The 68,735-nt window shown below is 41.5% G+C and overlaps 9 protein-coding genes across 11 annotated transcripts in view; 5 read left to right on the forward strand and 4 right to left on the reverse strand.

Moving 5' to 3' along the window:
• LOC138626225 (granzyme A-like) overlaps window positions 1-258 on the reverse strand; it is a 4,679-nt gene extending 4,421 nt beyond the window's left edge. Inside the window, exons 1-2 of the mRNA XM_069707721.1 lie at window positions 169-258; window positions 1-62 (exon numbers count right to left, since the gene is read on the reverse strand). The exon at window positions 1-62 is cut by the window's left edge and continues 80 nt beyond it. Of these exons, the coding sequence (XP_069563822.1) occupies window positions 1-62; window positions 169-229 (123 nt within the window). The 5' untranslated portion in view covers window positions 230-258. The remainder of the gene's footprint in view (window positions 63-168) is intronic.
• A 7,973-nt stretch (window positions 259-8,231) lies between these two features.
• LOC138626215 (cell division cycle protein 20 homolog B-like) lies at window positions 8,232-16,043 on the reverse strand. The gene is made up of 11 exons (XM_069707711.1): window positions 16,005-16,043; window positions 15,242-15,437; window positions 14,604-14,692; window positions 14,325-14,364; window positions 13,603-13,719; window positions 12,456-12,673; window positions 12,223-12,317; window positions 11,765-11,993; window positions 10,086-10,211; window positions 9,879-10,002; window positions 8,232-8,785 (listed from the first exon to the last, which is right to left on the reverse strand). Exons 1-11 carry the CDS (start codon window positions 16,041-16,043, stop codon window positions 8,688-8,690), a joined length of 1,371 nt encoding a protein of 456 aa, XP_069563812.1. The 3' UTR covers window positions 8,232-8,687.
• Window positions 16,044-16,071: 28 nt separating this feature from the next.
• On the forward strand, window positions 16,072-18,338 carry gpx8 (glutathione peroxidase 8 (putative)). Its single transcript, XM_069707894.1, has 3 exons — window positions 16,072-16,360; window positions 16,522-16,783; window positions 17,797-18,338. The coding sequence occupies exons 1-3, from the start codon at window positions 16,154-16,156 to the stop codon at window positions 17,958-17,960; spliced, it is 633 nt and encodes a 210-aa protein (XP_069563995.1). The 5' UTR covers window positions 16,072-16,153; the 3' UTR covers window positions 17,961-18,338.
• Window positions 18,339-23,328: 4,990 nt separating this feature from the next.
• mcidas (multiciliate differentiation and DNA synthesis associated cell cycle protein) lies at window positions 23,329-25,672 on the reverse strand. The gene is made up of 7 exons (XM_069707712.1): window positions 25,589-25,672; window positions 25,435-25,507; window positions 25,249-25,322; window positions 24,729-24,789; window positions 24,404-24,618; window positions 23,991-24,101; window positions 23,329-23,888 (listed from the first exon to the last, which is right to left on the reverse strand). Exons 1-7 carry the CDS (start codon window positions 25,670-25,672, stop codon window positions 23,448-23,450), a joined length of 1,059 nt encoding a protein of 352 aa, XP_069563813.1. The 3' UTR covers window positions 23,329-23,447.
• A 2,115-nt stretch (window positions 25,673-27,787) lies between these two features.
• LOC138626218 (cyclin-O) lies at window positions 27,788-29,516 on the reverse strand. Its single transcript, XM_069707713.1, has 3 exons — window positions 29,211-29,516; window positions 28,522-28,707; window positions 27,788-28,438 (listed from the first exon to the last, which is right to left on the reverse strand). Exons 1-3 carry the CDS (start codon window positions 29,514-29,516, stop codon window positions 27,806-27,808), a joined length of 1,125 nt encoding a protein of 374 aa, XP_069563814.1. The 3' UTR covers window positions 27,788-27,805.
• A 796-nt stretch (window positions 29,517-30,312) lies between these two features.
• Window positions 30,313-45,385, forward strand: tut7 (terminal uridylyl transferase 7). 3 transcript variants are annotated; one of them, XM_069707896.1, is made up of 29 exons: window positions 30,313-30,386; window positions 31,302-31,710; window positions 31,906-32,060; window positions 32,343-32,459; window positions 32,620-32,797; window positions 32,934-33,022; window positions 33,420-33,471; window positions 33,595-33,664; window positions 33,782-33,908; window positions 34,002-34,121; window positions 34,233-34,367; window positions 34,740-34,917; window positions 35,280-35,980; window positions 36,135-36,285; window positions 38,740-38,826; window positions 38,971-39,071; window positions 39,312-39,369; window positions 39,543-39,646; window positions 39,782-39,871; window positions 39,997-40,110; window positions 40,409-40,486; window positions 40,587-40,764; window positions 40,961-41,008; window positions 41,141-41,232; window positions 41,335-41,450; window positions 41,568-41,755; window positions 41,931-42,004; window positions 42,124-42,190; window positions 43,827-45,385. In XM_069707896.1, exons 2-29 carry the CDS (start codon window positions 31,320-31,322, stop codon window positions 43,883-43,885), a joined length of 3,918 nt encoding a protein of 1,305 aa, XP_069563997.1. In that variant the 5' UTR covers window positions 30,313-30,386; window positions 31,302-31,319; the 3' UTR covers window positions 43,886-45,385. The 3 variants fall into 3 exon arrangements, with proteins under 3 accessions (XP_069563997.1, XP_069563998.1, XP_069563996.1); XM_069707897.1 differs by having other exon boundaries at window positions 30,327-30,412; XM_069707895.1 differs by having other exon boundaries at window positions 30,329-31,710.
• Window positions 45,386-46,174: 789 nt separating this feature from the next.
• Window positions 46,175-50,604, forward strand: isca1 (iron-sulfur cluster assembly 1). The gene is made up of 4 exons (XM_069707898.1): window positions 46,175-46,283; window positions 48,436-48,489; window positions 49,219-49,324; window positions 49,543-50,604. Exons 1-4 carry the CDS (start codon window positions 46,203-46,205, stop codon window positions 49,689-49,691), a joined length of 390 nt encoding a protein of 129 aa, XP_069563999.1. The 5' UTR covers window positions 46,175-46,202; the 3' UTR covers window positions 49,692-50,604.
• Window positions 50,605-55,031: 4,427 nt separating this feature from the next.
• On the forward strand, window positions 55,032-59,465 carry kiss1rb (KISS1 receptor b). The gene is given in 8 exon segments (XM_069707901.1): window positions 55,032-55,049; window positions 55,253-55,472; window positions 55,859-55,983; window positions 56,804-56,899; window positions 56,901-56,939; window positions 57,139-57,378; window positions 57,453-57,605; window positions 59,161-59,465. Coding segments are annotated over 7 exon segments (1,110 nt in total). The 5' UTR covers window positions 55,032-55,049; the 3' UTR covers window positions 59,398-59,465.
• Window positions 59,466-61,362: 1,897 nt separating this feature from the next.
• psat1 (phosphoserine aminotransferase 1) overlaps window positions 61,363-68,735 on the forward strand; it is an 8,523-nt gene continuing 1,150 nt past the window's right edge. The window contains exons 1-7 of the mRNA XM_069707899.1: window positions 61,363-61,519; window positions 62,727-62,787; window positions 63,254-63,323; window positions 64,828-65,033; window positions 66,936-67,108; window positions 67,675-67,844; window positions 68,480-68,608. Coding sequence (XP_069564000.1) covers window positions 61,463-61,519; window positions 62,727-62,787; window positions 63,254-63,323; window positions 64,828-65,033; window positions 66,936-67,108; window positions 67,675-67,844; window positions 68,480-68,608 — 866 coding nt within the window. The 5' untranslated portion in view covers window positions 61,363-61,462. The remainder of the gene's footprint in view (window positions 61,520-62,726; window positions 62,788-63,253; window positions 63,324-64,827; window positions 65,034-66,935; window positions 67,109-67,674; window positions 67,845-68,479; window positions 68,609-68,735) is intronic.

Genomic DNA, 68,735 nt, shown 5'->3' on the forward strand with positions numbered 1-68,735 from the left:
AGCCATGAAAGGCAGCGAGTGTGGTTGGACCTCATGCCCTCCAATAATCTCAGAACCATGAGCTAAAATAAAAACAAATCATTAACATGTAGAGAAAACATTAACTCCAAAAGGAACGTTATTATTTACTACTCAGTAAATGAATGTACTCTAGAAAATAATACTCACTTGACTGGACAATGAGAACCACACATGAGAAACAAAGGGTGAAATCCCTCAGGCAGAACATTTCTTCTTATCTTCTTTGATCAGATGGACAATATACTGAAACCCACCTCGATGCAATCTTGTCTTTTATGTCTTAACTTGAGAGGATGTGGTCTTACCTTAAAAGTGCATGAGTCATGTGAAAGAGACGTGGGAACTGCTCTACGCTATTGATGCTTTGAAAGCCTATGGTAACATTTTCCAGTAGCCTAATCATAACCAGTCAGTGTCTAAAATCACCGTCTGTGTGGTCGAAGCTTTTTAAATGTGATGCAGCTAACAGACGTCATGAAACAGCTACTTAGCTGCGCTGGGTGCTGTAGGCCCTCTCGGCTACACTGGTGAATGTTGCTCATAATGTCATCTTACGATTCAGGGGAAATGGTGAGAGCTCAACACACCGGTTTCTGCGAAACCAGGCGGAGAGTTGAATGATCAAGAAATTTTAAAATAAACTCAGAGGAAAGGTAAATTGCTGAAAGAATTGGAAGATATGTTTTATGTTGCCTTCAAGTTCCCAGTTTCTTGTTGAGCATTGGATGAGAGTGTTGAATATCAAACTGCAGCCATCAGCTGGTTAAAACTAGACTGTATATGAAAGTGAACGTACCCTGTAGGTCAGAAGAATGAGATCAGTGTGGAAGTGCCTTAAAGTGCACTTCCACCACGCGGCTCCAAAAAGCCTCTGGATCCATAGACTCTTAACTTTTCTCATGAAATAAAAAGTCAGTACATTCTTACTTTGGTGAATGATAGCACATAGGATGTTATTCACCAAAGTCACTCCGTATTAGTTTTCTGGTGGTCCATCTGAAAATGATTCCATTGTCAATTAGATATTAGGCCTCAAAAAGCATTATATTTGGGGGGGCGGGGGTCTTTTTGATTAACAGGCATGTGGAGCAGTCAGGTTTCCGCTATAGGTGGGCAGGGCGTAGTTTCCTCATTGAGCCAGATCCAACCATCCCTCCTCCGCATCTCATCCATATGGTTGGCAAGATGGTGACGACCGAAATACCAAACTCAAGGCTTCAGAACGGCCATTCACAAGTCAGTGGGTGACGTCACGGTTGAATTGGACAGAACATTGACAGCTGTTTTCCCCATGTTTATGCTATGCTAAGCTAACCTTCATCTGGCTTTGGCTTCACATTTAAAGGTGGAGTCTGATTATGGAGAAACATTGTTGATAATTGAACAACCAAGTTCAGATCTCTGCTCAGTCCTTCTCTTTGCTTTACTTTTTGTTAAGTGAGCAAAAAAAATAGTCCAGAAAACAATTTTACAGTCGGTTTTATTGCTACATGAGCAGCCATCAAAGAAAACAAAAAATGCACCACAGAGCTTAAACAATAAATCTAAGGGCCTGAAGAACGTGACAACAGCAAGATATGTGGTCACTTTCTTTATGTAAATCACATTTATTGCCTAAACAATCATCACTGTTCGTTAGACTTTGTTTTTAGAGCTGAGGCATACCCCCCCCATCAATCACAATAATGTACTGTCAATGTTATTTTCCTGCTTTGAAATGTGAACGTTTGCTTTGGGTCCAAAACAATTAAATAAGTAAGATTTCCCCCAAACGCTTGACTACATTTGACACTTTAGTTGAGAGTGATCAACACGGTCTCCTAAAAATTATGTTTCTATACGACCAAGTTGCAGCAGCCTTACATTTTGGGAGGCAATATATATAATTTTATCTAACACTGTAAGCATGCATCAAGATGCCCAAGGGACGGATTTAAAATACTGTATCCAAAAAAGTACTAAAAAACAAATGAACTAAAAACATAGTAAAAGTGCAAAATAACAAAAATACCGACTACTTTGACAAGCAATGTGTTTTCATCGCGTGACTAATACTTTCAGGCTTTGCTGTTACATTATCGCTTCCCTTTCAGCTTTAATTGTTATTTATTGTTTAACTGAATTCATGTTTTTAAATTTTTTTTTTACTTCTGGTCAGGAACACTAAATGCGATTTACTGTTGTCAGCCAACTCTGGACCATTTAACATTTTATAAACTTCCTCTTTTTGAAATAAATTAACTAATGGGGATAACCCATGGGTTAGGTGTCAATAATAAAAAAATTAAAACACAAAATAACAATAGCTATTTTATTGCTTTCTATTATTCTATTATTATCTTATTGCTTCCTGTATGCTGCTGTAGCGAAAAAATTTCCCCTCGGGGATTAATAAAGTAACTACCTAACCTAACCTAACCTAACACAGTAGCTAAAGTTTTGCCATTTCTTTTTGCTGCTGATTCAGTCCTCACATGAAAAAACATGGATGTTTCATTCATTCTCAGCTGCAGTCATATGAAGTTGCAAATTTGCTAACAATAAAATTACATTTAGTATAAACATGGTTCTAACTACCTTTGTTGCACCATTAGTACATTGTATTTTTGAAGTGAGAGTCACAATATATATCGTATTAGGCTGCCATCTTAAAGTAAATTCTCCTCTGTAAATCAGTACTGCAATCATCCATGTGCTGCTTCGCTCCAACGCTCCACGCTAACACTTTAGCTCAGGCTGTGATGAGTTACAGAATGACACATTATTTCAAAATAAAACACTGAAGAACGTTGAGCATGAAAAAGATGGATAAGACGATATGAACTCAATGTGACACAAAACTACTAAAAGAAAAAAAAATCCAGGAACTGCTCTCCCTGATATAACTCTGACTTTGTAATTGTAGGTCCAATACTATTTCTACGTTTCAAAATAAGAAAACTAAAAACAACACCAGATATTCACATTTAGTAGAGTATAAATGAATGTAGGAGAACGGAGCAGTGAAGCATGATCAGCAAACATACGTGAACCTTTATGTCTGGTCAGATTCTCAAAAACTTGTTTTCCTTAAACTGACCAAATCATTCATTCCGTCCATTTCTGTCTATTTCGTCATTTCAGGTCTCTATTGCCAGGTGTGGAAACTCGCCTCTTTCCATGTGTTGTACTGTATATTCAATTTGTTAAGGCTATTTCATGTTTGCATTTGTAAAAAAAAAACAACAACAAAAAATTCCCCTCGGGGATTAATAAAGTAACTACCTAACCTAACCAAACCATGACAATTCCTAATAGATTAAATAACATTTTCCTGTCTTCTAGACCCCAGTATGAAGGATGTTTCCTACACTATAGCTCGTATTTCCCTATTTAAACCGATTCCCCTGGTTTTCTGATGGATCAGGTCAATGACTGTGTCCTCAAATGAGAGCTCCACTGGCAACACATCATGATTTGACTCTGTGAAATGGAGATAAAAACATTATGTTTTATATGTTATGAGGAGTATTTTTGAAGTATTTCAGTACTTTCATTTTCTGACACAAGACGGCAGACTTACCTTTTTTAAGGAGACGATAAAGAATCCAAAGTGGCGGAGCCAGACACACCAGTTTGAGCAACTTCAAAAACATAGTGATGATTTTGTGCGGCTCAAAGGAGTCTGCTGTAGAGGAGTAGACGCACATAGACACACACATACACACACACACACACACACACACACAACAAATAATTTTTTATTTTGTTGTTGACAAGCCAATTGCGTGGAGACCTACTTACTTCACAAAACATAAATTTAAGTTCTTCCTACCTGTTTTAACTTGCAGAGTTGTAGCTTCATCCCGAAGGCTCATTATTTCACCAGTTACATTGTCAGGCCGAATGACAAAAGCAGAGATTTTGATGAAGTACTCTGAGGCTGCGGTCAGGTTGGACATGTTGATGATCATGAGAGCAGAACCCACAGCGTAGGCGTAAAGGAGCGTTTTACATGTGCTGGTGCATATCGTCACCTCATAACTGTGTGGTATCATCTGCATAAATGCAGAGATGTTCCAGATGAGATTCACATGATCTGCGCCCACTGAATCCACTGTGACTGACTGCGGGGAAACTGGACCTGCGGGAATACAAAAGTCAGAAATGTTTCAGGTGTTCGGGCTTAGATTTTAGGTTATGACCGGGTATCACATGATAACTGGAGTTGTTTTATCACAGATAATACATGTTTGAGGTTTGGGCTGAGGTTGGTTCTGGGTACATGGACAGGGAAAACAAAGTTTGACATATCACAATTCCCAATAATTAATTTTTTTAACATAGCCTTTTAATATAATAACATACACAATATACTGAGAAATTACCAAGGAAAGAGTGAGAGTTAGGTTCTGGTCCATTCCATGTTCACACAAGCTTATCACAAACAAACCAAAAAAGGGGCACATAAAGTTTAATGAACTTATGTTGCATATTCATTGCAGTTTTCAGGTGAGCAGCAAAGTGGAATCCAGCCATCCTTAATTAAAAGAAACAAAAACGGTAAAAACAAGGCAACTTGTGCCTTAATATAAAAAATAGGGGATGGGGTAGTTTGTTTGAGACATGCTATGGAAGAAGGTCAAGACATTGTATGCCATATCAATGTATTATATTAATAATAGTAGTTTCTAAAATCGAAATAACAGCGAACCATGACTTACCCTGACAGACCATCATGTGCGACTCTTTACAGTAGCGAGCCAGCAGCTTCTTGTCTTCCTTCAACATGGCCTCCAAACTTGCGCAGCAGCCTTCATTGTCTGGACCGTACCAGTGTTTGTAGCCCAGCTCTTCCCCGTTCACCCAGTTCCAGCTGCTGGAGATACTCTGGCGCTGCAGACCAAGCCAACAGCTGACTTTGTCTGCACGAGTGGCATTGAGAAGAGTGACGTACTGTTCTTCTGTGCTAAGGACCGCGAGGTCCACGTAGTGCCTCTGACAGAACTCCCGTGCCTCGACCCAGGGCATAGGTCTCTGGATCAGGAAGTAATGCGAGGTGGTCTGGCCCACTGCTAAGCCATGATATACCACTGAGTCAGGAGATACGAGAGAAAAAAACACATTAGTTAATAACAGCTGTGTGTGATCGATGCTCCATCCAAATCTACAAATATTGACAACAAAATCCAGTCCAATGTATGTTATTGTAATATTTTTTTTAGTGTGCTGTAGTATTTAGTATGCTATCTGTGCAGAGAAGTGTCTGTGTGGAAAGGAAACTTTGGGCAGAAGTCAGACAGCCTCCAGTGTAAACTAAATACTTAAGTTTAGCTGCAGTTTTTCAACCTACATGAGTACCTGAGTCGTGCTTCACATGCAAAGTGTCAATAAAAAAGGGATTCAGAACAACTAATAATGGATCCATAGCAACTTCAAAGAGATTAAAAACAACCAGAAAGAGATTCAACTACAAAGAGTAACAAAAGGGTCACAAACGGAGGGGAAACAACTGCACAGTGATTTAAAATGATCCCAAGAGATGCAAAAGTCAATTTATAGAAGCAAATTAACCACAGAGATGACAAACCCTTATATAGAGAATACTGTCCCTTTCAGACTGGAGATTTTGCACATATGTAGGAGTTCGGGGAACTTTTGCATGAATGAGGCCTGCTGTCTCATAATCTATCCAAATAGGCAGCACGTCCTTGTTATTAATTAACATTTGCTATCCGACTACTCATTCTGTGTGTTGCATTCATGGTTAAAAATTTTCCAGAGCAGTTGCAGACAAATCAGGCATGAAGAACAGAACAAAGGCCCTAGTTGTGTATAGCAGGTGCTATTTTGTTTTGTCTTCACATTGAAGTAAATGTAATTCTCTAAGAAAATAATCTGCCGGGCCTGCTGTCATACAACGGTAGTTCTAACTTAAAAAGAACATAACCGATAAAAGTTGTATTCCTTGTCAGTTTTGTATTAGGATTTCCCCAAATTATTAAATATAATGACAAATTACAACAATGTTGACCGTAGGTAAAGAAGATTTTGGTGACAGTTACCCAGAACAGCCAGCCGCTGCAGAATCTGCGTCTTGGGGCCAAACATGCAGTCCAGTCCGTGTATTTTCCTGGAAGTTGATATGTATTATTTCCTTCCTTTTCCATCAAACGGCTGACTGTGTGCTGTCCGGTCTTTTTTAGGTGAATTATGCAGTGTTAGCACTGCATAACCCATCTTTCTCTTCTCCGTCAAACTTCTTCAGTTTGGGAAGTTTATAAGCTGAGCTCATGTGGAGTAATGGGAGTGTCCTAAGTCGCCCATTTACCTGGATCAGGAAGTTCTCATGAATTGTTTTCGGACTGAATTTTCATGTCACATGAAAAGAATGTGAACTTAAAACCTCCATCTCATTGCCTTATAATTAGTCTGTTTTCCCAAAATATTTGTCTAAAGACTAAATATCTGCACATATGCAATCTGTTTGGGTATCACAAAACTCTTGTACCACATTCAGTATATTTAATCTTATGAAAGATATTGAATGTTCTGTTGCACCAGCTGTACAGGCTGGACAATGTTAACTGCGTAACTGAACACCAGGAGGAAAGTGCTGAGCTTTTATAAGAGGTGCTAAAAATATTGTCACATAGCTCCACCCTGCAATCTATTTTTAGCAGTTTGGATAAAACCAGTTGGAGTGTACTTTGTCCCTTTAAAATTTGAAGCCGATGTTGATCTGAGTTACTAACTCAACCACAGCTTAGAGACATGCATGAAATGTCCATACGGGACAGAAAAAATTCAGAGACAGTGAAGTGTATGATCTCGGCCTCTCTGTGTTACCTGTGAAAGAGGCATCTCTGTGGGTTAGGGTCTGGAAAGTAATGCAAACACCCTCAGTAGGTGATATGCCAACATCAGCACGCTAACATGCTCATAATGACAAGCAGAAATCATATAATTTAACTGTGTCAAAGGTGTTGCAGAGAAGCCTTTGCAGATGTCTGTGGTGACAAGTTCACACAGTGGACCACCTCTTCTCAACATCACAGCAGATGGGGGCTTGCTGATGTTTTTTTCAAAGGAAGTCTTCACCAAAGTGCTTTTGCACAATGTTCTCTGAAGTCTCGTGTGGTCACATATTTGCATGGGAGTTTTTCAGCACAGACATCCATCTGATAATGTGTAACTTTTCTTTAAGTGCTCGCTATTAAATACCTTCTAACATAAACCATAACAGATACATACGTAATCAAAAAATGTCAAGTAAAAAGCCAAATAAGTTTTTATAAGGTTACCTTGTATAGACATGTCAAAATACAACATACATGAAAAAAAACATACTGCTAGTGGAACATCAATATTTGTAATGTTACTTAAATCACTTAAAAATATATGATGATAAACTTTGTATACAGGGGCTGATTTTAAATGTGGATGCTGAGCTATTGTATGTGCCTAAAAACACTGTGTCTGGTATTTTAGGTAATTTACGTTCCAGTCTATACCAACCAGTAAAGCATATCATAATATAATAATATAAAGCCGTGCTACTGTCGTGCACAAAGCATGGCAATAGGTGTGAACAGGTTTGTTCAGAGAAGGGGCCAGGAAATGTGCAGTTTCTACAGAAATGCATCCCCAAGAAAATTAGCAATTGTGCTTAGACACCTACAGTGGTGTGAAAAAGTGTTTGCCCCCTTCCTGATTTCTTATTTTTTTGCATGTTTGTCGCACTTAAATGTTTCAGATCATCAAACAAATTTAAATATTAGTCAAAGATAACACAAGTAAACACAAAATGCAGTTTTTAAATGAAGGTTAATAAAAACCTGGTGTATATTTATCACAGCAAGTCTTCCAGGTCTTGAAGCAGCAAAACAACCCCAGACCATCACTCTACCACCACCATATTTTACTGTTGGTATGATGTTCTTTTTCTGAAATGCGGTATTACTTTTACGCCAGATGTAATGGGACACACACCTTCCAAAAAGTGATAAATGGAACCATGAATTCTACTGTCTACCAAAACATCCTGAAGGAGAATGTCCGGCCATCTGTTCGTGACCTCAAGCTGAAGCCAACTTGGGTTCTGCAGCAGGACAATGATCCAAAACACACCAGCAAGTCCACCTCTGAATGGCTGAAGAAAAACAAAATGAAGACTTTGGAGTGGCCTAGTCAAAGTCCTGACCTGAATCCTATTGAGACGCTGCGGCATGACCTTAAAAAGGCGGTTGGTGCTGGAAAACCCTCCAATGTGGCTGAATTACAACAACTCTGTAAAGATGAGTCGGCCAAAATTCCTCCACAGCTGTAAAAGACTCATTGCAAGTTATCGCAAACGCTTGATTGCAGTTGTTGCTGCTAAGGGTGGCCCAACCAGTTATTAGGTTTAGGGGGCAAACACTTTTTCACACAGGGCCATGTGGGTTTGGATTTTTTTTTCTCCCTTAATAATAAAAACCTTCATTTAAAAAATGCATTTTGTGTTTACTTGTGTTATCTTTGACTAATATTTAAATTTGTTAGATGATCTGAAACATTTAAGTGTGACAAACATGCAAAAAAAATTGGAAATCAGGAAGGGGGCAAACACTTTTTCACACCACTGTATTTTCTACAGATCTAACCAGATGCCAACAACATTCAACATCCATGTTCAGTGATGTTGATAACTACAGATCCCAGATGAGGAAGCGCTGGTCTGCTCCAGCAGAGAAGATTTGAGTATTGTCACGGTTTATGGTCAAATGCAGGACTCGATGAGAATGACCTGAAAGAACAACAACATTATCAAACATTCATTTTGAAACACCTGGTGTCTCATATAAAACCTATGTGTCTTAAAGCTTATTATCACTGCTGCTATTAGAGTAATAAGGAGGTCCTAACTTGCATAACAACTAACATAAAGTTCATATTGAGCTATGGTAAAAGCCTTAATCACAATGCTGGCAGTGTTTTTTCTTTGATAGGATCACGCATTAAAAGCATATTTTACATAAGCCAAGTATTTTTATATAAAAACAATATTTATTAGTATTTTTTTTAAGGCTGTTTTCTGAGTGATATAGCCGTATCATTCAAGCATGTAAACCCTTGTTTTACACTTTACTATGATTCAGACAGACGTTGTGCTCATTAATGACTGTTTCCCTGGTTGGTTAAACAACCAGTTAATCAATCCGTCAATTGGAGCTTTGTTGGCAAGAATAAGAACGGGAAGATTATCTTCCTGTGTTAGGGATAGAGAATGCTGAGAGAAAAAATTGCCAAGAAAAAAGCAACAAGTATGGAGGCGATCGATGTAGCTATCGAAGTTATTGTAAGTCCACTCAGAGAAATAAGAAGCCTCAAAATGGCCTACTGTGAAAAAAATCAGCTTGTCATGGCAACCACAACCAAAGCTGTTGCAGGGATGGAAAATGTTATCGGAGGGGCGGTTATGGCACATCAGCATGAAATATACACCCTCCCACAAAAACCACAGAAACAGCAGAGAAATACATCCAGATTCTCACGCTAAAATCATCAGAGTCACTGCAGTTTGAGAAAACGATCCCACAACAGCTGGACATTTGTAATAAGTGTCTTTTAGTGTTTTTGACATTATTTATGATTTGTCTTAAGTCTTTCATTGCTCCCAACACCTTACAATACCGCAGCTTTAGACGTATTTAATTCATGGTTTCATATTTGCTGCAGGCCCAGGACATTAATGAGTCAACATGAAATGGCTATAAAATGATGCTGCTATGCCAATATCATTCAGCATTTGTTCCGATGAGGGTGTAGTGACTGTATTTAACAGAAATGGCAGAAGGGCTGTAGTAATAGTGCATTAATCATGTTTCCGGTTTTCTGACCTGAGAGCTGGTAGATCAGGCTGAGGGAGGGACAGTCCCAGGACCAGCAGGTGACTTGGTGATGAGGAAGTCCGTGACCTGTCATCACATATCTCTTACTTTCAGCCCAGCGTAGAGAACAAATCTGCAAAAGGAGTCATTAGGAGCAGTCCATCCAGCATTAATACACAGTAAAGATATCTCTGCTGTACTTTAAGTGTGAAGCACCTGTGAATTTGTGTTGACGGAAGACACACAAGACCCCGATTGTGTATCCCAGATTCTCAGCTGTCCATCCTTCCATCCCCCTCCTGTAGCGATCACCTTCCTCTGCCATGGACACCATCCCATCGCCTAAACACACAAACATTATAAAAACATCAGCATACACACAATGCAACGATCGCCCAACAGTATTTCTTGTACAGTAGATCTTTTAGCATAACACCTGGCAGCATGCTACTCAAGTCTGCACGAGTTAAGATTAGTCGTCATCAAGTCATTACATAGAACATACTGTGGCCTGAAATATGCAATTGTGTTTGTGTCAATCTTTAAAGACCACCAAACATGTCAGCTGCCTTCGTGAGGGATGCAGGTCTTCTTTTCCAAGTCAAACAAATGAAACAAATCAGGAACAAGATGCACCTCCAGGTCATTTGGTTTTTAGTCCAGATGTCAGTGTTATTCAGTCCATTGTCTACAATTGAAATATCTTAAAAGTATTGCCTCAGTGGTACAGACACATGCTCCCATCAGGAAAAACTGCAAGAACTTTGGTCAACTCCTGACTTCTCATCAAGCTCCATCATCAAGTCAAAATTACTTGATTAAATACCTGCAAAACTAATGATCACACAGCTAATGCTAACATACTCCATTTAAAAAGCATAGAAAAGGTTACTGCATTTATGTTAAATTGAGCATAGCGTTAGTTCAGGCAGGCCACAAAGTTAAGCTCAGCTCCACTGACAGCTCAACAACTGATCCCGAGGTCGGCCCACATCGACTGATGCTCAAGATGCATTCATTGGCAAAACTCAAGTAGGGCGCCTCATTTAAGCTGCATCAGCCTACCTACTCTTCCTGCTTCCTCTGCTAGCCGCTTTGCCACCTCAGCTCCTCCCTTAATGCTGTCTCTGATTTAATCAAAGTCATTTCTGTTGTCATTGATGCCTGCTCTGCTCTGTTGGTTCTTGCTGCTGCCTTAATCTTCCATGAAGGCACATGAAAGGACGGGAAGGTGTGGAGGTGTAAGCACGTGGAACGGCAGGGAGCTCCCAGAACGCAGCCATACCGCCAAATATATATTACTGCTTATGCAATACAGGCCTTCTTTGACAGAAGTGGTCCTGACTGAAATGTGAGAATATTAACTTTTTCATTGTGAGCATGTCAGCATTTTCGCAGCAGTGAAGCCCAAGATACAATGCCAAATATAAGTATTTCATGTTTTAATGTTTGAAAAGTGTTTGTGCAAAACATTTTGTCACAGTGAGGTTGATCTTTGTGTATGAAAGCAATCACTTCACTACATTTGACAAGAATTTCTATTATGATTCACATATGAATTCTTGAGTTATGGAGTTATGACCACAAATGTTGTTTTGTGAGGTCACAGTGACCTTTAACCTTTGGCAACCAAAATCGAATCCAAGTGAATGTTTGTGCCAGATTTGAAGAACTTCCCTCAAGCCATTATTAAGATAACACGTTGACAAAAATGGGACGGAAAGATGCATAGGTGTGAGGTCACAGTGACCCTGACCTTTGACCCCTAATAGCTAACAGATTCATCTTTGGGACCAAGTGCATATTTCTGCCAAATTTCTCAAGCAATTCCTAAGAAATCACATTGACGGGCACGTGAAGGCATAAAAAAAAGTCCCAATATCAAGTACACTGACCTTAACAGCACTGGGCTGTTTCATTGTAGTGATTGGCTGGTGTGACCTTTTGATCCCTGTGATGTCACCATCCCAAATATGGAGAAGGCCTTCTGTGGAGCCGCTGGCCAGCCAGTCGTCTCCTGGTGACCACTGCAGGCTGCAGATCCCCTCCTTCTGGACGGCTGCACCTACCAGAGGTGTGGGAGCCCGAGGGTCAAGGTGATGGATATGTCCGAGAACAGAGCCGCTGGTAGATTGAGGACACTGTTACTTCCCAGAAAAAATATTGCCTTTAATAGATCCTTGAATGAATGAATGTTCTGTATCGTATACTGATAACACACACACACACACACACACACACACACACACACACACACACACACACACACACACACACACACACACACACACACACACACACACACACACACACACACACACACACACACACACACACACACACACAACAGTACCTGCTGAGTAACTGCTGCTTCCAGGAAATCGCTCCAACCACAGACAAGTGTGACGGTAGACACGTCAGGTTCTGCTGATGTTCAACATCCCACAACTAAAGAGTCAAAGAGAAACACCACAAACTGTCAGCCTGCTGATTCAGCTAAGTGTTCCACTTCCCCTCACAAAGACCCCCATACGACAGTTTCTGTGAATGACTACTCTTGTTCTCGTTAAAGCTCCAAGAACTCGCCTGTATCCCCCCTCGTCTGGTCCCAACACAGAGAGCTCTGCCGTCTCTGCTCCAGCACAGACACGAGATGGACTGCGCCTCTCGGTATGGTTGTCCGGGTTGTGGACTCGGGTCCAAATGTCCCACCAGAGCACGAGTTTCTGAATTCCAAAGGTAAACGGAAGAGCCCAGTGCTAATGCAATCACGCCATTACAACTGCAGTCGAGAAGATTAGTGTCTGAAAGGAAAGAGATGGAAAAAGAAAGAAGGACTAACGTCTTGCCAGGCAGTTATAGGAACAAATGAGCTTGATGCAAAGTGCCACTTGCAGCGTAGGAAGAACAGAGAAATGGTCTTTTTTTTTTAATATCACAAGCCTTTAAACAAAGAGTCAGAACTAGAATTTCCGCCGCTCTTCGGTTTCCTTTGGCCAACCAATCAAGTTGCTGTTTCCATCCACTTCTGTCCAGACTCGCATAACATAGTGAAGACTGATACCTTTTTGTATTCACATGCTTGGTCAATAAATTTGATTGACAAAAGATAATGCTTCAACTACTTTGCGACAAATTCTATAACATGGCCAGAAATATGTTTTTGCAGAACATTTTGAAGTCACATTGAAGTTGACCTTTGACTTTTGAATCCAAAATGACATCGATTCACCACTTTATCCTTTTAGTCATTCGTGTGAAATTTTGTAATATTTGGCGCATAAATTCTTGAGTAATGGGGTCACAAGGACCACCAAAATCTAATCGGTTCATCCTTAAGTCCAAGTGAACATTTGAAGAAAGGTCTTCTTAAAAAATCACATACACGTAAATTGGAGGGACATATGGGAGAGACTTGAGGTCACAATGACCTTTGACTTCTGACCACCAAAAGCTATTCAGTTCCTCTTTGAATCAGAGTGAACATTTGTGCCAAATTTGAACAAATTCCTTTGTGTCGTATGTGTCAAAGTGAAGTCACTATGACCTCGACCTTTGACCCCCAAAAGTTAGTCCTTCGGAACAAGTGAGCAGTTGTGACAAGTTTGAGGAAATGGGGTGGACGGACAACCTAAAGACATCATGCCTCATGCATAAAAAGAACATTAAGTCTATTCTTTTATGTATTTGATGTATCTGTAAATAATAATACAGGACTTGTATCTTCTCTTACAGTAGTCATTCAGCAGCGACGGTGCCCCCAACGGTGTCACAGACTTCCCCTGCAGAATCACAGCAGCTTTATTCAGAACATCAAAAGGCTGCAAACCACGTCCTCTTTCATCAGAAGCTGCAACGGTAAACGTCATTAACGTAAAAATACTGTAACAGACAACACAAATAAATCTGCTGGTGACTGGTTGAAATTCAAATGAACTCACTCTGTGTCATGTTTAAAGGAAGACTAAGAATGAATATAGAATTGCAGCCAACATCAACATTAAACCACATGAAACGCTTGTCACAGTGAATCAGTGATTCTTAATCGTTACTCTGCTGCTGCGCACACACTAAAGTACACATGGAAAGGCTGAATAAAGCTGAAAGGTGTGTATTGCATTTATAAAATTCAAAAAGGTGTGTGCATGAATGTGAAAAGAGCTCTTGGATGACTTTAAGAAGTCTTGACCAATGAGTTCTGTCATGGTTAATATCTGCTGCTGTTCAGATGTCATGCTTTGTGCTAAATGTCTCGAGACCTCCATAAGCTTTATACAACCAGACTGGTGTCTGATAAAAAATTTAAAAAAAAATCATAGCCAACATAAACACCTGCAGCAGTCCACCACAAGTTTCTGTTGCTCATGAAAAAGAAATCTGTTGTTTCCTGTTATGACATCATGCAGTGTCACTGTACATATCGATCAGCTAGTCGATAAAACATCTGTGCTGTACCAGCCTGTTGTTCTTGAGCTGCAGCTCTCCACACCCATCCCTGCAAAAAAAGAAACTTTTAAAATATAATCTTACATTATGTTTATATTCATTTTTCTAATGAGATGTAATCTGAATCCGCGTCGGCTTGCACCTGATATGATCATGTAAGGAAGGATAACCCGCAAAAACACTTTTGTTTAACGCTGCTTTGTTAAATTTTCTTGTGGGCAGGTAACGAACGCACACACGTGCACACAAACGCACGGATCAAACTACAATTGCGCTCGTGAAACAAACCTGTTCTGGAGCATTCTCTGCGCCCGTGTGTGGTGTGATCGAGGGTGTGACAGCCTCACAGTAGGAAGTGCCTCCATCAAATGATGAAGCTGGATAATATAATAACAGAAAAACAAGGGAGTTGTTTGTGGATATTTACTGATGGGCAACTGTTTTCTTACAGCAAAAAAAATATGAATAAACCAAACATTTTGACTGAAAATGCACCTTGAGGCCTTTTGAGACCTACAAGAGTATTTTACACCAGCAGCGCCACCTGCTCGGCTGTGGCAGTGACAGCTTCGGTGTTGCCCACAGTGGTATTTGAAGCTAACATCTGCAGCATGCTGCAGGGAACATCACGTATTGACACACAAATTACATGAGTATTGTTGGGGGAAAAAAATATGATTCAATAAAATATGTACCATGTAATATACCATTATTGGTCTTTGACGTGTCCTTTCATGCCCCTGCAATAAGTAAATAAACAAATGTGTAATTTTGATTGTTTTATTAAAACACAAAACTAAAACAAGTTATTTAAAAGCTGACTTGAGGTGACGTCTTAGTTTAAGTGAGGTAGCTGTCGTGGCTCTGATCACGATCAGTGTCACTATCCTCTATATTCCTCTGTGTTGTGGTGTGTAGTTAAACACCTTGAAGGTTTCCCTGCACGACTCTCTCCGCTGGTTCGTGGTTTCTCGGGGGAGAATCGAGCTCCAGCCTCTGACAGACAGGATCAAACTCAAAGTTTGTCTCACACTGCCGCCAAGGGGCCACCGGTGTACTCGCAGCAGGACTCCGTTGGATCATCTGCCTCCTGAAGCGTTTGTATGTCACCTGATTTTTTTCCTGTTAAGAAAATAAAAGTAGGCTGAGTAAATAAGCAAATGAACAAATAGATTAAAAAAAAAAAAATAGCTTCAAGTCTAAAAATACTGAAAAAAAACCCACACATTTAATAGCTTTACAAACTTCAACAACTTTAATCAAGGCGAAAAACGTAATTAACCTAAATTCCGGTTAAGACTTTCAAAGTAAAACGATTCTTAACCTTTGATTCTTATTTATGACTAAATAATAATATATTAATATATAACTGCATTAACATGTGAACCTTATAATATATCTGACCCCCCAAAAAAACGTCTGATATTTTATCTGCAGTATGGTTAACTGTATTGTGCTATATTAAACAACTACAAAACAAATATCTTTTCTATTTTTATTTGCAAATGCTGAAGCAAAGCAAAAGTATTTAAAGTCAAGCAGGGTTAAGTGGTTGCTAAGAAGGTCACATGGTCTTTTTTTGTTTCTTTATATTTTACGTCACACATTTGATCAATTAATTGACAAAAAAAAATGTGGCGGCCTAAATTGTGCGCAACTTAGATCTTGTTGTCTTTATTGTGAAGGCACTGGCGCCCATCTTCCGGTACTGTCGCGCTTTTTCTCCATCTGGCTGATCGCAGCTCCTTCCTCCGGTCCGTCCCGGGACCTCTGGAAGGAGTTCCTGATCCGACTACGGTTCGTCCCCCCCTCCCCTCCCCCCTCCCTCCTCCTCCAAGATGGAGGCCTTAGGGGGCTACCCTGCTAAGTCCTTCAACCCGAAAGCAAAAATGTTGACGGTCCTGCTGAGCATGACAGTCGGTGTGGGGTGTTTATTCCTCCTGCAGACCCAGCTGGTGAAACCCAGAAAACCGAAGGACTTTTACTCTTTCGAGGTGAAGGACGCGAAGGGGAGGACGGTGTCCCTGGAGAAGTACAGAGGAAAAGTAGGTCCACATCATCACCTGTGGTTTCAGTTTGAGGACAAATCTGTGCCGACTTTGTCCAAGTTATCCCGTGTAGTCTGAGGGCTGGTGTCCTCGGAGCGCACGACGCATTTCTAAAAGCCTTTCCAAAATACATGTACCCTGCTCTCGTCTCTGTACAGGCGTCCTTGGTTGTAAACGTGGCGAGTCACAGCGAGCAGACGGAGGCGAACTACAGGTCTCTGCAGGAGCTCCACCGGGAGCTGGGCACCTCTCACTTCAACGTCCTGGCCTTCCCCTGCGGACAGTTCGGGGACACGGAGACCGGGACCAGCCGGGACATCGAGGCTTTCGCCAAGTCCACCTACGGCGTCACCTTCCCCTTCTTCAGCAGGATCAAAATAATGGGCTCAGAGGCCGAACCGTCCTTCAAGTTCCTCACAGGTCGGCAAAGAGACACCGCAATTTACCAAATACCATTATAAGGCTGCGTTTAGCTGTTGCAGCTGTCAAGAGGCAGAAACAATAAGTACAGACCGACAACATAACCTGATAACACAAACGTATCTGAGGGGAAATCACTGCTGTGTAAATCATGAAGGACATTTTCATCCAATCCGTCAACTCTAATGAACTAAAATGACTAAGATCAGTCTAAGACGGTGAGATGAACTCATCACTCTCTTAAATACCCCTAAAAACATCCACAGCCATCTGAGAACGAAGGCTGATTATACAGCAGTGATTTCAGTTTCTGAAGCTTAAATTGTTTGATTACACTTCAAATATCCATCATAAATGAACTTGTATGACCTTTGACAGCCCGTTGCTCTGTCTGCCTGGCTGAGTTGTATTTCAAGATGATGTCAAATACTGAATATTAACTGACCTGGATCTAACGGCACATTAATAAGGACATGCAACATGTTCCAACAGCCTTTTTTTTTTGCTGCTCTTTAATAGAACAGGGCAAAATAGATCAAATATTTATATAAAATTTGACATTGTGATTATGTAAGAATTTTTTTTAACTTGAAAATGTTCTGGAAAATCAGCTTCAATTCTGGTAGGATAAAGCAACCAAACAGGTTTTTCTGTTTTTCTCTAAAACGGCAAATGGTATGGTGAAATACAGCACTTTTTTTTTTTTTCTCTCAAGGCAAGTGAAATTATTGTTGTTGTATGAATTTGGTTCGGGCCACGACAGGTGTGACTAAAAACAACCCGTACTTGTTCATAAATCTTCTAAAAGTACCAGACATTTGCCGGTCAGGGCTTCAGAAATGCACCTTATTAACACAGAATCACTATCCTGGAAAATATTTTTTGGAAAAAGAGACTTTTAAATTGTATTAAGGTTTGCTGATGTAATAACAAAGATTAAATACATAAAAATGAAATTTGCCACTATTAACTGTTCAGTGTTTGTTTTTGTTTTTTTTCTTTCTTTCTTTTAGAGTCTGTGCAGAAAATCCCAAAGTGGAACTTCTGGAAGTTTCTGGTGAATCCAGAAGGGAAAGTGGTCCGTTTCTGGAGAACAGACGAGCCCGTGGAGAGCGTCCGACAAGAGGCCACAGCCCTGGTGCGAGAAATCATCCTAAAGAAGCGCGTGGAGTTGTGATCACCGCTCATTGATTGATGATCGATAGCGGACACACCGCTGCCTGGTGTCTGGGTTTCCTGTGCTTTGACAGGCAGGACGGACTGAACTGTTACCAGAGAGTGTGGTTGGGAGGTGAGAGGCATGGCAGCCGTGTGCGCGTGTGCGTGTGCGCGCGTGTGCGTGTGTGTGTGTGCGCGCGCGCGCGTGTGCGTGTGCGTGTGTGCCATTCTGTGGTTAAAGAGGATTCATGATGAACCTTCCTGACGATGACCACTGCTCCAGCCGAAGGATCGTTTTGCCTTTTGAAATGTTGCATTTTTCCACGTTTGGTTTGCCATATTGTGACATTTAGGACCGTCTTCTTTTAATGTTTGCATTAAAGTCTCCTTCTCAAGATGAAGCATACCATTTGAATCCCTTTTGACTCATTCGAGACCAACAAACATCTATTTAACAACAGAATTATTTTACACTTATTTGATTTCGCAAAATCAGGATATTTTGGTCAGGTTTCTTACATTTTGGATGTACAGCAGTTTAATTAACTCATTAATTAATCCATTTTTTTTTTTAATGCAGACTCAATATTGAGGCCAGCTTCACAAACGTTTGTGTTGGTTCTGACGTTGTTAATTGTTCTTTCCGACACACTTGATATTTGAGTGTCCTAAGTCGCTTTCTGGCCGGCATATTGTAAACACCGGTGATTATTATCAGATGTACAACAGAAGCTCCATCCGACTGTTAATTGATAGCAGTGAGAAGTGATTGCAGACGTTCCTGCCGGTGTGGATTGAATGAACAGTTGGAGGGCAGAAGCAGGTAAGCTGGCACAGAAAGAGTCAACCAGCTAACAAGACACTGCCTCCCAACCACCCACCATGAGACAGCCGAAGAAGGACGTCACATTTGCACATTTGTAGTGTGTCTGCATGTTGCCCTGATGATTTGCTCTATTCTAGCTTTTTGTAATCCCAGAAGCTCCAACACTACGGTACTTCTGTCCTTTGCAAAGAGGTTTAAATCCTTCTAACTCTTGATCTGGCAAGTGCACGAGTGCTAGCATGCGGGGAATCTGCAATAAATAAGTCCAGTCAAAGGTAACTGTTTAGGTAGCAGAGCAGCGTGAGCTGGCAAAAGAACGTCAGCTAACATTACACTGCCTCCCAACCAGTCACAACTCAGCGGCCCTCCGGGTGTGCAAATGTGCGGATTTAACCGTTGTTCAGCTGAATGTTTAGTCCGATCTGAAAATGTGGCTGTTTAGCAGTGTCAGCAGGTTGGTAGCAGCAGTGAGGAGTGCAGCTGACAGCTGTCAATCAGAAGGCACAGCCAGCAGCAGTGCACTGCCGCGCTGTCACCACCAGCTCCACGGCCGAGGGGATGCAGCCTTGCACGATCAACCTCAAAATGTTGACTGATTAAATGCAGATTTCTTTTCCTCTCTCTCTTTTTTTTTTTCCCCTTACCTTGAAGGGACAGTGTCTCTCCTTCCCAAAACCTCTCTGCATCCTCCTGATCGGGAAAACAAATGTACAAGCTCAGCATTATCAAAAACAGCTTTCTTATTTCTCTACCTGCTATATCATCAGCCTCTCCTACTAACTAACATGATATGCTATATGCTGTTGTGAGAGTGAACCAGAGGAGCAGTCCTGTGTTTAGAGTTGGTAATGGTTGCCAGGTAGCAACAGGTCAGAAGTGATAGGTCTACTTGGCTCTATTCTAATTTAATAGTTATTATTTATTCATTCACTCACCCGCTCCTTTGAATCTCCACTCGTGAATTTCAGGCGCATCTTCACTTCCCATTATTTAAGTGAAACGCCGTTTTCCTGCCGTCTCTCAGCCCGTTTGAGGACATTGACCGGGTCGTGCCTGGCGCACCTGTCGTCTCCTGTCCTGCTCAGGCTCCTCTCCTAAATACTGTCGCAGGGCGGACGGCGGAGCGGGAAGCACCGTCCTCTGAGCTGCTATTGGCAGTTAGGTCCACTTTTTTTTTTTTTTTTTTGTTCATGACTAAGTAGCCTACTCATGTTCAGGGATTCCCTCCGCGTCCCGGTTTCTACTGGAAACAAATAGACAAAGTTAAAAAAAAAAAAAAAAAAAGAAAAAAAAAGAGCAACGCGGTAATGTTGTAAAGGTGGAGGCGGCAGCGCGTTATCAGTTAATGGACCTCATCGATACAAGGACGGACTGGTTCACTTTATTCCTTTAGGGTGGCGTCAATTTACACAGCTAACATGGCTTACAGAAATAATAATAAAATAAAGGTAATAAAAACAACAAAAAAGATAAACAAAACAACAAAAAAAGAAGAGAGCAATGCAACAGTAGGCGAATAGCTGGAGTTGGTAGTAGTGTTGCCATAACAAAACTCCAAATTACACAAGAATGCCCAAATATCACTTACTTCACTGAATTAATTTGTTTTTAAATGAGACTCGAGGATTTAGGTTATGTAAGCCTAAGTTTCGTAGCCTAATGCATTATTGACTGGAAACAGTTCAAATGAAATAAAACCTGATAGTTTTGGTTTTATTTGAGACATTCAGTCAAATGCACAAGAAATAGGCTAAATATTCAAAAAAATAACAGTGCATTTTGACATGACAGATAGCTTGCACGAGTAAATTAAATCAATTTAAGTGGACGAATGTCGTGGAGTCGTATTGTCTTAAACCTGTGACAGGTCTTCAGGTAACGGTTAAGCGCGTTTTGCCGGTGCAGGCTGCGGATCCGCGGGCCACGCTGTTTAATGAGGAGCTGCTGTGGCGCTAAGTGGACCGAACGGCGCGAGCAGCCGCACGTTCTCTGCCACCTGCCACTTCCATATGCGCTCAAACCACCCCGAGCGCGAGCCTGGAAGTGTGCGACAGGTGCTCCATCAGCGTGCACCAGCCGGCTGCCTCGTAGCCCATTACAGCCATAACCTTTAAATCACAGTCTGAGATTTGTGTTTTACTTCCTCCTCCCCCCCCCTCTCCCTCCCCCCTCCAAAACTCCAAAAGTCCATTAAATGTCTATTCGTTATTTACGTCACCTGTCATTACCTTTCCAACTCGCGCTTCAAAAAATAACAATATTCAAACAATCTTTTTTTGCTGAATTTATATTTAAATGTCTTTGAACTGAGCGTATTTTCACGTAAGCGGTTTTTTTTATATTTTTTATTTATTTCTACCTCACTAAACTACAGCTTCAAAAGTGCAAAAATGCCATAAGGACGGTTTAAATTAAAATCCTAACTTTATGTAAATGATTTCCACCCCAGAATCCTCGCACGTGTGTTAATTCCTCCCACCACTAGATCAGCATCCCTCCACAGGAAACAAAATGTTGGTTGTTTTTTTTGTTTTTTTTCCTTCTCCACCCTCTTTCCCGCGGGACTCCGTCTGGTTTGCGGCCTCCCTCCAGGTTTGGTTTAGTCACCTTAGAAACTCATTGTGTCTGTATTTTCCTTTCCCCTCCCGCACTGTCCCCCGCAGTTTGGCGGTAGCTTAACCGGTCAAAAGTGTCACGAGCAGCTTAAACAAAGCGTCGCCCCGCGCGCTGCTGGTCACTGACGTTAGTTTGCAGTAAAAGTGAAGGTTTGTGCGGTTGGTGGAGGGGCCGAGGTTTGACAACAAGCGTCCTGAGTGATTCACGTTGGCAGCAGGGATTTAAATCGTTCACGGCGACTGAGCCGTTGGTCAGTCATTGTGTAAATCCTGCTGTTGGCGTGTCGATTTAAAAACAAAAATACAACAACAACAACAACAAAAAAAGACCTGTCAGATACAGTCTGATGGGCGATATGATACAAGGGCTCAGGTTTGCTCTCAACATTGGTCTGAAATATAGGTGCATAGGCTTACATATGTGCATTTTAAGACATTAGGAAGACAAAAAAAATAGCATTATAATAGCTTTAAAACCATGTTAGTGTGCAGTGGCATAACTGATCTGTTCAGCATTAATGCATGAGATCACTTTACATGTGGCAGTGAATGAGCCACACAGCAATCTGGAAATACGATTCAATTAAATCGATGAATGGGTCTCTTTCATTGACAGTCTTTCAGGCTTCTGATTTATATTGCTCTTTTTTTTTTCTTTCTTATTAAAAGCCAAATTACAGGTTTCAATACAAATCTACAAATAGATGAATACAATATAAAGGCAAAGTTGACCGTTAATGTTATAAATGACGTATACCCAATGGAAGATCAGCTAACCAAACATTTCTAGGTTTTGGATTTTCTGTTCAGGCAACGTGGACATGAACAATCTAAAACAGTGTGTATCTTTTATACTAGCGTCAACGCAGACTATTAAACATGTATTCTGTTGGAAAGATAACATGATGAGTCTTAAATTCATCATCCAAATCTCCCATTTGTTCTTTATCAGTCACTACAAATGCACCAAACTTCCTATTGTCCTGTAACTTTTCATGGTCCGTCCTGTGACAGTCAGACCTCCGTCTCACTATCCGCTCCTTCTTATCTGAATGTGTGCTGTTAGATCCGGTGTTCAGGACAGCAGCGACACTGTAAACTCTCCCCGTGCAGCGGCCGGGGTGCTGTGATGCCTTCACTGCTGTAAAGGAAACAGGCCCCGGTTCTGGGAGTTTAAACAGGTGCCTGACCTGAGGTCTGAGATTGTCCATCCTCACCTGGTCTTTAAAGCTCCACATCTGAACAGTGAGGTGGAGGGAAGATTACACTACAGAAACCCAAAGGTCAGAAGGTCACATCTTCTTGAGATAAGGTCACGTGTTCTTCTTGCTATGATTTTTTTTTTCTTATCCGAGTCGGATCTCACCTGATTTATAAGAAATGTTTTTTCAGAACGATGCAACACTTAAGGTCCTTTTTTTTTTTCCAACTGTGAATGATCTTTAAACAGGAAAACTGTTAGCAGGCTGCTTCAGAAGGCCGATGAGCCGTGCAATCGGTTTAAATATGTGTTTAAATTTCCAAAAAGGATGCGAACAAGGATGTTGTCTGTAGTGCACCATGACTCAGACCAGAGACAAAGGAAAGAAAGTCCCTGCTTCTTAAAGCAGGTCAAGAGGTTACATTTGTTTCACTGCTCAAACAAGCAAAGATCCCACTGAAGACAGTTTCTTTCCATTTACTTTAATATCATCTGCCACATTTTCAACAATACAAATCTCTCTAAAATAAAACAGCTTTATTTCCCAACTTGTAAAAAAAAGTTTTATTTTCCAAGACAGAAATATGTAGTGATATGCAAAAAGACACTGAGGCATGTAAACAGAAACACAATGTAAACAATAGGTCGGGCAGTATTATTTCCTTTGTTGAGCACCAGCTCTGATTGATTAGCTTACAAGCTACCTGAGGAAGACATCATTTAATCATTTACAGATATTGCTACAGATTATTAGTTAAGCATTAACAGTTGCTGCCCACCCACACTTCCTTCCCGTCTTCTACAGACTTGTGGCACCTTCATGTTTTGAACGTCATAGTGGCTCTGACTTGCTCATATCTCATTTCAGTTGTGGTTGGGAACCCAGCGAAAGCGGTATCCACCCTGCTGAGTCCTCGAGGTGAAGGCATGTCCATGAGGAAACACCTGAGTCCTGATGGTGCAGTGTTCTCGAATAGAGGTCCTGAAAGATGAAACGCTCTCTGCGGCCGCTGCTGCATCAGTCCTCATGCTGCCGTCTTTGGATACAGACATGTGGAGGCCTGAGAAGGCTCCGTACACACATATAGTCTCTGATTCCTGCTGCAGTCTGACGCCAGTGGCGCTGCTGTGCAGGACAGCATTGCAGCGTGTGCTGATGTCCCTCAGCATGTCCTCCACTGAGTCAGAAAACTCTGTCTCGTATCCTTCATCCAGCCGCTGACGCTTCCAGGGACTCAGTGAGGTTTTATTACTACAAAGCAACACAGGTTCTCTTTTATTTGTGTCTCTGACTGTCATCAGTCTCTGAAAGAGGAAACAACTTAATATTAGACATCATTTTAGAGGTTATATTGTATCGAGGATGAAACTGTGTATGCTTTGGACTTGTCTCAGTCATGGACTTACCTCAAGCACTGAGGCCAGGTGCTTTGCTCGACTGGCCAGCTGCCTGAGGTGCAGGTTCCTCTCCTCGAGGGAGTCCATCTCTTTCTGCTGTCTGTGAAGAGTCTCATGGAGCTGCAGAGACATAAAGTGATTTATGTTTGAGAAATCTCCTTTTGTACCTTGACATAACCGAAATCACGTGCATGCTTTGTATGCAGAAGAACATAATCTATTTAAATATAGGTCATTTAATGCACTGGAATTTGAAATTCACTTCATGTGAAGTTTGCAATTTTTGTAATTTTAACCATAAGATAAGCTGTAACATGTAAATAATATCACTGTTCCATAAGTGCATATTTTTGATCCGTAATAACACAAATCGCATATAAATATTGCCTGATCATGGCCCATAGATCTCGGTAAGATTTTACCTGTGTGTTGACTGCTACGGAATGTCCTAATGCCCTGCTTTGACACTCTGCCATGTTCTTCCAGGGAGCTCCATCCTGGGCAGCGTGGTTGCCTATTTCTGTGGATGACTCCTCTGGAAAGAAGTCCCGCTGAGGGGTGAGGGGAGGTATGACACATCCCTGAAATGCTACCAGTTCAGCTGGGGATAAACTGCTTTCCAGAGTGGCAGGAGAATCTGATAGAAGCGAAGAACAACACAGGGAACATGACTTTGGAGAACCTCCTCATTGGATGATGCTGATGCAGTAGCAGCATCTCCGCACTGTAGAAGGTTAGTTTCCTCACCTGCTATGAAATCCAGCGCATAATCTCCAAAGTCTTGGTCATCTGCATCTGATTCATTCACCTGTTTACAAACACAACTGATAATTACCACATATATAGATGCATTTTCAGTCAGCAGTCAGTAAAGAAATTATAATAGTTCTACCTGAGAGTCCCACCAGGACCAATCACAACAATGTGGCTTTACAGCAGAATATATCTGAGCGGTCATTTCAGTGAATGTGCCGTGGCGTTTTGCGTAATGAGCGCTCGGTAATGTCTGTTAAAAAGGAAGTTCGTGGAAAACCCTTGTGAGGTCCGACCAATTAGTAGCCTGCGTGTCATGAGTAAACTACACTGCCATTCGTGCAGGATTCCGGCACATGGTGTCAAACATTAACAGAGGTGGAGTAACGCAGACCTGCTGCTCTGCCACAATGTTAAATCTCTTGAATCACCTGTTACTAAGCCTTAAACGTCATGATAATAATAATAATAACAAAAAATAGGGCATCTGATTTTTTTGCGTTTTTTTTCTCACCTGAGAGCCGAGGGAGTCTCTCTCCCGTCTCACCACCGATGCTTCCAAATCATCCCATGCAATTGTTGAAAGAGCTGCAACACGCAATCAGTGTGACTGAATGATTCAACTTTGTTTATTTCCTTTATACTTACACGCATTCACTTAATGCATCAAGTTCTACCATGACGTCAGAGATTCGCGTACCTTGTTCAATGATGCAGGGGAACTCAACGTACACAGAGACTGGACTGCTGCTTCGTGGCACCAGCATTTTATCCTGCGTGTAAAAAGTATATTCTAACAGACTTTTCAACACAGAGCTGTGTTGTACATGATTGTAAACAGTAAGCTGTCCTACCGTTTTGTTTACTGCAGCTCTCCTCCCCTGTCGGCTCATTCCGTTGGGAGAAATAGTGCCAAACGCCTTTCCGTTTCTCTGCATCTCCACCAGTTCAGCTCTGTGTGCAAGACTGACGAGAACATGATTTGTTTTACAGCTGATATAGTCGTCGGTCTCCCGGTCTGTGTCTCTCCATGCCGCGGTTTCATACTGTCAACCCAATCAAATGCACTTATTCGGTCTCCAGGGAGTGCCAGCGTCCTCGGAGATTAAATTGATGCAGACTAACGGTTTTCTGGTCTGAAGTGTGGAAGTGGGACCGCGCATAACGGCGCCATTTACAGCAGGTGCTCTCTGCTTCAGCCCTGCCCCTCCGCCTGCGGCCAAATATTTCCTATAAATGCGGGCTGAACGACAACTTACAACATCACAAAAGTAACTTTATTTCTTTCAAAAGGACACAAGAAGTTTATATTTGTTTATGCATGATGACACTTTCAAATTATCAATACAACCATATTTGTTCAGATTTTGGAAAGTGGTTTTATGATACAAATAGTCTGTGCGTAATTTCTATGTAAAGCATACCGGCCACTCGTGGGTCACAGCCTGTTGCCACATTTCGAGCGAAGTGGAAAAGGAAAAGGGCAATTACAGTCGACAGCTCAGTAAACACTGGTGACAAATGCCTCTATTAGTACACAAATAAGAGTAGGTCTACTCGGCCCTTGACGCTGAATGCACCTGTGTGGTCGATACTGTGTCAGCAGGGCGAGCTGCCACGCGTAATGGATTATCAGTTAAAGCCCCTCAATTGAACAGACTGTGTTGGCACAGTTTGGTTTTAAATAATACAGCCGCGGGCAAATAAAAACGTTGGTAAACTGACCTTCAGGCAAACAAGCACAATAGTGGAGTGATGGAAGAAGTATTCAGATCCTGTACTTAAGAACAAGTACCAATACACCGATGTAAAAATACTTCAAGGCTTGAAGGAAAAATCATACTAAAGTAAAAGTGCAGAAGTATCAGTAGCAAATATATATGTTATATATATATATATTATATTATATTATTGTATATGACATCAGATTATTTATAGTGGCGAATCAGTGTGTAAGCAGCATGTTACTGTTGTACAGAAGCTGCTGCAAGTGGAGCTAGTTCGAACTACTTTATATCCAGTTTTATATCCAGGAATGGCACAATAAATGTGAGGGGTTGTCAGATGTTTACTAAGAGAGGGAAGAGGGAAAAAACAAAGCTGTGAATCACCAATCTGTTTTCAGGTTTCAGACTTTTTTCTATTATTGAATCGTTTGAACATTTATTGAAATTAAACCATGCGAGAAGTTTAGAGGGAAAATCACTATTTAGTGGAGCTGTTACCAATTCATAGACATCTGAAATGTGACCCCAACTACACACTGATTTATTTATTGCACTGGTAGTTGAATAAATGTACTTTATTACTTTTCACCACTGCAATAGTCTATACGTAAGCCACAAGTATCAGTACTTTGAGGAAAGTGTTTATTTCATTTCACTTTCATATCACTGTCTCAGTCAAAAAGGATGTGATATCTGCTTGAATGGGTTCAGTATCTTCTTGTCTACTTTTCAGAAATCAAGCAGACTGTCTGACACCCCTGCTATTTCTATTAAATTCCAATAAAGCTGCCACAAAAAACACCATTTAACTGATGTATGTCATAAGGACACCCTGACACCTGACATCATTTGATTATCAAACATCAGCTAAAATTAAATAACAATGTCATGTTTAGTAACCGAAATCAGAGACCGGCACAAATTCATTTACTGACAATTTATTTCATCACAATCAATTAATTACAGAACTTTTCAGATCCTTCATTAAAAATGCTGCAAAAGTGACACAAGTCATGAGCCTGCAGCAAATCAGTGCATATACAGAAAACAATCACTCTTTATTATGAATGAAAAATAAAAAGTATATATTATATACTCCATTGACATGTAGTAAAATACTATAAATAAATAAATAAATAAAAAACTAATAATAAAACATCCAGCAAGTGCAATCAACTGACTGTACGAGGTAGCCTACATGAGGTCGGCTTAAACGTGCATAAACAATAGACCTCTGAACATCACCTTCATCTCCAGTTACACACCTTATCTTCACTTCTGTGTTTAATAGAACCCCAACAGAGGAGGGTATTTTTGCTATCGTCTGAATGGTGGTACATAAAGTCACATGGTAGACATCGCTTCCAGTGTCTCCTGGTTTAGTGACACTAACAGCTTCAGGTTGTCTTTGCATTCCCGTGCCAGATTATGGTTGGAGCTCTCCTGACCTGCAGGCAGGAAGTGGTCGTTCGCTGTCGAAGAGTCACCCTCATGACGCCCAGGACTCTCGCAGGGTTTGTTGGAAACTGGCTGTGTGGAGATTTCATCCACAAAACTGCCCCACCTGTCTCCCTGTGACTGGATGACTGGATGCTCAGCAGGGTCTTGTTCAGTTTGCAGTAACTCACCGGCCAGTCTCAGTGCACAGCCAGCGGTCAGAGATGGTGGGTATTTGTTGAAGGCATAATCTGCTAGACTTAACTCGCACATCTTCTGTGCAAGGTTGCTGCACTGCCTGGGCATTTTAATGTTTGGATTAATCCCTGTTAACTTGCCACCGCTTGTGTTCTCACTCACAAGTTGGGCAGCCTCTATGCAGTTGCTGTAATAGTCCAGGAAGAAGGCCAGGGTGGGTGCAGCGAGGTGGAAGTTAAGACGAAGGAGGATGAGACTCTCCAGGTTGCAGAGCTGCTCCTTGGTGAAAGCATCACAGCACAAAGACAAGAGATGGCTGATCCGCGGTGAGCACACCTCCACCTGCGGAGAGCACAGGAAAGGAGATTGCATGAAATCCAAAGAAGCAAACTATCTGCTTCTCAATGCCAAACTCAAACACTGACCTGTTTACTGGCCAGCAGGAGTGCAGCGACACCCAGGAGCTGAAAGCAGTCAGCAGCCACCGGTGTGGATGCCAGGAACCTGTCCATGATGTTCACCGCCAGGCAGCAGCACTCGAAGGACAGACGGAAGTGTTTGTGCACAGGGATGAGCCAGCTGACCAGTTTACACCGAGCCTCCGCAGTCAACTGTAAATAAAACACTGAATCATTGACATATAAGCAGCAAATAAAACGTGATCCATTCTTTTTCCCAAAAATAATTTAAGACACTTAAGTTGACGTGTGTTTGGCCTTTTTAAGTGGACAGAAAAGTATTTCTTTAGCCTACAATTGTATTTTTTTTTTACAAATGTCACAGGTCCTGAAATATTCATGTATTCTGCCCCTCGTGTTTTATCAGTTGCACAATGGGACTAAAGACTCAAATGTACTGGAGAAGAAATACTGGCTCTGCCTTAAATGACGAAATAGACCTTTAGGGCAGATGATCAAATAATATTTTAGGAAAACAGATGTGTGACAGGTGTTTATTCGTTTAACATGTGACGCATGTTTACTCGACAATACATTTGAAAAGAGGCAGTGAAATGGGCCAGTTCATCCAAAAAGTACAAATATGACGTTTCCATATTACTTCTGCTGTTTTGCATCCAGCTGTTTGAGAGTAATCCGTGTTTAAAGTGACCTACTTGTGGCTGACGTGCCAGGCTTTTGCAGGAATGAAACTGTTCTTCTTTCTCCCTCTGGATGTTGAAACCTATGTCTCCGTACTGAATGTACCAGTGGGACAGCTGTTCTGCAACAACAGGTTCCGGTTCGTCCGCACGCAGCGGGGACACGTCTGTCCGAGCTGGGGATGAAATCGGGGAGGATCCCAAGTCTTCCTCGAAGCCAGAGTCGCTCAGTTTGGACATTAGTTTCTGTTTCCTGTGCCGGGCTGTCTGCCGCTGCTGGGCCAGTGTGAGCTCTCCTGCTGCAGGAGATGCGCCGGTCATCCGGCTCCTTTTGTAAACCGATTCGGATCCACACTCACCGCTCACGAATGAAACCATCTCCAGCGTCTCTCACTGGAGCCCGTTTACGCAGAAGCTGCCAGGCTGTCACCGAGACCGGATCATCCACCTCACAAGTCTCCTGGATGTTGTTTATGGGATGCAGAGAGGACTTAACGTTTAGCCGATGTCACTTTTTCCCGGGTTCTTCCCCGCTCGTGCGGCTTACCTTTTGTCCTGTCGCCCCGGGCAACCAACGCTCAACAATGTAGGAATTAATTATGCCTTGAGCCATATGTTATTGCCTTTTGCTTTGGGCTCATTAACAAAACAAATAAACATTTTTCTTACAAAAGGTAACAGAAAACATTTTTCAAAAGTGAAATGTCACTTGAAACGTGTTTTTTTTTAAAAAAAATTTTTTTAATGCTGAGCAATAAGCTGTTACTGTTCACATGTTTTAAAAATCCAAAAGTAAAGTGCAACTGTGTGAATTCATGTGGGATAATCTGCTTTTTCACTTGAGACAGCCTGTTGTTGTCCGTGTGAACTTAGTTATGATGGTTTACCTTTTAAACAGACTAAAAACCGATAAATAATCCTAAAGGTTAGGGTGAATGAAAAAAAATAATTAAAAATATTATTATTATTATTATAATTAATATGATGTAAAATTAAACAACGTGCAAAATCAACACAATGGGGCTCATTAGCTGTTATTAATAATATAAAACGTGTGGTTTTTTTTGTGGGCGGAACTTTATTGCTGACGAGCAGAAAACAGACGCGCTGACGTCATCTTTCAAACTCCAGAGCGAGACGAGGGACCAGACCTGAACAGGGCTACCAGGATGTCCTCTGTCCGCGTCCGAGGTACTTTCGTGACTTTGATCATCTCCGTGAGTGTGTTTATTTGTCGGCTGGAAAGCTTTACAAGAAAAACAACAACAACAACAACAACAACAACCTGAAACAAACAGGAGCGTCGCTAGCTGCTCTGCTAGCTGTTGACGCTAAGCTAGCGAGCTAAATACGAAGTCGCTAACGTTAGCGTCGCTTCATCGAGGTGGCGGCGGTCGCTGTTTGTTGAATGCAGTGACTTGGTGGTTTGTTTGGTCGGCGCGTTGGCTACGTACGCGACCAAATTACACCGTCGAGGGAGCGGAAGAAGCCGCGTTAGAGGGGGATAACACCGCCGGAGCTAGTAAGCTAGCGTGCGCTAACACCGTGCTATAAGAGGTGAGGCGGTCAGGAGACCGCCGGCGTTACAATGAACGAAGTAACGCGAGTCGTTGGCCAACGTTACATGTGTGCATAAACCGGTGGCCGACACTAAACTTGGGTTATATATCGGTGGAGTTTAGTGATCCGTGTTGTGACACGAGGAGCACCAGTGTTGACGTTTAGTTTTCCTGTCGGGTCAGATGTTCTGCTGCGAGCTGTCAAATGTCCACAACCATAAAAGTTCATCACAGTTCATCACAGTTCATCACAGTTCATCGGAGGAGGACTAAACGACAGGCGGCGGCTGCAATGACTCGGTTTTTATCACCAGCTACCTGTCAGCTCAACGAGTTGAAACACGTGTTTCTTTTCCTGCAACAGTCTGGCGTGAAAAGTTTTGAAAACTGAGAAGCTGCAGCCAATTTAAGTTTCTCTACTGAATGAATACAAGGAACTAAAAGGACATCTGTCTGCCCGAGATCGTCCGGATGAACAAGTCTGTGTCACCGATGCTTTGATTACATGTGGAATATTTACGCATTAACTGGACGTTTCATCCTGCAGTTTTCGCATAAGTGAACCATGGATAACTCGGGCAGGCCTTACCGGGCGAAGCAAGGCAGCCGGGAGAGGGGAGCAGCAGCGTCGGATAACGCTGAAAGCTGGAGGATGCAGGATCACGCCAGAGGACAGAGCTTCAGGTCAGAGGGAGGTCAGCAGGGCAAGAAGAACCAGGGCGGATCCTACTGGGCGAGTCCCAAGAAGGCAGCGACGGGTCCCCTGAGCTACTCCCCGGGTGGATTCAGAGGTGGTCACAGCCCGTCTCAGAAGGACGACCCTCGGTGGTTCCCGGGTCCTGAAAACAGCGGTGGGAGTCTCGAGGATAACTGGAGAGAGCGCTCGCAGCACTGGAGGAGGAGTAACCAGGGAGAAGGTCCGAGGGAGGACGTGGATGACTGTGCTCATAAATCAGGTGGGGATTTTTAAATCCATATGTGGGAAATGAGCGAAACATTTTTTAGGATTGTTACCACCACGAAAAGAAAAAAAGAAAAGCACAGACTATAAGTACTGGCTGTACTACATAATCTATTGTATATGCACATTATTGATTACCGCTATCTCCACAAGGACACATTTTGACATGTTTATTTCCTTCTTTTCAAAGGGAGGAAATGGAGAAACAGAAACAAGAAGAAGCCTTTTACTGAAGAGAACAGGCCCCTTTTGATTGAAGAGTCCGGTCTCTCAGCCAAAGAGCTGCGCATCCTACGGCAAGCAGAGAAACAGCTTAACAGGGATGAGATCTACAGCCTGAAGAAGGTACAGGCTCTTAGTGTCATTAGTAGTTTTTATTTTATAGGTGTTAACCCTGAATTTTTTTGCTGTAGTTAGACTTGTGTTACATCCTGTTTTGTTTTGGGGTTTTTAACATTCATCCCGTCAATTTCTACCTTGCTGTTCTGTCCATTATTATGTTTGGTGTTTGAGCCAGCCATAACACTTGTTGAGATGTTCTTAACCAAGCTGTGCCTAATAAACATCAATAACAGTATCATTTTCTGCATTTAATTTCTGTGCTTTCCTCTTTTCAATTTGGTGCAGAAGTCCCACAGCAATCCTGGTGCACTTTACAACTGTGATCTGTGTGATGTTCCCCTGGCGTCAGTTTCTGATGCCAACAGGCACATCAGAGACAAACGGCACAAAAGAAGGGCCAGGGTGAGAAATGATCTTATTATACAAATTGCCATTTCTATGATCACAGTGACAGTTTGTGGATAGCTGGTGCTCCTTTACTGCCATTCTGCTATAGTAGTCTTTATCTACAGTATGTGAGGCTGGGATGAACACTTATTTGCTTGTGTGTTTGTGTTTCCAGGAGAGGCAAGAGCAGGTGATGCTGACTGAGATCCTGCCTCCGGGTCCAGAGCAGATCAGAGCAGTGAGTGCTGCACTTGAGGCCATTGTCCAGGAACATGGGATGAATGACCAGGACTTTGAGAAGAGACAGTGTGTCGTCTCCATCATGCAAGACCTCCTTCTGACCGTCCTGCCTGGTAAGAAATCTGCAGATTCAATACTCCTTAATCCTGACTGCCTTGTAGCAAACAGGCAGTTGCATCCATATGCTAAACATCAGTTCATTATTCAGTCAGTTGATAATAATATTCTATCTCTTTCTCCCATCTGTAGAAATCAGGCTCAGACTTTATGGATCATCCTGCACTAAATTTGGATTTAAGGATTCTGATGTCAACATTGACATTCAGTTTCCTCCTCACGTGAGTAGCCCAGTGTGTGATCGATAGTGTGAATACTGTTTTATTCTATTAATTATATCATTTACTGGACTATGAAATTAGAAAAACCTCCAGACCTCCCAAGAGAATAGACGAACATAGCTCTCATCAAAGTAGATATGCAAGATGTTATAAGTTCCAAAGGTTTAGGTTGACATTATGTAGAATGACACAATGAGTATGTATTATGAGAATATAAGAAGGAGTATGTGGCAGACAGAAATATTGTGAATGTCAAAATATGGTGCATTCTATGCATTTTAAGTTTCAGAAGTATTTATTTTGTGGACGTTATGCTTGTATTCGTGTGTCTTTTAAAAAAAAAAAAAAAATTGTGTATATACCTGTGTAAAGGTTTTGAAATGGAATGTATTCACAGATGCATCAGCCAGACGTCTTGTTGTTGGTTAAGGAGAGCCTCTCTGTGACCCGTGAGTCACCTACTATTCATTTAAACTGCAAGATTTGTTCTGTGTTAGGAAATCCAGCCATTCAGATAGTCGGTCATACGCTAGCTTATCGTGGAAGTTTGACATGCCTCGTGCTGTTTGCAGCTCTCTTCGTTGATCTGGAAGCTGATTTTCATGCCAGGGTGCCTGTGGTCATCTGCACAGAGAAAACGAGGTTGGTATCTCCAGCAATTAGTCATTTTTTTTGGAGTAGCTTTGACCGCTCATATCAGGGCTATATTACCACATGCAAAAGAGCCAAACTGAAACGGAAACTTATTTTTCTCCACAGTGGCCTGGTCTGCAAAGTAAGTGCAGGGAATGAAAACGCCTTCCAAACCACCTCCTATCTTTCTGCTCTGGCCAGTAAGGAGCATCTCCTCCTACCTCTGGTTCTGGGCTTCAGACGCTGGGCACAGGTAGGTTTCCACTTTAGACCACAACCTTTTTCTCACATTTTCGGCAAACAACATGTCCTGTTTTAACACAAGCTGTTCTTGCTTCTGGTTTAGATCTGTGAGATCGACCGTGCAGAGGAAGGAGGGCTGCCGCCGTACGTCTTTGCCCTCATGGTCATCTACTTTTTACAGAAGCGCAAAGAGTCTCTCTTGCCGACCTACCTGAACCAAGAGGTGTCTTTCTTTTTCATCTCAAGCCGGAAACACAATAATAAATATTGTCTCTTGCTAGTTTTTATTTTCATTTATTTTTGGAAACTAATCTAAACATCTGTTTGTCTTTAGATTAAGGTGTTTTCCCTAAGTAGGCTGTCAGACTTTAATCTGACACATGTGGAGGAGGGATATTTACACTGGGCCTACACACCTTCCTCCAAAGAATCCTCGCAGCCAGCAGACGGCTCCTCTTTAAAGGGAAAGGTAATTATGAAGATACAAATGTAGCTTCTCATCTCAAGACTGTTAATTAATCATTTTAAGCAGTTTAATGTCCTAATTTTCATAAATTTTAAGATGAATTAGCTTTTTCTTGATTGATTTTTTTTTTTTTTTTTCAACCACAGTGAAAAAAATCAGTTTGAAAAGACTGGTCATGGTCAACTTCTTGCCCAGGTTTATTGTTGTAGGAGTTAATAGATTATTCATGTCACATCACTCACAATACATTGAAGGACAACCAAAATGCAGACAATGACTCATGTTTATTCAAATGAATATTGTGGAGAAAATCTGGTATCCTTTTGGAAACTGGTTGTAATATCTGTGTGTGGCGCTCTGTCTGTTTTCCTGCAGGTTCCATTGGTGCATCAGAGCCCTCACCCACCGGTGGAAGTCGGGCTCCTCTGGGTGGAAATGCTTCGCTTCTACTCGCTGGAGTTCAACATGGCTGATAACATAATCAGCGTGAGGACCAGTGCCGTCCTCTCCCGAGAGATGAAGGACTGGCCCAAGAAACGCATCGCTGTGGAGGGTCAGAAGCTTTCTCATAATTAATCTCATAAACTTGTCTTAATGCTTTTGTCAGTGAAAAAGAAACTATGATTTGTTTTATTGTTGCTTGTTTCTTGGTTAGTTATGGCGTGTGCTGTTTGTAGCAGTAACCAGAGCGAGTGGACTTTTGCAAATGTCCGAGTTGAAACACAATCCTCAGAGTTAAATGCTGTCCCGGCCATTCATGGACACGTTAATACTTTTGATTTTGTCTGTGCTATTTGGGGATTTTGTTGACAGTCTGCATGAACTTCAGACCAAACCCTCTATGATCAGTGTAATTTATATTTTCATTGACTGTACTATGAAGAGATTGATTATTCTGCCGTGGTTTAATTCCAGACCCGTTGGCTGTGAAGAGAAATGTGGCTCGCACCGTGAACAGCCAGCAGATGTACGAGTACATCCTCCACTGCCTCAAAACTACGTACAAGTACTTTGCACTACCGCTCAATACGCCGGCTGCCAATCACAAACGACAGGCAAAGCAAGGAGCTAATCAAGGAGCCAACACTAAGGCCACGAGTGAAGATATTGTCTGCTTGTCAGAGTTCAGTCAGCTCAGCATTCAGTCCCAGTATACAGGTCAACATAAAACTGTAGAAAACGGCCCTGATGACTCTGATTGCATCATTGAGGAAGAGGAGGAAGTTGAAGAATACAGTGACTCGGATGAGGAGAGAGAGAAAGAAAAAGTGGACCCTGGTAAAAGCAGTCTCTCAGAGGACGAGGAGGACGAGGAAGAGCAGGATGAGGACGCACACCAGAGACGTCACTTGGACAGCCTCACCACAGAGGACGAGGAGATTTTCCTGGTGGACGATAACTCGGGGGAGGAGCTTCTGTCTGATGAGGAGGGTCCAGATTTAGACACACCTGGTTCAATGGATGAGGAAGATGAAGAGGAGGTGCAGTTAGCTCCTGTCAGTCTTTCACCTGCGCCTTCACAGGATACAAGTAAAGATGCAGGCACAGATATTAAAAACCAAAAACAGAGCAGACTGTCTTATGAGTTTACCAGGCAAGCTTTCAACAGAGGAAAGGTAAGTTCAGCTTCATGTTTATGAACATCTAACTGAGAAAGAAATATCAAATATGGAACTCAAGTCATGTTGTAATTATTTAGGTAAAGCTAAACCTGTGGAAAACTACGCTCGTGTCTATCATCAAAGTGAAACTCTTTTTATTGTCACTTAGTCACACATGGTCGTGTGCAGCTTGTGCAAGCGTGATGGACATCTGAAGAAAGATTGTCCGGAAGATTTCAAGAAAGTGCAGCTGGATCCTCTGCCGCCAATAACACCAGAGTTTCTCCGGGTCCTCAACAAAGCCTGCGAGCAGTGCTACAGTAAGTATCATCTCAATGTGGAAGTCATTTCAGTCACAGGTGACACCGTTAATGGCAGTGAAATATGTCGTCTACCTGTTTTTTGTTTTTGTTCATTTGTAACGTCAAATTCCAAAATTTGACCAGTTTTTCTTCAAGTAAATGATATTATTTAGAATGTGGTTATGCATATTGTACTTTTTTTTAGTTTTTTTTATACAAAAGTAGCTTAGAATAAAATAAGCTTTCAATGCGTTTTAATTTTTTTTTTTTTGTGACACAAACAATGAGACTCGTGCAAGAACATTTAAATATTCTTATCCTGAATCTGAAAATGAGGTTTGCTCTTTGGAGTCAGATTCAACAAACTATTTGCTGGCGCGTCTTTGGTGTGAATTGCTCATTTTAAAGCCACGAGCAGGGTTGTTTGTGGGATTCAATTTCAAAAGGGTTCCTCTTTTTTTTCTTTTTTTTTTTTTAAACAAGTGTCTAAACCTGCTGTCAAAAATTGGCAAACAGAACAAATGTAGCCGTGTCGGTAGTTATAAGAAAATTTTCGATGACAAAGTGTCCTTTCTCAAGCAAAGCCGTTGATCATTTAGATTAGACGGGTGACGCTGCAGTCGTGGATGAAGATGAGAGGATCTACACTGCTCAAAAACATAAAGGGAACACTTAAACAACACAATGTAACTCCAAGTCAATCACACTTCTGGGAAATGAACCTGTCCAGTTAGGAAGCAACACTGACACAGACAACAGGTGGAAATGAGGCAATTAGCAAGACAACCCTATAAAGGAACGGTTCTGCAGGTGGTGACCACAGACCATTTCTCTGTCCTCGTCCTTTCTGGCTGATTTTTGGTCACTTTTGCATTTGGCCAGTGTCCTCACCACTAGAGTAGCATGAGGATGTCTGCAGCCCACAGAAGTTGCTCAGGTAGTGCAGCTCGTCCAGAATGGCACATCAATGCACGCTGTTGCAAGAAGGTTTGCTGTGTCTGTCAGCACAGTGTCAAGAGATACCAGGAGACAGGCCGGGACACCAGGAGACGTGGAGGGGGCCGTAGGAGGACAACAACCCAGCAGCGGGACCGCTATCTGCTCCTTTGTGCAAGGAGGAACAGGAGGAGCGCTGCCTGAGCCCTACAAAATGACCTCCATGACTAATGTGCATGTTTCTGCTCAAACTGTCAGAAACAGACTCCATGAGGGTGGTACGAGGACCCGACGTCCACAAGTGGGGCCTGTGCTTACAGCCCAACACCGTGCAGGGCGATTGGCATTTGCCGGAGAACACCAAGATTGGCAGCTTCTCCATTGGTGCCCTGTGATCTTCACGGATGAAAGCAGGTTCACACTGAGCACATGTGACAGACGTGACGGAGTCTGGAGATGCCGTGGAGAACGTTCTGCTGCCTGCAACATCCTCCAGCGTGACCGGTTTGGCGGTGGGTCAGCGATAGTCTGGGGAGGCATTTCTTTGGAGGGCCGCGCAGCCCTCCGTGTGCTAGCCAGAGGTACCCTGACTGCCATTAGGTCCCGGGATGAGATCCTCAGACCCGTTGTAAGACCATATGCTGCTGCAGTGGGCCCCGGGTTCCTTCTGATGCAGGACAATGCTCGGCCTCATGTGGCTGGAGTGTGTCAGCAGTTCCTGCACGATGAAGGCATCGATGCTACGGACCGGCCTGCCCGTTCCCCAGACCTGAATCCAATCCAGCACATCTGGGACATCGTGTCTCGTTCCGTCCACCGGCGCCACGTCCACCACAGACTGTCCAGGAGTCGACTGATGCTTTGATCCAGGTCTGGGAGGAGATCCCTCAGGAGAACATCCGTGGTCTCATCAGGAGCATGCCCAGGCGTTGTAGGGAGTGCATTCAGGCACATGGAGGCCACACACACAGTACTGAGCCTCATTTGGACTTGTCTTGAGGGATTTCCACAGAAGTTGGATCAGCCTGTGATCTGATTTTTCCACTTTTATTTTGAGTATGATTCTGAATCCAGACCTCCATGGGATAATGATTTTGATTTCCATTGATCATTCTTATGTTATTTTGTTCTCAACACATTCCACTATGTAATGAATAAAGATTTTCAACTGGAATATTTCATTCATTGAGATCTAGGATGTGTTGTTTCAGTGTTCCCTTTATTTTTTTGAGCAGTGTCACTCTGTCGCCTGCTGAAACGGCAAATGTTCACCTGGAACGACTTATATGAAGAAGCTGATCCAGCTGTTGGAGGGAAATTGTGTTAAGCATCTGCTGAACTGTTACTGCTTATCGACAAATATATTTATGTTTTTATTCTATATAATAGTTTTATCATACTTATTTTTGTTGCTCGTTAATTTTGGTATCATGTTTTAAAGGGGAAGTTGTTAAAGCATTTAAATCACGTGTTCTTGTGTCCAGTTAAATTACGACACCACAAAGTATTTTGAAGTACTATTTTCCTCCTTTTTAGGCGACTTCGCTCCAGATGAACTGGAAGTGGGTGTAAGAGAACACATCCTGCAAGACCTCGAGACCTTTGTCAGACGCCAGTTTGCTGGTGAAGTAAACCATCTACTTCAGTGTTTAGTTTTGTAAACTCAAACTAGCACTATAATACATTTTATTGACTTGACCATGAACTACAAGAAGTATAACAGTATATTTAGGATCAAATTAACGTACCATGTGGTTTGATACCCAGGTGCTCGGCTACAACTGTTTGGCTCATCCAAAAATGGCTTTGGCTTCAGACAGAGCGACCTGGACATCTGTATGGTGTTGGAGGGGCAGGAGACCATCGATGTAAGTTACTGCTTTTATGACATCTATGCATGTATCTAATGAAGTTAAATTATTCTGTTTAGGATCAACCTTTATTTGTGATTTTTGTAAGCAGTTTAAATTTGGTCACATGACTGAATTTCACATTTAAAACAAGTTTAGTTTTGTTTATTTGAGAGAAACGGATAACTGTAGAGATTCAGTTCCTTCTCTACAACCTGATTTTAAATCTGATTTTATTTTTTTTTTTTTACCTCACAGGATATTGACTGCATCAATATAATCGAAAGCCTGGCGAGATTGTTAAAGAAACACTCAGGTAAGACACGACAGATGTAGTTCAAATGTGTTTTACCGATTGCAACCTGATCTATTTCTTAGTAGTTCTGCTATTGTGGCTTTTAAACTATCCACCTCTACCAGAAAATGGCAACAGATCAAACTGAAAATATCCGTGTTTGCCTGTTAACCCGTCTCCACATCTGTCCCCAGGTCTGAAGAACATCCTACCCATCACTACGGCCAAAGTTCCCATTGTGAAGTTCTACCATGTTCGCACCGGCTTGGAGGGAGACATCAGCCTGTACAACACGCTGGTACGACCCTTTGTCCCTCCGTGTTTTGCCCAGTGTGTCCCCTTAAAATAGAGTTGACAAAAGACTCTGGAAATAAACATACCTTTCAAGTTTGCTTTTGAGTGACTCATATTGTGCCTTTGTTTCTCTGTTCAGGCGCTGCACAACACCCACCTGCTGGCTTCATATGCTGCCATCGACAGAAGAGTGAAGATCCTCTGTTACGTCATGAAGGTTTTTGCCAAGGTGAAACACTCTTCACAAACTCGCAGCCAAGCATCTTTGTGAAGTGTTTATATTGTGTCATTTTGTGCCGTTACAATGTTCGATGTTACCGTGTAACCACGAGATTTTTGTTTCTCCCATTACAGATGTGTGACATTGGCGATGCTTCTCGTGGCAGCCTGTCGTCCTACGCTTACACCCTCATGGTGCTGTTCTTCCTGCAGCAGAGAAACCCGCCAGTTATACCTGTGCTGCAAGAGGTACAAATGACCTGTCTGTAAAAGGCACCCTATGTTTCCACAGAAGTTTGAGTGCTTTTGAAAACTGTTATACGTCAGTGTTAAACGTCCCAGTAACCATATTTTATCTCTTGTGTTTTCTTATGATTTTTATATTTTACAATCTAAACTTTGCCCTGCTGCAGGACTTTTTACAACTCCAAAGATGAATTTACCGCGCATCAGATTTCTCTTCGTAGCAGTCTTTTCATTCTGCATGTTAAGGAGCAATAATACATTTCTAAGCTTACAAATAGCTTCACTGAGTGTTTTGTTGCAGATCTATGATGGTAAAAAGAAGCCGGAGGTGCTGGTTGACGACTGGAACGTTTACTTCTTTGACGATTTGAAAACAATTGTAAGTATTTTGCATACGAAAATATTTGTATGCGATTATATTAAACATTACGTTGATTATGCTCGTAACACTGTCAATACGAATCCCCTTCCACCTGCAGCCCAGTCGCTGGCCACAGAATGGGAAGAATACGGAGACCGTGGGAGAGCTGTGGCTCGGCCTGCTCCGCTTCTACACCGAGGACTTCGACTTCAGAGAGCACGTCGTCTGTGTCCGGCAGCAGGCGCGTCTCACCACCTTCAACAAGCAGTGGACGTCCAAGTACATCGTCATTGAAGGTCAACTTGTGTGACTCGAACTTGTACAGTAAAAATAGCTGAATAAACAGTATGTGTCACAGCACTAGACTTTAACAAATCATCTATCCAATGTTAAATTCATATAACTTTTAATGATAAGTATTGTTGGGTTGTTTGCTGAATCCATTTGATTTTGTATTGCCGTGTGAAATTGTTGTCATTGTTTCTATTACAGATCCATTCGACCTCAATCACAATTTGGGTGCTGGTCTGTCCAGGAAAAGTATGTCGATATTTCTTCTTTCTGTTTTATATCTGTAGTTTGTGGTCTCATTGTCTTTGTCCTACTGCCCCTTTTGAAAGGTTTTTTTGTTTTCTCACATGTTGTTTTTTTCCTCATCTGTCGTCCAAACAGTGACAAACTTCATCATGAAGGCTTTCATCAATGGCCGAACAGTGTTTGGCACCCCGGTCAAAGTCTTTCCTTCTGTTTACCCCAGTCAGATGGTTTGTATCTGCTGTTTACACACTATATTTTAAACTTTTTTTTTTTTTTTTTTTTTTTAATGTTGGCATTGTCTTATCTCTGACATTGGGATTTGTCTGCAGGAGTATTTCTTTGACCCTGAAGTGCTCACTGAAGGAGAAGTGGCTCCCAACGATCGCTGCTGCCGCATCTGTGGCAAGATCGGCCACTTCATGAAAGACTGCCCCATGCGCAAGAAGTAGGCAGAATCACAGCACACGTCTGAATTATGGCAGAGTTTCCTTACTCGAATGTGTGTCTGCACCACGTGTCAGCCTACATGCTAGATTCATATTGTGGTTGATCTTTGTCCCAGGTCCAAGCACAGGAGGGAGTCTGAGAGACGGGCAGAGCACCTGCGCGACAGAATGGACACGGCAGAGGACGGCAAGGATCAGGGTCGACACTGGAGGAAAAGAGATACACTGGATGTTCGCTGCTGCTACCTGTGTGGATCAAGTAGCCACATCAAGAAGGACTGCCAGCTCTACAGAAGCCCTGCAGGTTCACATCGTTCGGCTTCCTGTTTTATTGTCTTTTGCCACTTGACTTAATAAGCCTGTGCAAAACATGGCTGCCTTTTTAGCTTACATCACTTTCTAATAAGGACCTAGAAGTCACCACGCGATGATGAATATGCATCAATAATGCTGCTTCCTTTTAACCTTGGCTTTTGCAGGTAAAGTGAAGATGGAAAACTTTTCTCCCTCCTCTTCAGTCCATCTGAGGAATTTGAGAGAAAAAGAGAAACCGGTATGTTTTCAGTCAACCAAAAAACCCATTTTCATAGGAATTCTTAATGACTTTGTGGTGTGTGTGTGACGGCTATTTACTCTGCTACACCTGTTCCTCTGTTGATCTTCCCTTTTCAGGGTTTACCTATACAAGAAGAGAAGAAGAAGAGAAAGCAACAAAATGTGATATTAAGTCCACAAGCAGGTATTTAAAGTACCCCTCCACTCAAATGTGTTTCTCCTCTTGTTCCTAGAGTCAAATGTTTGAGCTTCACCCAGTAGAATAATGTGTGTGCAGAGATTTCACCTTCATTTGCTGAAGAGGAGACGTTTTTCTGTTTCTCATTTGAAAATCGAATATCATGCGCGGGGCTTATGAGCAGGATTTGTGACATCACAAATAGTTTAGAAGAAACCCTGCAGTGCACAGACACCGAGACAGTGAAGTATGAAACATCGAGTTTACAACTCTAAATTCAATTTTTGTTGTGATTGATCTTCATACATTCAAAAAATATTTTCCATCTCATGATTTTTCTTCTTCTTTTTATACAGTATTCCACTCATTTAGTATTTGGGTGAACTTTGTGTACAGATGCACACTTATGCATTGATCTTAGTCAGCTTTTGATCAGTTAGCTTTCTTAAGGTAGTGGTATTAAAGAAAATATGATGAGAGATAAAACTATAATATAAAATGATTAATAAAACCTATTAACATCTGTAGTGAGAAACCAAGAGACTCTCCAGTTTTTCATCCTCTTTTTTTTTTTTTTTTGTCTTCTTATTGACGATATATATTCAATCCAATTTGTCCAGCTTCAGTCTAGTAGAGAAAGTCAGTTTTTCCATTTCATGTATATTTTGTATGACATCAAGCCACTGCTTCACCTTTTAGTTATTGCCCTGGTATTTCTACTAATGCAGATTCTTTTCTTTTTTGGGGGGAAAAACTGCATCAAACACAAATTATTATTTACAATAGAGTTTTAAATACACATCTGTCTGGTAGGATTTTTTTTGTCTTTCACCAGGAAGGTAGTCACACTGAAAGATTTATTGCATTATCATTAAATAGCTAATTTAACTTATTTTTATGGAATATTGGAAGAAAACAAAACACTCCACCTCCCATCAGAAGAAACTTTTCCCAATTTTAAACCAAAAGGAACTTCTGCACAGTCAGTAGATGCCCCCAAAAACTTAAGTTCAAAACGTTGAAACGTAATTGTACTCAAAAAAGCATTTCTGGGAGAATACGCGGTGTGTTTAAGTTATTTTTTTGCTTGTTTGCTTTTGCCTTTTAGCCTACATACCTGAGTTGACATGTACAAACACTAAAATGAGCCATAGATTTAAAAAAAAAAAAAAAAAAAAAATCTCATTAATGACGCAGCATGTTTGAATATTTCACTTCCATGTGACCAACCACAACAACTTGTGTGAATATCTTCTGGAGACAAGGCGCTCTGTATTCTTTATACAGTTGACAGTGTATTTTTTATATTCTAGGTCAGTTATCTCCTTTAGAGTTGGTGAGGGGAGACAATGAGTGTGTCACATGTCCTCCGTCTTTTTCTGGACTCTGGAGTACACGCTTGCTGATGTTTTGTCTAAAGTGTAGCATTCTGGTCCTTTTTATTTATCTGTTGTTTTCCATGTAGTCCAAGAAACGTAATATGTGAGTGATCACACATGTAACGTGAATTTTTGCAAATACAGCTGTGAGTTTATGGGGATAAAGCAGTCTTCATTGTTCTTTCATTGAGCCTCATGAGGTACATGTATTTTTTCTTTTTCATTACGGTGAGGTTAAACAATTCCTTTTTGATGTCTTTCAGGAAGCTTAGCCTGCCGAAATTTGGGGCGCTCTGGTCACAGGAAAAGCCCAGTGGAATGAGCAGCAGCTGTGGATACACAAACAGAGAGATTCTACTTCTGTCCAGGCAGACCGTAACCCAAAGTCCAGAAACCCCTGAAATCTGAATGGTACTGTTGGGTCAGTGGGGGCCCATTAAAAAGCCAAAGCCAGGACGCCTTGACTTGAAGCCAAATAGGGCCTTTTTATGTGGGGTTTTTTTTTTTCTCTTTTTTTTTTTCTTTTTTTATTCCCCTCAAGCTCTTCTCTGCAGAGGAGCTTTTTAAAGCTTTCATTTTAACAAGACAAGCCATCATGCATGATCCTCATGTCTGTTTACCAGTCAAGTTTTTTTTTTTTTTTTTTTTTTTTTTAAACTCATTACATTTCATTCACTGCAATGTGAAATATCTTCAATTAGAAAACGTATATCATTCACAAGTGTCGATGATTTATAGCTTAAATCTTTTGAAGAAAAATACTGTATATGTGTCTTGTACCTGATGCTAACAGTTTTTGACGCCATATAGGAGTCCTCAGTCAGATAAACCCCAGTGTTTGTTACACTGCTACAGCTGTAAGATAATTGGAAATAGCAATGATATGTTGTCTGCTCATAGAAGTGGTATAAAGTCAGTTAGAATCATTATAGTTTAAGCCCAAAAATCCTTTCACTTGTTTGTTATTTTCCATTTACCAGGGTTTTTAAGGTGTTTCTTGAGATTTAACATAAAAGTACAATATATGTTTGAATAGCAGTGTACCTTCCATAATGGCCAGGATCTTTTTTTGCAGCTCTACCTGCAGTGTGTTTGTGTGTGTTTGTTCAAGAAACCACTGCTCGCCCTCCACTGTGTCACAAATGCATTCTGCCCCTCAACTGCCTGCCAATGCAAACAGGACAGCAAAACTGGATATCCTCTGCTAACCCTTGCCCGTCTGTGTGTCCACACATTGTAGGAAGTGTGATAACAATAGTACACATACCTGAGAAATTCCGGTAAAAGTTTGCTTCTTACACTCGGTGGTAAGATTTAAAAAAAAAAAATTAAATAAAAAAAACTGCTGGTGCAGCTGATGACACACACTGCTGCAAACTCTGTGCTTCCTCACTCCTAAACTAGAGGTAATCTCAGTCAGTTCATTGGAGAGATAAATGTATTTATTTGCCACAAAGGCTTCGGTTCATTGTAATGGTGCCACAGATGGGTACCTGCACTGTGAGGGTCCACGCCCTTGAATTATTTTGCTGCTAGTTATGTCTCAAAGACCTGCTTATCATTCAACTTTGAATATGGACTCTCTGGCTTTATTCTTATCCTCATATTGCTGAATTTTATAAAGAAACAATTTGTTGTTGGTCTTGTAATCTTATTTCTTGTTTTAAAGTAGGTTTGTTCTAACGCCAGCCTTATTGTGTTTCTTTTGTTGGACTCAAATGGAAGGTTTAGTTTGGTATTTAGGAAGCCTGATCTGGCCAGGAGAGGTTGGCTTGCAGTCCATTTTGTCTCAATGAATTAATTAAACTGAAACCTAATCCCAGTGTGGTATATTGTCATTGTCATTATTATTATTATTATTATTATTTTCTTTTCAAAACAGTGTATAGATATCAAACTGTGTTAATACAACACAAGTCTGCAGTCTACCATGGTGTTTCTCCAGAAAACATTACGTGCTGCAAAACCCACAGATGTGACTGATGAAGCTTAAATTACAGATGGCTAATCAATTATTTTGTACATTTTCCCAATCTGTGTAATAATTTTGTTGCCAACAATATTGCTTGTAAACATTTAAACTATCATTAATGTACTTGACAAGTATCTGGACTCACTGTGTTCAATTACACAAGTAATCGTTCACTTGTTCAGTTAGGGTGAGTAAACCTAATCCACCCTGATCTTGATCAGGTTGGATACAGGTTGGCTGTTGTTGATAAGAGGACTATCACACTAAATATAGCACAGTAAACAGTGAAAGTCTATTATTGATTTTGGAAGAACTGGTTTGACCTATAAAGCTGACTGATGTGGTTCTAAGTTTCGGAAACGCTCGTAAAGTAATAAATATGACGTGACAATTGGACACTAAGGATGAAATAAAACAAATCGTGTAGGAGTATTACCACCGAAGCACAAGTTACATATGGTACTCACGTTGCAGTACTTCTATAATATTACAAGGAGGTTGCGTAACAGAAACTCATTTGCACGTTTGTTGAATTTTATCCAAATGCCGATTGGCTGCCGCATCCGTCTGTCATGATTTTTTTTAGCCAATCACTGATCCGGATGCGGGCGTCTGCCATATTTCACACGCTTGCGCAATTCGTTGTTGTGACTTTAACGGCATCAACATGTCTGCCTCCATGGTGCGAGCGACCGTCAGAGCGGTCAGCAAAAGAAAGATTCTCGCTACAAGAGCCGCACTGACACTGGTGAGTTGTCCATGTTGACGGTATGACAACGTAAAGGACTTATTTTGTTGTTGTTGGCTCGGTGTAAGTTCCTCCAGAGAGAGAGAGAGGCGTTGACCACCGGCGGCCGTTATGTTGTGTAAGTTAGTGAAGCTACTCGCTAACTGCTGCTGCCGCCGCTCGGTAACGGGACGTTTCTGCTTCTGGTCCGCGAACCAGCTGTTAAACAACAGCGATTAAAACTTGTGAATAAACGCAGTCTGGAGCCTCAACAACCGCAAATTAAGGTCGTCGGTGAGATTAGCAGCGGAGAGGGGGGGGGGGGGGGGGGAGAGGGTGATGACGCAGCTCTGCTGAGAGGCTCGCGGGAGGAAGGCTCGCGGGAGGAAGGCCACGCTGCAGGGGAACATCCAGACTTTTAATCTGGCAAACTTCAAGACCTCATGAAACCACTAACGTGTGCGTTTCCTGGTCCTTTAAAAAACAACAACAACAAAAAAAACACTCCGTGAAGTCGAGTTGACGTTTTCAAAACGGGAGTTTCACACGTTGGCGGCAAATACGTTTAAAAATGGTCGTAAATCTCCTGATGAGCGAAACAAAATAGATGCACGAGCTGTCTGCGCTGATCCGCGCGTGCGTGTGTGCTTAGTGAATTTAGGGAAAGATTGAAGACTTAAACTCAACAAACATCTCAAAATAAATAGTTACTTTTACTATGAGCTGGTTTTTTTTAATTTTTTTTTTTTTTAAAGAGAAACACGTGCCAGAAAATAGTCAGTAGTTCATATAAAAGCATCCGTTGTGATATTAAATGAAATAAGACTGTTGGTTTGTCTGCAGAGTCGTGGTTTGTTGTTATGGGAGGGCTGAAAATGTGCTGTTGTAAGATAATGTAAGATAATTGTAATAATAATTACAATATTATTTACTAATAATATAATATATATATATAATTACAATATTATAATTATTAATAATATTAATAATTGTAAGATAATTTGGACGGTGGTTTGTTTTGATGAAGTTAGTGCACTGAAGTCATGGGATGTCCCTCAACATGCTTCTGCTCTAGTTATTTTATGAACCTTTCGGGGGACAACAATGAACATAAATGTTACCGAAGAACTCCTTTAACATCACAGATCCTTTAATATAGTACAGTACTATAGTAATGTGTTAATCCGCTCTACCCTTTATAAATTAACGTGCAAAAAATAAAACAGTCGTGGAAGTGGGATTCAGATCCTTTCCGTGTGTAAAAGTACCAAAACACGAGATGAATACTGGAAAAAGGAAAAATTAAACCGACGAAGTTCAGATCCTCGAATCTTTTTTTTTATTAAACTTTTTCTAAAATCTTTGATTTTTGATGAGAAATTGGATTATTTGTACATTTCTTGAAATGAAACCGTGTGAGAAGTTTAGAGGGAAAAATCACTTGAAGCTTTAAAAGCTTGTTATATTATCTATTGTGTGACATGTCACCAACGCTGTCAGATAACTGTAGTATAGTAGACAATACAGTAGTTCCCTCTGAAACGTAGTGCAGCCCAAGTATCAAGTAGCGTCAAATGAAAATGCTCAAATAAAGTACAAGTACCTCAAAATTGTACTTTAATACAATACCCGAGTAAATGTGCTCGGTTAGTTTCCACCGCAGGAAAGAAAGAAGTTAGGATCCAGCGAGTTCAACACTGTTAACTGTAAATTGTACGACAGGTTAAGTTGAACTTGGTCGAGAGTGTCGTTCTGAAACGTCTCCGGGCCGTGACGCGGTTGGGATGTTCTGTACATGTGGAATCAGCAGCACATACAGATGGTAACACTTTAAGGGCTTGAAGAGATTAGCACCTCGGGACGATTGTAGTTCATCTCCGTCTCCCAAACGCTTCGACACGAGCGCCCAAACACGGAGATCTGCTTTCACTCGGTTACAGCAGAAGCTACAGAAGTGCTGGTTATTTCATTACACTGGGGTTAGTGTACTATTATTAGTACTAATACTAATGTATGTAGTGTAGTAATGAATATAACTGTGTGTGGTGTTGGTCCCTTTTCAAAGTGACGAAAGACGTGTCATTCTTCATTTTTATCAAAATAAAACGCTTCCATCTGAGTCCAGAGTATATGTATATGTGACTGATTTGACCTGATGTTGTCGTTTCTTTAGACTCCAGCAGCTGTGAGCAAGATTAGGTTTCTGTTGCAGGACAAACCAGAATATGTAAGTAACTGATTATGCCCATCCTTCACTGACGCATCATATCATCGAGAGGACAGTGGTTCTCTACGTCTTTGTTTATGGCAGCAGAGTGCCGTGTTGTTTTTGGGTTTAAAAGTTTCTTGAATCGAGTAGTTAAAGAGTAAAGCGGTATGAATATTCAAGGTCATTTTATATATATATATATATATATATATATATATATATGATCACTTCATTCCTTCTTTGGATAAAGTTACATGTGTTTTTAAGTGACAAATGTATTCAAACGAAGTTTAAAGATCACATCGGGGACACCTGAGTAATACCTGGTGGAAGGAGAATACAGCAGCATCAGTCATGTGTTGAATTAAAGCTCAAATCGTCAACGTTGTTCAGGTCAGACTGGGACATCGGCGCCTTCACAGAGTCGTGCCAGTACTTTCTGTTTAGAAAACATGAACCCTCAGTAGCCATTGAAATAAAAGCAACACAGGTTGTTTTGAGACTCTAAAATATGAGAGATTTGTTCTGTTACTCCGTGTCAACCAAAAGAGTCCAGTCAAGAGTAATAACACTCAGAAATATTGTAGAAATAACAAGTTGTCTGTCGAGGTGCTTTCCACATACTTCTGAGGTTTTCTTGTTGGTTAACGCATCTTTATTTGTTCTCCTTTCACTCCTGCATATGTTGTATATCTTCCAGCAAAGCTGGAACGAGTGAACGTTGAAATGCGTGTTGTTCTTCGTCAGATCGGCTTGAAGGTCGGCGTGAGAACACGTGGCTGTAACGGACTGACGTACACGCTGGACTACACCAAGGAGAAAGACAAATCTGACGAGGAAGTGCTGCAGGATGGTGAGCTGCGTCTTATTCTGATGTGTTGTTGTGAAGACGAGCAGAGCGAAGTTCAAACATTTGTTTCTTTTCAAATGCGTACGCCAGAAGTGAGACATTTCTTCTGCGTTTGTGGGGTTAAATGGAATAGACAGTCGTTTCTCTGCCGAGCATCAAAGCCGCAACGCTGAAGGTTCAAAGCTGAGAGTACTGATGGTTCTCCTTTGGCACTTTCTCAGGTGTGAGGGTGTTCATAGCGAAGAAGGCCCAGCTGACCCTGCTGGGAACTGAGATGGACTTCGTGGAGTCAAAGCTGTCCAGTGAATTTGTCTTCAACAACCCCAACATCAAGGGCACATGCGGTTGTGGAGAAAGCTTCAACATGTGAGCGTCACGTAGCCTCCGTCCTCCCACGACCCCTCCCTGCTTCTACGGGGACTGAAAGACTGTTGACGAGGAAGTCAGACATGAGGAAATGTGAGACGAGGACACGCCGGCCTTCCCACCGCTGCTCTTCCTCCAGACCACTCGCACATACCTACACGTGATAAATGCTTATTCATGCGTAGAAGATTTTTATTGTAAACTGCGTAGTCCAAACCATCGTGACAAAAATGATTTTGCATTCAGATTTCTCTGATGTCAACAATTGATGCTGTTGTTTTTTTTAAAAAAATTATTATTATTATTCTTGACTCTGCACATAACGATACCATAGGACCTCACAAGTAAGGTGTTTTTTTTATTTTTATTATTCAGCTACTGGTTGCCATTTCATACATGTATGCATATTATTTGAAGAAATTCAGGCAAATCTCACCATGTCTTTGTATGCGGGAGGAAATGGTACAACACGGGGGAGGGGAGCGGACGGGAGGGGGGGGGGGGGCAAGACTTCAGCAGAGGCCAACGTCAGCTGTTTGATAAACACACTGTAGGACAGAGTGCTATCATCCGCTGTCATGTATCAGCAGTATGCAAAAGTGGAGGTGTGGCGTTTGAGTGTCTTGAAGCTCTTTTATCAATTTGTAAAGTCTGTCGGAAAGTTTAAAATTATTTATATTTATCTCCTTGTGTAAATATAAAGAATGTAAATCCCTTGAACGAAATGCGCACAAAAAAAACATTCACGCACAAAATATGTATCCCATGCGCAAAAGTAGTTATGGTTTATTTTTGTTTTTGTTTTTTTTTGCTTGATTAAAGCCAGGACTTTGTGTTTGTGTAGGCGGTGCGCGCTTAACATTTGTAACCTGTGCAATATGTTTGTGTACATATGAAATAATAAATAGCTCAAATCAGTAACGTCCCCGCTGTGTCGTGTTCAGCGGTTCGACTGGACTTTGACCAGTTGTCATAGAGGATCTTCGTCTCGGTTGTCATGGCGGTAGTTAAGTTGTCAGTTATGGCCCTACGGATTCTGTGTTACCGTGACGACCGGCTGTCCAGTTTCCTACAGCCAGCGGGTCGACTGTCTCTTGGGTTGGCTTTTGGTCTTCAGGCAGATGAAGAAAGGTGCGGTCACTCTGAAACATTCATTTTAATCACCTCCGTTTTAAGGTTTTGTCATGACTGCAAGTCGACTTTGCTTTATTATGTTCCAGGTTTTTGAGGTCATGGACAGTCAAAACAAGGATGAAGATTATAACGGCACCGAGTCTTATGGACTTAAGGTAGGAAGAAATAATATGTATGGATTTTATGTGTTCAAATTATGTTAATTGTTCAATGTTGTGGACCTCTACAGAATGATATCGCAAAGGAAGGGACAAAGGAGCAATGTGCTGATTTTCTGTTTTTGGCATATTGTATAAACTAAAATATTTTACTGTGACTAATCAGGAAAAACACAATATAACTTGGAAAAAAAGTACTTTTTTTTTTTTTTTTTTTTGACCACCTACTAGAAACCTGACTGCAACCCAGGCATGTCAATCAAACCTGGCTCGCCCCCAAACAGAGCTCTGTTTGAGGCCTAACATCTGGTTGATTATTATTTGAAGAAGGAGTGTACTAAGCTAATGACACCATCATGACTTCGGCTGATTTATTAGGTTTTGTATTTGATGTGAGAAGTGGAGCATTTTGAATGCAGCCAGTTTTTTTTGTTGTTTTTGAGCCTCGCCCCTTGTGGCGCTTCGTTGTACTGCACTTTAATTCACTTCTGCATTGGCTGGAGCCTCCGTTCATTCACTGTACATTATCATTTGATAATTTTTTTTTAAATTTTTTTATTGCTGTATTGGTTGTATTTGCTTTTCAAAACTCAACACAATATATCATTTGCATACAACTTTAGAACCTGCAGCAGCAGAGTGACCGAGGACACTTTATTTAATCGCCGTGTCAGTTTTCTGTCTCTGCTGCTCTTCTCAGGCCTCTGATTTATTAAAGGCTTTGGCTGAGAGGAAATCACCACCTCGTGACGGCGCCCCGAACATCAGCAGAATCCTCTCCGTCCTCCACAACACCGGGACGGGCACTTCTTGCACCCATGAGGCCTTTAAATCCAGAGCTGTCTTCCCCGAACACGTCACCCAGCTGTCCACGTGTCAGTTTAAGAGGCGAGATCACCTGCGCGACAGTTTAATGTCTCCGCCTCCTGTTCCTGCCTCCGTCACTGCAGCAGCCTCATCTCGGGAGGGACAACGGCAGCCCAGCTCCTCAAACCCCATCTTCCTTGCGCACCTGTTGGAAAAGTCAAAGATGCTGCTCTCCGCCTCCATCTTTGTCGGTCAACGGCTGAAGAAGCGGGAGATGTATCCGTACATCCTGGGTGCGCCGTCCTGTGAACTACATGGGATGCAGCCTGAACGGCTTCTCCAAACTGGTCAGTAAGCTTGTAGTCTAACACTCACAAATACACATTGTGTGGACCCTTTATCACTTCCACACAACCAGCCTGAAGCCAACTCGCTGCCCTTCACTACTGTAAGGCGGAGCGGCCATAGCTACTCAGTTAGTTCTTTAGTCAGATAAATGAGGCAAAGTATATTTGAGATGAAGATGTTGCACCACGTACCTGCTTAAAGCAGGTCTTATAGAGGTCATAGTGAACACAGGTTGAAAATTATAGCTTTATTAATGTCGATAATTCATCTATTAATGCTTTATATATCGGTAATAAGGCATTGACGAGGTTGCGTAAAATCACTTTAGAACACAGAAGCTAAAGGAGAACGGTTTCATAACTGGTCCCGTGCTCTGAAATGTGGTTAAACACAGTCAAATGGGCAAAGGTGATTGGTTTCTTCAGGACCAGACGGCAAATCTGTGATTTTAAAAGTAGCTTTTGAAGTTGAGATTTCAACTTTACGGTTTCCTTTTGAGATCGTAACACACACAAGTGTAGTGCAGCTGCCTGCCAGTGAGCACTGCAACGACGCTCAACCTCCAAGTGAGGAAATAAAAGATTTGCAGTTCTCTTGATCCGGTTGAAATTCATTTACATTTTTTTTAAGTGGTTGAAGATCCAATAATCTCCAAAGTGAATGTGATCGAAAGAGCCAATAAAAACGAACGGTGCGGTCAAAGGGTTCATATCGACATTTAAAGTGCACTGATTGATTCGCGCTTTGATCTGCTGCCATTCACCCTGATAAAGTTACTGCATCACGCGTTAATACAGATTGAAGACTTCCTGTGTCCGTTTCAAATTAAAGGCCCTGTAGCATTTCTTAACGAGGCTTTTATTGTGAAACATTTGCAAGAACGTGTTAAAATTTGACATCTATAACAACCAAACATGGCATGATTACACAGTTGACTTTATTACATCAAAGTAAGGTTAATACACATTATTGTCTGTAAACATGCGACTGCAGGAACAGTGCTTACACAATCTTAGAAACAGCAACAACTTAACCATGAATAAATCTGTCCGAGGGGAGCTGCAGCGCTTCAACAGGTAGAATTACACCCCCGATAACACGTACGTGTGAATGAGCGAGATGTGAAATAGTAAAGTTATGATATTATGACAACCATTTCCCGTGATCACAAAATCATTTCACGACCGTGGCAAACAAAACTTCTTAAGTAGATGAAAAGCTTCTTATCTTAAGCACAAAAAACACTCAGTGAGCTCGGTGAAAGCTTCCTGTTTTTACTCGCTGTGGAGAAAAAGACAAAGTCCTCTCCGGTAGCGTTGTCATGTTGTGATACGAGCCGACAGAAGATCGCTGGCGGATCCTTCACTGACTGCCGTTGCTTGATCCCGATGCAGGACCAACCAACGAGTGGTTCTTTGAGGACTTGACGGACCTCCAGATGAAGCTGTTTGAAGGCGCCTCAAAGACGTATGGAGTCCAGAGGACTGCTGGGAAACTTGCACACGACCTCCGATCAGAATCCGCATCTGTATTGCCTGCAGCTGAATAAAGACAACAACACAGAAAAGATCAATTCTGCGCAAACACCTGGTGACAGACTGATCATTGGATCACTGTTCCACTATGACAAGAACAAACAAGAGTTGTATGTTCAAAAACTAAATAATAGAAACCCAACATGCAGAAGGTTTTATTTTTAAATCACATCAAAAGTAAGATAGTCTTCATCAAACAAGTTTTTCCTCTGTGTGAATATGATCCATTTACATCAAGATATTAAGTTCCCTTTTTTTCAGAGATGCAATCAGAACATGTTTATTGAGTGATCTGGAAATATGAACCATCCAACCCCCATTCAAAATCATATTAAGATATAAAGTTGTGATTTTTTTTTTTTTTGCCCCAAAAAGGACAAATTGGAGCAACAGTGATCAAAGTATTCTTATTTGTAAAGACATCTGAGCACATTTAAGATGAAATTCTATTTGATTATTGTACACTCAACCACAAAACCTCTAAAATACCAATTATCATTCAGTATTATTTCAAGCAATAAATACATCCGCCGATTGTTTATGTGTTTGATGGCCAGGTTAATTCAGTTAGGTCAAACAACCGCTCAGAAACACTCTCCACATGGATGACTTCGGGAAATTGGTTTGCAGCATGCGACTTGGCAGCCAGGACCGTGAGCGGAAGCCTTCGTTGTCCTGAAAGACTTAAGTGGTGGGAGATGAGACTGAACTGTCACCACGACCCACTGCTGCATCTACAATTCATTCATCATCAGTACAAGTCATTTCCTTCTCCCTGAATTTTGCGTTGAATCAACTTACTGTGAACAACAAACAGCTGCTGGACTCGATAAACCAGTTCACCTGACTGACAGATTCTGAGCACATACAAGTCTTATAATATTTAAATTAAATCTGTTCAATTACGTTTTCGACTTGAGCTCATCAAGCCCAGCTCTACCCTTCCGGACTCGGCTCAGCTCTACGCACCGGCTACACCGGCTGCACCGCCTACAACCTCTGCATGTCAACATGATGGAGAAATAAACCGGCTTCATTCAAATCCAGCTGCAGTCATCTCCCGGGGGCAACCAGTCCTGGGTAATTACAGGGAGTGATGGAGATATGGTTTAAAGCTTATACCTTGGTCTCTCTCTCGCTCTCTCTCTCTCTCTCTCTCTCGCACTCGCATAAGCAGTCCCAGATCAACCCCCCCCCCCCCCACCACCTCCATCCCCTCTCCCCTCCCCCCTCTGTCCCCCCTCAGCACCACCACTTGTGGTGGTCTATAACAGCGCTTTCATCTGAGCCCTGCGGAGAGATGAACAGCAGCCGTTCACCAAACAACACCTCCGTTCACAGAGCAGAGAGGAACACAACAGAAGTGGACCGGCAACACGGGTACGAGAAGCTTATTATAAAGAAAGAAGATGATTCAATATTGAGTTTGTCTAATGTCATGAATCCAAAATAGCAGGTATTCATGTTTCTGTTTTATTCTGTATATTGATATTTGCTTTATTGTGGGTGCTGTTATAGAAACAGATGCTGTTTATTGTTTTACATGTACCATTAAAAAATAAACCTGGCTTTGATTTGTGAAGATGATGGTGGAAACGGCAGCCAATCACGATCCAGACTGCGGATCGGTATGCAACCGGTCCGCGGCTCTGTTGGGCCAAAGACCCCCGGTGTTGGTCGACGCCTGGCTGGTCCCCACGCTCTTCATCCTCGTCATGCTGGTCGGTCTGGTCGGGAACTCGCTGGTCATCCACGTGGTCACCAAACACCAGCAGATGAAGACCGTCACCAACTTCTATATCGGTAACACTTCTGAGCAGGTGTCCCTGTAAAGTGTGCAGTAAAAGAAACAAGCTTTTTATTCTCATTCACGTTTTAGTTTACTTGTGTTGGTCATTCAAATTAAAAGTTGTATGAGGTTTTGTTACAGCTCTTATGGTTATGAATGACAATCGGCAGCGCCACTGTTTATTCACTTACTTTATTTCACCAGGAAAATCCACTCGGTATCAAATTCTGCTTACCAGGAAGTCATGGCTGCATATAATGAAAACAAACACCAAGACAATTAAAATGTATCAAAATGATAGTGGGAGTAATAGTTTATTGAAATGAATATAAAAGCATAAAAGTCACACGCTATTCTAGACTTAAATGACCTTCCTGTCACTGTTTTTGTTCTCTTCCAGTGAACCTGGCCACGACTGACATCTTGTTTCTGGTCTGCTGCGTCCCCTTCACAGCCACTCTGTACCCGCTGTCAAGCTGGATCTTTGGAGAGTTCATGTGCCGTCTGGTGAATTATCTTCAGCAGGTGAGACGCACGCACACACACACTCACACACACACACACAAAGAAAACAAACAGGCCAATAATAGCTGGAAGAATTACAATGGTAAAAACTGTATTGCAATCATCATAGTCACAAAATTCAATCAAGTAAGTCCAGTTAGTTTTATTGCTGAAAAGCTACGCTGGTACCTGTATATGCTTGTAATTTAATAACTGCATGAAGTATAACGGTGCATGATTATCCTAAAAATGCTGTCAAATAAATATAGTTGAGTAGAAAGTAAAATAATTTCCTCAAAAGTTCTGGGAAAATTGTACTGAGGTTCAGTACTTGAGTAAATGTACTTAGTGTCTTTAAACCACTGTGTGAAAGCCAGGTTACAATGAATCAAAATGTTGAGGGAATTACACAGTAAGGTTTGCTGTGATGCCCCAAGAATGCCTCGTGTGTGTGTGTGTGTGTGTGTGTGTGTGTGTGTGTGTGTGTGTGTGTGTGTGTGTGTGTGTGTGTGTGTGTGTGTGTGTGTCCTTCATGTAAATGAAAAATGAAATGCAAAAAGATGTGGTAGAATTATCAATAGTAAAATAGATTTATTCACACGATACTCAAAATGCAAATTGTTGCATTTTTTTTCTTCAATATTTGCTGACAAAATGAATGTTACAACTTACAGAAAAAAAAGTGTAATAACTTATCATGTTATGCACAAAATGCTCCCGTATTATATTTTCAGTTTCTACAAGGCACAAAACCCAACTCCCAAATTTCCCAGAAAACAAAAGTGCAAAACTGTTGTTTGTGCAGTAAAAAGAGAAAACAAACGTCCCTCGTGCGTTGCAGGTGACGGCACAGGCGACCTGCATCACTCTGTCAGCGATGAGCGTGGACCGCTGCTACGTGATGGTCTATCCCCTGCAGTCGCTGCGACGCCGCACCCCCCCGCATGGCTCTGGCCATCTCCATGTCCATCTGGATCGGTAGCACACAAACACACGCGTTCGCAGTGAGGCAGTGGTAACAGCTTCTGTCCCCTTTGTTGTAGCAGCAGCCGTCATGAATAGCACGTCAGTCGCGGGAACGTATATTTACTTTTCCATCACCACAGAAGAAGAAGTTAAGCAGGCGTTAAAAGCCCGAGTCGCTGTGAAATGTGTGACCCTCCCGTCCGCCCTCCGGGCTCCTTGCTCCTGTCCGTCCCCGTAGCCGTGTACCAGCGTCTGGAGGCGGGATACTGGTTTGGTCCCCAGACGTACTGCAGCGAGGTCTTCCCCTCGGCCCGCCTCCAGAGAGCCTTCATCATCTACAGCTTCCTGGCCGTCTACCTGCTGCCCCTGCTCACCATCACCGCCTGCCACGCCTTCATGCTCAAGCGCATGGGCCGACCCAGTGTCGATCCCATCGACAGCAGCTACCAAGTAAGTAAATCCGCCGACAGCTGAATACATATCGGCTCATCACAGGGAAATGACAAAAGCTACTCCGTCTCCAGCCTCAGGCTCAGGCAGAGCGGGCCGCAGCGGTGCGAGCGCGAGTCTCCCGCATGGTGGTGGTGATGGTGGCCCTGTTCCTCCTCTGCTGGGGGCCCATCCAGGTCTGCATCCTGCTGCAGGCGTTCGGCCTCCGCAGTTACATTCTGTACAAGGTGAGATAATAATAAAGTAACTATCTATCTATCTATCTATCTATCTATCTATCTATCTATCTATCTATCTATCTATCTATCTATCTATCTATCTATCTATCTATCTATCTATCTATCTATCTATCTATCTATCTATCTATCTATCTATCTATCTATCTATCTATCTATAGTCTCCATCGTCACTGGTTGAACGAGCCTCGCTGTTAATACAAAAACATTGTTTGAATAAGCAAAGATAATCTGAATAATTGGTTTCCTCAGGCTCAAAACTCCAATCTGAACATACAGACGTGAAAAAACCTCTTCGTAGTGGTGTCAGGATCTCTGATGTCCATGAAAGGCAGATTGATCTGTTTATAATTATATCGAAATGACATTACCGTTAGATCTAGCGTCCTTTTATTATGATCAGATTCAGACATTTTCTTCATCAGACTAATCCAGGCGATCGTTGTCTGTTTCTAGGTTACAGAGCAGGAGGACTTTTAATGATGCAGATGCTTCAGAATGGAAACAGTTTGGCACTCAACCTCATTAGCATCCTCAAGTTTGCCCCAGATTCATTTCTCTGTGTGGACTAAAGCTGTTACTTTTACTTCATGATCAGATAGTGAAGCTGAACTGTGGGCATCTTAACAAAGATGGAGTTGAAGTTAGTGACCTTTTTTTTTTATATAGGCATTTATTTTATTATTTTCTCTAAAAACAGATGTTATAATTATGCAATAAGACCTTATTAACTACGGTGGCTGTCAATAGCTGTCCTATTTTTATAATTCAAGACACCAACTTTAAATTCATCGTGGCTTCCTCCCATTTTATAAACACAACTGAGTTTATGCAATTATAAAATATGGTTTAGCTGGAGTGGTTCAAAAAATGTTGGATGAAGGTTTCAAATATACATTATTAATATAGCCTGACTGTTATACCATCCAATTATAGATTGATCACAGATATATCAGTATTGCCGTATATATTGGCCAATACTAAAAAAAAAAAAACTTTTTTTTTTTTTTACAGAACATATTGCAGGAAAAGATGCTTTGGGTAAATCAGTTTTTTTCTTTTATTTAGTTGTATTTTTAGGTCATTTATAAATCTTAAATTCACAGTCAATTTTCATTGCACTGAAGTTGGTGTGGACAATAAACTGTCAAATAACCTCCATTACATGTGTGTGTCACATTATCAAAATGTTTAATAGCCAACATTTTAAGAATCATAGCACAAAATGTGTTTATATATATTTGTATATACGGTATAAATAATGTCTGTTAACATTACAATCTTTTTAGTCCCTAATATTGGTATCAGCCTCAAAAATCTAGCATCAGTTACTCTAACTATTCAATTTTTATGTAAATGGTTGAAATATTATATTATTTTGTTGGCTACCAAACTTACACTTTTTCATTTGAGGAGTTTTAACGCAAAAGATTGAACTAAAAAGTCAGAACAAACTGAAATACCCTGAGACGGTGACCGAGACGCTGACCAGCGGGACTGTGACCACCGAGTCTCGACTCCTTCTGTCTTCATTTTGCATCCGCAGCTGAAGATCTGGGGTCACTGCATGTCTTACTCCAACTCCTCCATCAACCCGCTGGTTTATGCTTTCATGGGCAACAACTTCAGAAAGGCCTTCAAGCACGCCTTCCCCGCCATTTTTCTGTGGCGGGCGCGGGGGAGGGTCCGGGTGGGACGTACGGACGCCGAGGAAGGAGGAGAGATGGACCGCCGGGCGCCCAAAGGAGACGCGGAGATGCACTTTCTTTCATCTGCGTCCTAAAGGCCACGCCGGGCGCTCGGACACCGGGCGCTCATTGTTTATTTAGAGTTGGTTGTGGAGATGAGAGCGGTGTGTGCTCACGGTGGTACAGGTGTGCGTGGACACACGTGCACAATTTCACGCACACACAAAATCATGCACAGGGGTGAGGAACATTTTAGCTAAAGCTGGTGTGTTGGTTAGGGCTGAATATAGAAAGTACCAACACCAGTACGTGACAGGTTTCAACGCGCACACACACACACACACACACACACACACACACACACACACACACACACACACACACACACACACACACACACACACACACACACACACACACACACACACACACACACACACACACACTGTTTCAGCAATTCCTGCCATGTGGTCTCTTAAAAAGGAGTCAGGTGACTCTTGTGACCTCCACGAGTTGCAATTATCTTTGTCACATTTTTCTACATTAGCTGGACTGATGCCGTCAGTTCAGCTGCTAGGACTCCTTGTTTTATCTGCTTCACATTTTCTCAAAAAGAAAACTGCTCCTTCAGAATCACAGTTAATCACTTAAACTGAACCAGTTCTGCTTGTTTACATTTTTAAAGCTTCACTCACTTTTTTTTGGTCCTCGTTCTTGTCCCAGTTCATCCTGTTGTTTTGTGCAGTTTATTGTTTTCTTTGGGAACCATAAATGGGTCGTTGTGCAGCACGGTTTCAGACAGCAGCTCTTCCAGGAACTGGTCTGACAATAGTCTAGAGACAGTACATACACAAACTCGGCACATGTTGCTGTTTATTGCAATTTTGTTTCTACTAATTTGGTTATTTATGCTCAAACTGTGCTCATCTGTTGTCTTGATGATGAAAACATGCACATCAACCTTTTTCATCTGAAGCCACCAAACCTGCTTCTTCTTTCTTCTCGGTTTACTCGTGCCGGTAATCTGCACTTTTCAGCTGCACAGTGATATTAATGTCATAAAGTCGTAGGAAAGCAGGTTGCATTTATACAAAACGTAGGGTTACACATGAAAAGCAGGAAAAAAATAGAAACATTGTTTCATTAAAAAAATAAAAATAAACGATAAACAAAAAAGTTGCATATTTTTGCTTTTTGGACTTTTAGATTTATTGAGTGTTTGCTGACAGGCACGACGTGAGTTTCCAAACCTACAAGATTGTTCTGCCCTGTAGCTTTAAATGGTGACCAGTACACTGATTTTGAAATGTCCTGATTTATTGGTGATTGAATAAGTGATATTGTGAATGAGCAGCCGAAGGTGGATGCTGCTGGAGGCTAAATTACTTATGATAGAAAGCAGGTATTCTTTTTACACAGTGAGAGTCTATAAAACAAACTCAAGGACATCGTATTTTAGAGGTCCTCCATCCCTTCAGCTCAGTAGATTCCCTCGGTCTACATTTAAAGCTGGGACATCGCCAGGTGATTTAGTGGCTTGACAGTGGAACCTCTAAAATCAATATTCACCAATGATAGCCCCGTTTATCTAACAGACGTTTGACACCATCCAATGAGATGGCTGGGTGAGAGTCTGGGTCCTTGTGCTGCTTTCAAGTTTTGCCCCCAAAAAATGTGCATTTCCTAATATATTCACTGCGTCACGTGATCCCCATCTGACTGGAACAGAAACCCCAGGTGTCTCATAAATGTGATTCTGTCGGTATTGTGCCTGTTGCAACTCTTTGTTACTGTTGTTGACGTATTTTGAATAAATTATGCTGAACAGTTTTTGCTCCGTTATGCACTATATGACATGTAAGACGGTCCCCACGTGACAGTACTTCCTAATATGTGCACTGTTGCGAACTTATAATAACCAACACTCATTGGACTGAACAATATCCACGTCATAAGACCAAATAGCCTATTTCTATACACACAAAGTCTGTGTCGTAAGTGGATGTCTGGAGTTTACGAGACACCCCTGAATGCAACATTTTACTCACATTTGGCACCCACGCAGAGGAGTGTAGGAGGAGAGCACAAAAGCACAGCCGCGTTGGCAGGGTGTAGAAAACACCGCCGATTCAGACGAAGACAACAAGATCCTTCTGCACCATGGAGAGCAAACAAACCATCAACTTCGGAGCTGGTCCTGCAAAACTCCCCCAGTCCGTAAGTTGCGATCTCCATTTTGCGTGTCTGACAAATACAAGATAATCGTAAACTGCATCGAAGCGAGATGACACTTAAGAAGAGGTTTTGATTTTCTGTGATCGTTTTTTTGTTTTGTTTGTGCAGATGCACACTTCCGATTGACACTTTATGCTGTTTAATAGTTGCTGTTAAGTGTAAAACAACAGTAACACCTCTACTGTGAATATACTGGCCGGGTTTCCCCTCACAGTGGCGGACATCGGTGTTTTAGAGCCTTAGTCAGCAGCTCCAGCAGGATGAAAACTGCGTTGAGTTGCATCAGCCTCATATAATCATGTGGAAACTTGCTCCTTTGTGCTGCGCTGGCAGCAGCAGATAACACCTCTAGATGGCAGAAAAACTGCCTGTTCAGCAAGAAATCACAGATCTCACTTTTCCAGTTTTACACACGTGCTTCTGTGAGGGTAGAAAGTCTACCCCGAGTGGTGGTTTATACTTCCGTGTTGTAGTTTTGTAGATTTCAATAAACCTAATGAGGTCTGAAGAATTCACCGTTTGATGATCAACAAAAAAAACAAACAAACTAAAATATTTTTTTCCTAAAGGTGAATTTTTTTGTCACTTTGTGCCCCATTAACTAAATGTCCCTTAGCTCCACAATAGGCCACAGTGGATCTCCTTACTCTAAATTAATCCATTTATTAATTATTGCTCAACAATCAATCATTATTTATTCGTGTGTAAGTACTTTTTCAGGCAGAAATACAAACAAATACTGATTTGGGCTTCTAAAATGTGAGAGTTTTCTGTTTTACGTCATCTTATATGATTTGAATGTAGGATAGAAAATATATAAATGAGATAATGTACAATATAAATGTAGAATTTTCTCATGTTTTATGGACCAAATGATCAGTTATGAAAATAAATCTTCAGATGAATCAATCATGACAGTAATTAATAATTGCTGCTCTACAAATCTGTATAAGGTGAATAAAGAGGAACAATACATTTAAATCTAAACGCCCCTGACAGACCTGATGTATCGTCACGTCTTCTCTCACTGAAAAACACCAAACACATCAGCTCCTCTGGTTTGCTTCTAAGGTTTCATTGACATCTGACTTAGTGTTGCAGTCCAAAAAAACAAACCCTGTCAAACCATCATAGTTTTTTACAGCGTTGGTGCTTTTTGAAGCGATACTTTATATGCGATGTGTTTCAGGTGCTGCTTCAAGCACAGAAGGAGCTCGTCAACTACAACGGCGTCGGTATCAGCGTTCTCGGTGAGTAGAACTGCAGACGGGTCACATTTAAGTTTGTGCGACACTAAACTGCATTATTCACCATGATGGGTGCGTAGATGTCTTCAGGTGACGTCCCCCAGACGGACTAAGAAAGAGTTCAGAAATGATTACAGAGAGGAAACCTGTTTCAGTGTTGATCTGAAAAGTTGTGAACATTTCTTTTAACTGAACAGAAACAAATATTTGTTGTTTACTGCATATATGACTGTAGCTATATTTCACATTTCGTAGACGGTGTGTGTTTACAATACAAGTTAAAGGCACTCTGTTTAGATTCATATTGAGAAGAGTGGTATCTGCTGTCATGGCTGATCGCTGCTCCCTCACTCTCCAGAGTCTATGTTATAGGTGTGTCTGTGCTAAATGTTGCAAATATAATCCAAGATGAGTGAATGTCAATAACCACGAGATTAAATTCTAATATTTTTAATTCTGCTCAAACCAGAGATGAGTCACCGATCATCAGACTTCAGCAAAGTCATCAACAAAACAGAGAGTCTCCTGCGAGAGTTGTTGTAAGTGATGTTTGTTCCTCTTTCTTCAGTCCGACTGTACCGCTGCACCATCGTAACACTTCTAAACCTGCGTGTTAATTAGCCAATAAAGGCTTTATAATGTAATCAAGGCCAACTGAACATTTCTGCTGACATGGCATTCCTTGCATCGATCAAGAAAGAGGCCGCAACAATATGTGTCTGAAACAAACGGCGACGGTCACAGTTGGACCATAATCCCAGACTGTTTCAGTAGGATGACATTTACAGTTTTCTTTAAAAGAAAATAAATATGGAAAGTTTTACAGAACCTTAGTTGAAGCAGTATTTTGCCCTGTGAGAGTGTACATTTTGAAATGCATTGTAATTTTTTGTCATTATGTGTCAGTGGGCCTTCACAAAAGGAGTAGGCACAACATTATGTTAATTCAACTGCCGGAGAGACTTGATATTCTCTGCAATTAGGCGGACACAAAATATGAGCATAGATCAGCAATTGGCCAAAAGGGCTGGAAAATATCAGCATATCAGATATCGTTAAAAAAAAATCCAATATTATGAATCTATCGCATTTGGGTTTTTTTAAACAAAAAGATTCAAATAACCTAAACATATAAAAAAATACCATAATTAATCAGAAAGAACACAGCAAGCTAAAGGCGAAATTTAAATGTGATTATATTCACATTGTGTTTAGATGTGTTTTTTTTATGATGGAAAAAAATATTTGTCTCTTCCTCTCGTTTGCATAGTGGCTCTGAAAAGTTTCTTCTGTTTTCTCTCTTATTTGCAAGTGATTCCTTTTTGTTTTACTTTCTGCATCTAATGGACGACTCCCTTGTGTCCTTATCTTGTGACCTGCAACCAACTCAGTATTACCAGTATTAAAGCAGATACAAAGGGAATGGGGGTGACTGTCAACTGTTTGTCACACTGTATAAACGCTGCCCTACGGAGGAGTGACGGAGAGCACTGCTGGGGGGGAGCAATGCTGGACACCTCTCTTTGAGGTTGGCACGTATTTGCTCCTTCTTGCAAGAATAAATGTCCGATGTGTTTGACAATGCTAACCACTGCACCACCGTGCCGCCCAAAAGCAAAAAAGGTTCCAGGTTCGAATCCGGTCCTGGGCCCCCCCGTGCGGAGCCTGCATGCCCTCCCCGTGCCCGCATGGGCCCCCTCCGGGTGCTCCGGCCTCCTCCCAACCTCCACAAACATGCACCTCCCCAGATCCCCCTGCCCACATGCCTAAGTGTCCTTGAGCAAGACACTGAACCCTAAATTGCTCCCGATGGTGTACCATCGGTATGTTGTAAGTCGCTTTGGATAAAAGCATCAGCTAAATGAAATGTAATGTAATGAACCAAGCCTCTGAGTAATTTTTCCAACATTTTACAACCATGAAACACGCGGTTTAGCACTTCAGTTTGTGTAATCAACAACTAACGTGTTGATCTGTGAGCTGCAGGTGTGCTGTGTCGATATTATAACTTTATAATGATTAACACGGTGTTTGTCTTCACAGAAATATCCCAGACAACTACAAGGTATTGTTCCTGCAGGGCGGAGGGTCTGGGCAGTTCAGCGCTGTTCCGCTCAACCTGATTGGCCTGAAAGAGGACCGGTGTGCCGACTACCTGGTGACCGGCACGTGGTCGGCAAAAGCGGCAAAAGAAGCAGAGAAATACGGGAAAGTCAATGTTGCCCACCCAAAGCTGGATGGTTACACGAGTAAGTGTGTGTGTGTGTGTGTGTGTGGACGGGGAAATGTCTGAGTGCTACTTGTGTGAATACAGAGGCAGAATAATAATGGACTTAGAGCTGTTCTAACTAAAAGAAAACAAATACCTGCCACCACCAAGGTTTTGTAACTCAAGTAGTTTCTTTGATGACATGAAGAATTTTTAATTTTTCCTTTTCTTTGCTTTAAGGTTCAATTAAATTGTTCTCATTACATTCAAATGTTGTTTCAGCTCTTATGAGCTGGTCGTTGTCATTCAGGACCGTCCCTGTGCAGAACCTGGCTGTGCATCCGGGCTGTTGCGTAATAAACAATAGAGCCGGGCACCAGTGAAAGACTCTGGTATGCGAGCAGTCTTTTCCGCATGGTTGTGTCTGATTGGGGTTTTTACTGGGGCTGTTGTTTATTCTAATATTCAAAGGAAGTTTGTTTAACTGAACCCTTATGGATGAAAAGATAAATATCTAACACCACATCAGAATCGAAATGCGTTGGTCCTTTTGTTTGCCCTCTGCTTCATCTTAAAGAACTATCTTTACAGTCTGATATCACCAGAAAAAAAAAACAAAAAAACAGTCAAAAAGCAGTTAACCTGCGACGCCTGTCCTCTACAGACACGGTCAGCTTACATGTCTGTTTTTTTTTTTTTTTTTTTGCCATCTGTGGTCACTCTGGCCAGTGGAAACAAAATCCTTCAAGAAAAAGGTCTTGCAAGTTGTCTTCATTTTCAGTTGTCCCTTTAAGGCATGTTTTTACAAGGTTTGGTTTAGAGGACAGGATTTTAAAAGAAGCAGAGAGTTTGGTTTGAGGCAACCTGGGGGCTCAGAAGTTATTGAGCTTTGTAGTGGGCTTTTGTGTGCAGACTGTTTCAATCATCAAAGAGTCCATCCGTTATTAACTTAAGAAATATATTTTTAATAGTGATAGTTATATATACCACCTTCCCACCTTATGCACATAGGGCTTTGAGTTATTTCCCAGTTTATGCATCATTATTTGTCTTTACTGAAATGTTCCAAAACTGCATGTTTTATTAGACCTATTTTATTTGGTTGCTTTATTCTCAGAATTTACAAAGGGAGAAGGCATGCTGGGAAATGCATTTTAGTTTGTCCAATGACCTCTCTCTCTCTCTCTCTCTCTGTCATTTGTGAAATGTATGTGGCACATTTGGGGTGAGGGGAGGGGCACAAGAAAAATTATTTGTACTTGGTCCAATCATAATTATGTTACACTGTAGGGCAGGAGGTATAAATTCAGGGAGATAATAAAGCCAAATTAATGTGAGACCATATGCACAGTTTTAGCAACGTGGCTCAGTGGTACAGGTTTAAATATTTTAAATATTGTTTGAGCAATCAGCATAAAAATGTTGTAAAGGCATTCAAGGTCCCTGGAGGATGAATTCCTCTGCCTTTGTACAATAACTCACCTCTGGCAAAATTCATCACACAACAATAACACCGTTGTCTGTTTTTCTTGTTTGTTTAAATAACAAAATATAAAAAAAACTTTACACTATTGTTTAGTTAGTTTTAATGAAATTTAATTATTCTATTTTATTCTATTTATTGTATATACTGTGCATTTTTATATTTAATATTTTTTCTGTTATTTTATTGCTTTCCTGTATCAGGTTGCTGCTGCTGTAGCAAAAAAAAAAAAAAAGTCCCCTTGTGGATTAATAAAGTAACTATCTATCTATCTATCAATCTATCGATCGATCGATCAATCGGTCTGTCTGTCTGTGGTGATCCCCCAGCATTTCCTCTTGCACTGTTTGATGGATTGATATTTGGTACCAATATCTATGCTATTAATGTTACCATTGCCGCTGTGAGCATGTTGGTATTAGATTTATTTTAACTTTGCTGTGCTTTTGCTCCCTCCAGAAACCCCCGACCCCAGCAGCTTGACCCTGAACCCCTCAGCGTCCTACGTGTATTACTGCTGCAACGAGACGGTCCACGGGGTGGAATACAACTTCACACCTGAAACAAACGGGGTGGTCCTTGTCAGCGACATGTCCTCTAACTTCCTGTCGAGACCAGTGGACGTGTCGAAGGTGGGTTGGAAGAAGAATATATAGAATATATATATATATAAAGGTCGTATCGACATTTTGAGAAAATATCTATTATCCTTTTAACTATAAGGTAAATTTAATGGGCAACAACATCACCCCTGGAAAAGTCCAAAGACATAGGGAAATACTGATGTTAAAAATAATAACAATGCACGATTAAATACATAGAACAGAAATTACATTACATTAATGTAAAGCTGACGCTTTTATCCAAAGCGACTTACAATAAGTGCATTTCAACCATGAGGGTACAAAACCCAGAACAACAGGAATCAAGTAAATACAATTTCTTCAAGAAAGCCAAACTACAAATTACACAAAGCAAAACAAGAATAGGACAAATGATTTTGTTTGCATGCTAACACGTGTTCTATCAAATACCTGTACGGCTGTTTATATAATGCCTGCATAGCAGCATGCTAAGATCATCAAACAGTAATAAAAAGGTCCTCCTGTGATTCTCCTTGAGCCAAATTCAACCCATCAAGTCAACAGTGTGGTTATGGACATAGCGGTGATCTACCGTGTCTTCTCGCACTGTGTAGTTTGGGCTCATTTTCGCCGGGGCTCAGAAGAACGTGGGTTGTGCCGGGGTAACTGTGGTCATCGTCCGGGAGGACTTGTTGGGTCATGGTCTGAAGGAGTGTCCCGTCGTCCTGGACTACAAAGTGCAGGCTGACATGAACTCCCTCTACAACACACCGCCGTGTTTCAGGTACAGACTCGCCACTGCTTTTGAGCTTCATTATTTCTTACAGCTGAATAGCTATCAATGTTTTTGCCTGCCAAGTAAAATACACAAGCCAAATGTGCATGTGTGGCAATTAAAAACAAAAACATGCTGAACTTTTGACTGATTTCTGTGTGTCCTACAATTATTTGCTGCATTTTTCACCAGATAACTTTTGAAGGAGCAGTTCAGCATTTTGAAAAGTGCACTTACTTGCGTTCTTGCCAAGCAGCTTATTCACTCAGTATAAAGACTGGAAATAGAAGTTCAAATATTGACCGCACCTCTGCAGCTCACAGATTAACACATTAGTTGTTGATTACACAAACTGAAGTGCTAAACCACATGTTGTGGACTTTACTGTCTTGTCTGGTTGGTAATTAAATTCTGTCTCCACTGGTTGCCTGGCGACCTCAGGATGAAGATAAGGTTGCAGTACCTGTACCCTGTCAAACAACATTTCTGGCATAAATCTCTTCAAGAAAGCAAATAAGCCTATTTTCCAAACTGTCGAACCAATCCGATATTTCGTATAGGAGAAGCGTAAACAAAGTGCTTACAGTCGTTTTTAACCACTTTGCGTGTGACTGTTAATCTGTGTCGTCCTTGTGTCGGTCCAGCATCTACATCATGAGTCTGGTTCTGGAGTGGATTAAAAATAACGGCGGCAGCGCTGCCATGGAGACGCTCAACGAGCAGAAGTCTTCCATAATTTATGACATCATCAACGCCTCTAACGGTTTCTATGTGTAAGTATCAAAACTTTGAAACTTCAGTGTGACAACAGGGAATGAATTGAGGCTTCAGTCCACCTCTACAGCATGAAATACTTTACAACATCATGGCTCAATAGTGATCTAATTGTTGTTCTGACGG

The sequence above is a fragment of the Brachyistius frenatus genome, unplaced genomic scaffold (genome assembly GCF_029030835.1).
Source record: "Brachyistius frenatus isolate BFR_SWC_R1_liver_20210118 unplaced genomic scaffold, ASM2903083v1 Contig_72, whole genome shotgun sequence".
Taxonomy (NCBI): Eukaryota; Metazoa; Chordata; class Actinopteri; family Embiotocidae; genus Brachyistius; species Brachyistius frenatus.

Excerpts from the sequence above, each read along its gene's own strand:
- isca1 (XM_069707898.1), top strand. The coding sequence starts at position 46,203 with ATGTCTGCCTCCATGGTGCGAGCGACCGTCAGAGCGGTCAGCAAAAGA. Across the intron at positions 46,284-48,435 it reads CAAGAGCCGCACTGACACTG|ACTCCAGCAGCTGTGAGCAA; the intron begins GTGAGTTGTCCA and ends TCGTTTCTTTAG. Across the intron at positions 49,325-49,542 it reads CGAGGAAGTGCTGCAGGATG|GTGTGAGGGTGTTCATAGCG; the intron begins GTGAGCTGCGTC and ends GCACTTTCTCAG.
- gpx8 (XM_069707894.1), top strand. The coding sequence starts at position 16,154 with ATGGAGGCCTTAGGGGGCTACCCTGCTAAGTCCTTCAACCCGAAAGCA. Across the intron at positions 16,361-16,521 it reads TGGAGAAGTACAGAGGAAAA|GCGTCCTTGGTTGTAAACGT; the intron begins GTAGGTCCACAT and ends GTCTCTGTACAG. Across the intron at positions 16,784-17,796 it reads GTCCTTCAAGTTCCTCACAG|AGTCTGTGCAGAAAATCCCA; the intron begins GTCGGCAAAGAG and ends TCTTTCTTTTAG.
- tut7 (XM_069707896.1), top strand. The coding sequence starts at position 31,320 with ATGGATAACTCGGGCAGGCCTTACCGGGCGAAGCAAGGCAGCCGGGAG. Across the intron at positions 32,460-32,619 it reads GGCACAAAAGAAGGGCCAGG|GAGAGGCAAGAGCAGGTGAT; the intron begins GTGAGAAATGAT and ends TTGTGTTTCCAG. Across the intron at positions 35,981-36,134 it reads AAGCTTTCAACAGAGGAAAG|TCACACATGGTCGTGTGCAG; the intron begins GTAAGTTCAGCT and ends ATTGTCACTTAG.
- LOC138626218 (XM_069707713.1), bottom strand. The coding sequence starts at position 29,516 with ATGACCGGCGCATCTCCTGCAGCAGGAGAGCTCACACTGGCCCAGCAG. Across the intron at positions 28,708-29,210 it reads GCCTGGCACGTCAGCCACAA|TTGACTGCGGAGGCTCGGTG; the intron begins GTAGGTCACTTT and ends TTTTATTTACAG. Across the intron at positions 28,439-28,521 it reads TCCTGCTGGCCAGTAAACAG|GTGGAGGTGTGCTCACCGCG; the intron begins GTCAGTGTTTGA and ends TGCTCTCCGCAG.
- LOC138626215 (XM_069707711.1), bottom strand. The coding sequence starts at position 16,043 with ATGGAGAAAAAGCGCGACAGTACCGGAAGATGGGCGCCA. Across the intron at positions 12,318-12,455 it reads CCAGACGAGGGGGGATACAG|TTGTGGGATGTTGAACATCA; the intron begins GCGAGTTCTTGG and ends TTGACTCTTTAG. Across the intron at positions 10,212-11,764 it reads AACAGCCCAGTGCTGTTAAG|GCGATGGGATGGTGTCCATG; the intron begins GTCAGTGTACTT and ends TTGTGTGTTTAG.
- mcidas (XM_069707712.1), bottom strand. The coding sequence starts at position 25,672 with ATGCAGAGAAACGGAAAGGCGTTTGGCACTATTTCTCCCAACGGAATG. Across the intron at positions 24,790-25,248 it reads GAGACTCCCTCGGCTCTCAG|GTGAATGAATCAGATGCAGA; the intron begins GTGAGAAAAAAA and ends GTTTGTAAACAG. Across the intron at positions 24,619-24,728 it reads TGCGCTGGATTTCATAGCAG|ATTCTCCTGCCACTCTGGAA; the intron begins GTGAGGAAACTA and ends CGCTTCTATCAG.